At 38.5% G+C, this 72,089-nt stretch overlaps 4 protein-coding genes across 6 annotated transcripts in view; all 4 read right to left on the bottom strand.

Annotated features, from left to right (window-relative positions):
* Positions 1-120: 120 nt before the first annotated feature.
* LOC124133323 (zinc finger protein 883-like) lies at positions 121-3,810 on the bottom strand. The gene is made up of 2 exons (XM_046497684.2): positions 3,720-3,810; positions 121-1,916 (listed from the first exon to the last, which is right to left on the bottom strand). Exons 1-2 carry the CDS (start codon positions 3,761-3,763, stop codon positions 209-211), a joined length of 1,752 nt encoding a protein of 583 aa, XP_046353640.2. The 5' UTR covers positions 3,764-3,810; the 3' UTR covers positions 121-208.
* Positions 3,811-19,899: 16,089 nt separating this feature from the next.
* Positions 19,900-37,170, bottom strand: LOC124133324 (zinc finger protein 208-like). Its single transcript, XM_048401322.1, has 5 exons — positions 37,056-37,170; positions 27,419-30,045; positions 26,480-26,495; positions 23,601-24,911; positions 19,900-22,996 (listed from the first exon to the last, which is right to left on the bottom strand). Exons 2-5 carry the CDS (start codon positions 29,958-29,960, stop codon positions 20,881-20,883), a joined length of 5,985 nt encoding a protein of 1,994 aa, XP_048257279.1. The 5' UTR covers positions 29,961-30,045; positions 37,056-37,170; the 3' UTR covers positions 19,900-20,880.
* Positions 30,955-47,727, bottom strand: LOC124133290 (gastrula zinc finger protein XlCGF57.1-like). The gene is made up of 5 exons (XM_048401321.1): positions 47,178-47,727; positions 46,563-46,900; positions 45,810-46,256; positions 45,159-45,584; positions 30,955-31,146 (listed from the first exon to the last, which is right to left on the bottom strand). Exons 1-5 carry the CDS (start codon positions 47,725-47,727, stop codon positions 30,955-30,957), a joined length of 1,953 nt encoding a protein of 650 aa, XP_048257278.1.
* A 14,448-nt stretch (positions 47,728-62,175) lies between these two features.
* The window catches only part of LOC124133326 (zinc finger protein 501-like), a 14,134-nt gene continuing 4,220 nt past the window's right edge, over positions 62,176-72,089 (bottom strand). The window contains exons 3-4 of one of the 3 annotated variants that reach the window (XM_048401177.1): positions 68,696-70,047; positions 62,176-62,332 (exon numbers count right to left, since the gene is read on the bottom strand). In XM_048401177.1, the coding sequence (XP_048257134.1) occupies positions 62,307-62,332; positions 68,696-70,047 (1,378 nt within the window). In that variant the 3' untranslated portion in view covers positions 62,176-62,306. Of the gene's footprint in view, positions 62,333-64,735; positions 70,048-72,089 lie in introns of those variants that run through there. The other 2 variants (XM_048401176.1, XM_046497687.2) reach the window with 2 other exon arrangements.

Genomic DNA, 72,089 nt, shown 5'->3' with positions numbered 1-72,089 from the left:
GCCAGAAACCTATGATTGTGGGTTCGAATCCCGGTTCGCCCCGATTATGTTTCTAGGTTTGTCAGCACCATACCCGTGCTCGTGGGTTTCACCGAAGTGGTAAACGTCTGAGACCTTCATCACTTCGGGCTTTCCTACCACATTAAGCTGACACGCCGTGATATAACTGGAATACTGCTAAAAGCGGCGTTAAACCCAACTCACTCACTCATTTGTTTCCACCGTGAATCTTCATGTGCAACTGAAGGTAACGTGATATTGTAAATCCCTTTCCACATTCAACGCACTTCTTTGACTTGATATAACTGTGCATTTTCATGTGTTTCTTCAGATCACTTGATAGTGGAAATGCTTTCGGACACCAATTACACTGATGAGGCTTGCTTCCAGTGTGAATCATCATGTGTCTCTTCAGGACGCTTGGTAATTTAAATGTTTTCTGACACACTTCACACTGAAAAGGCCTGAGTTCACTGTGAATCGTCATGTGTGTCTGCAGTGCACCCAACTGTGTAAATGTTTTCCCACATTCAACACACTTATGAGGTTTTATTCCACTGTGAATCTTCATATGATTCAGAAGTATAGCTGACGTTATAAATCCTTTCCCACATTCAATACACTGATAAGGCTTGATTTTACTGTGAATCCTCATGTGTATCCTCATTTGATGCGAATGTGCAAATGTTTTCCCACATTCAACACACTGGTAAGGCTTGATTCCACTGTGAATCTTCATGTGTGCCTGCAGGTTAACTGAATTTGTAAATTGTTTCCCACATTCAACACACCGATAAGGATTGTTTTCACTGTGAATAATCATGTGTGACCTCAGCCTTGTCGATAATGTGAATTGTTTCCCACATTCAGCACACTGATAAGGCTTGATTCCACTGTGAATTCCCATGTGTCCCCGCAGACCAGTTGAGCCTACAAATCTTTTCCCACATTCAACACACTCATAAGGCTTGATTCCACTATGAATCCACATGTGTGACTTCAGGCCATCCAATAATGTAAATGTTTTCCCACATTCAACGCACTGATAAGGCTTGATTCCACTGTGAATCCTCATGTGTTTCTTCAGACTACCTGAGTGTCTAAATGTTTTCTCACACACAACGCACCGATAAGGTTTGTTTCCATTGTGTATCCTCATGTGTGTCTGCAGTCCACGTGGTTGTGAAAATGTTTTCTCACACACAATGCACTGATGGGGTTTGATTCCACTGTGAATCCTCAAGTGTTTCTTCAGATTAGTTGATTGTGAAAATGTTTTCTCACACACATTGCACTGATAAGGCCTGCATCCAATGTGTACCCTCATGTGTTTCCTCAGACTACCTGAAGTCGTAAATGTTTTCTCACATACAATGCACCGATATGGCTTGATCCCTCTGTGAAGCCTCATGTGTAACTGCAGGCCACGTGATTTTGTAAACGTTTTCCCACACTCATCACACTGATAAGGCTTGACCTGAGGCTGCTTTTCTGGACCATCACACTTCACTTCATTGTGCCAAAGCATGTGCCGTTTCATTTTACCGGATTGTGCAAATGTTTTCCCACATGCACTACACCTATGAGGTTGCTTTGGTGAACCACCACAATCTCTCTGTTTCTCGGCATTCCCTGTTTCGAGCGTGTCCGAAACAGATAGTTTCTTGAGATTATTCGTTTCCAATGTGACAGTAACAGATTGTTTCGTGGGATCATCTGTTTCCAATGTGTCGGTAACAGATTGTTTCTTGAGATCATCTGTTTCCAATGTGTCGGTAGCAGATTGTTTCTTGAGATCATCTGTTTCAAGAAATTCTCTCTTACAGTCTGTGATTAAACGTGTTTGAGTGACAGGGCCAGGATTCTGTGGTTGGCTTTGTACTTCCATTACTAACTTGTGGGTGTTATGGTGTTCACTGAAAATATGAAGGAGTTATCATTTTCCTGTATCGTGTTGATGCATTTTCAAAAGATGTTTCCACAAGAACACCACCAATAACAACATGATGATATGATATGAATTATGATAAAATACTTGATAAAGATACTGAGATAATGTCCCACATAGAACACACTGATAATTTATTAGCACCGTGATTTTCCATACCCAGTAGACCAAATCAGTAGCAGTAGTATAAGGCGGAATACGTCTTAGGGGCTCGAAAACACAGAACTCGAGGCTATACATTGGAACAGTGTATCCATGACCGGGTGCAGGCTAAAACGGCACCTCGGCAAATCTTCACCGATTTCTCTGGCGAAAAACGGCACCGCTTCTGGTAATTTATGCTGTAGTGCATATGCTTTATACACGGTTATTCTTTATTTATCGTTGTCAAGTATCTTTTCACAAATATCATTGCCAATCATCTCTTCTATAACGTGATCTACGCATCTTAAACAGGGCCAGGATTCTGTGGTTGGCTTTGTACTTCCATTACTAACTTGTGGGTGTTATGGTGTTCACTGAAAATATGAAGGAGTTATCATTTTCCTGTATCGTGTTGATGCATTTTCAAAAGATGTTTCCACAAGAACACCACCAATAACAACATGATGATATGATATGAACACAGAACTCGAGGCTATACATTGGAACAGTGTATCCATGACCGGGTGCAGGCTAAAACGGCACCTCGGCAAATCTTCACCGATTTCTCTGGCGAAAAACGGCACCGCTTCTGGTAATTTATGCTGTAGTGCATATGCTTTATACACGGTTATTCTTTATTTATCGTTGTCAAGTATCTTTTCACAAATATCATTGCCAATCGTCTCTTCTATAACGTGATCTACGCATCTTAAACAGGGCCAGGATTCTGTGGTTGGCTTTGTACTTCCATTACTAACTTGTGGGTGTTATGGTGTTCACTGAAAATATGAAGGAGTTATCATTTTCCTGTATCGTGTTGATGCATTTTCAAAAGATGTTTCCACAAGAACACCACCAATAACAACATGATGATATGATATGAACACAGAACTCGAGGCTATACATTGGAACAGTGTATCCATGACCGGGTGCAGGCTAAAACGGCACCTCGGCAAATCTTCACCGATTTCTCTGGCGAAAAACGGCACCGCTTCTGGTAATTTATGCTGTAGTGCATATGCTTTATACACGGTTATTCTTTATTTATCGTTGTCAAGTATCTTTTCACAAATATCATTGCCAATCGTCTCTTCTATAACGTGATCTACGCATCTTAAACAGCGAAAATGAATGTCATGTTCAGTCCGGCCAATTTCTCTATGATAGGCTACAGAAAGCCCAGTACCACAAACATAACGAGTCACTGGTCACAGTTGTGACAATGTAAACTTGTTTTGAGGCAATTAACATTTCACATTTCATATCTGTGTTTGCATGTGACCATATGAGTTTATTATAATTTGTTTCAGTAATAGGAGCCGTTTTCGCTTTAGGCGAGGTGCCGTTTTCGACGAGGTGCAGATTTAGTTTCATGGACATGGCAAGACTATCTTAATTTCTAACTGTCGGATCTCGGTCGATGCTGTCTTCGTCGAGCCCTTGCCTTGGTCTGAGTAGCACAAGCGCAGCCGACGTTGACAACCAGGTTGTTCGCCAGGAGAGAAAATTAAGAGATCGGGTCAGTGCAGTAAAGGGATACATCAGAGATACAACTCCAAAATCAGATCAAGTGATCTACCTTCGAAGTCATTCACAATGTAGTCTGTAATATGTTGCAGTTACTTACATGTGGCCTTCGTGTTCGACTTCCCGGCTTTGTGTGCTACACATACAAAGCGACAGAACACCCTGAGATCGATCACTGTGCTGGAGTGTGGTGATCCCCGCTAGGGGCGCTTGTGTAGCTATATTTAGAATAGACTGGTGCCCTGCTCGTGGCCTCAACAGAGGCAGGGGACCAGTCTGTTTTATTATAACTTGACTCCCCGATCCCGTTATACCTATTTCTCTAACGTGTTCTGCGCGTGTCCTGTTTTTTTCATGATAATATCATACAGCTACGTTTGTCAGGTCTTTGAAAGGCATTTAGAAGTGATTCACATGAAGAAGAGAATATATGGATGCCAACTTCTTTATTATGAGGAACACAACGTTTCGGAGTATATGCTTACTCCTTCATTAGGTGAATGAATGCCTTACTTACTTACTTACTTTGGAAATTTAACGTGCGCTTTCCGACTGATGCGTATTTCGCACACGGGCCCGGCCAGGCCATTTAATGTGTTTCCGAAAGGGCGAAAGTGGTGTGTGCAACCCAAGAGGGGGCTTTAGGGGTTGCTCATATAGAATTTGGGAATTTTGAGATTTGGTGAGGTGAAATGGGGTTTAACGTCGCGTCCAAGATTATTGCACTTATATAGCGACGTGCATGCACGTGTATGTGTGTGTGTGTGGCTGCTTGTACTAGTCCGGACTGATGCCGATTTATAGTGCTAGCTCACTGAGATACCATGCCGCAGGTTAACATGAATACCCCACTCAGACACATAAAACTGACTCCGAGCCGATCAGTCCTTGTTTTAGCCCCTTAATGCCGAGCGCCAGACAGGGTAACAACAAGTACAATCTTTTAACGTCTTTTTCTATGACGCGGCCGGGGATCGAACCGCGGACCTTCCGCTCTCCGGGCGGACGCTCTACCACAAGACCATGGAGGCGATCCTTGAGATTTGGAATAGATGCCGATGGGGATGGGGAGGAGAACTAAGGGAGCTGGGTATGGTGGATGTTTGTTAGTTTATGTGATTTTGATTCATGTAAGTAAAGTCGTCTGGCTCAGTTGGCGCAATTTCGTCACACAATAAAAGTTCTTATATTAAATAAATGTCACAGCTTCCACCGTCTGTCCTTTGTGATGGTGTCCGTCATTTGTAATTTAGGATTGCTGATTGACGCCCCAAGCGACATGCCACATGTCATGCATGTGAAGTCTCAGTTTCATTATGGGGGCACGGGTGGCCTAGTCGTCCAAGGCGCCGCGATTCGCTGCGCAGAGTTGCGTCCCTTGGACACGCCAGAAACCTATGATTGTGGGTTCGAATCCCGGTTCACCCCGATTATGTTTCTAGATTTGTCAGAACCATACCTGTGCTCGTGGGTTTCATCGAAGTGGTAACCGTCTGAGACCTGCATCACTTCGCATCACTTTCCTCCCACATTAAGCTGACACCCCGTGATATGACTGAAATAATGTTAAAAGCTGCCTTAAACCCAACTCACTCACTCAGCTTCATTATAGATAGATAAGCATAAATGTCAGTCACATAAAGTCAATTTATTCATGTCCTTTCAAATTAAATTGTATGATATTCATCAGCACGTACTTCTTTAAATGTATTTGTTATCATGTATAAATCTCTATGTTTGTGCTGGTATGCGAAAGAGACACGGCCGCGTTAGCGGTCGACCTGCGGGACTCGGGACCCATGATCCCTTGACCCGCGGACACTCTCTTTGTCGACGCCCGCCACACTCCGTGTAATAAAGACATGATTTACTTAAATACCTAATTGTACATTTGTTGGTGTACACTACCCAATAAGAGTTCAGAAATGAGTGTGAGAAAGTTGTAAATTATTCGGGAAGAGTTCATAGCTGTGTGTGAGAAAAAATTTTTGTCCGATAAGTATTTTGTGCTGTGTGTATAAAATATGTTGTACATTATTCAATAAGTGTTCAGCACTGTGTGTGAGGAAAAAAGAACCCCCTCCATAAGAATTCACGCAGAATAATATCATCTAATTTAAGCCAAAGGAAACGATTCTAATTTATATGTGGTAATGGAGTAGCACGTGGTTGAAGACCATGCATGCAAAGGTTTTGTTTTGTTTGTTTGTTGTTTAACGCCGCACCCAGCAATATTCCAGCTATATGACGGCGGTCTGTAAATAATCGAGTCTGGACCAGACAATCCAGTGATTAATATCATGAGCATTGATCCACGCAATTGGGATCGATGACATGCATCAACGAAGTCAGCGAGCCTGACCATCCGATCCTGTTAGTCGCCTTTTACGACAAGCATAGTCTACTTTAACGGCAAACATACACGCAAAGAATGCAACACAAATATGTGAAAAAGATAGGAATATTGAAATGGTTCTCACCTGGGAATAAGAGACCACTCTCATAAGAGTTCATGCAGAATGCATGATGAGGACGGCAGGTGAGAAAGGAAGTTTAAATAAGTGGACCAATCAGAAGAAAGGTCGCATTTGACAGGTGTCAGAGAAAATAAAGATGCTTCATCGTGATATAGAGGGGACATATCTAAAAATAATTAATTTTTTAGCACTGCGTGAGAGGAAGATGATTTATATCATCCAATAACCATTCTGTGCTGTGCGAGAAGAAGATGTTGCATATCATCCAATACGCGATCAACGTTGTGTGAGAGAATGATGTATATTATCCAATAACCATTCTGAGCTGTTTGAGAGGAAAATGTGTATATTATTCAATAAGTTTTAGCGCTGTGTGAGAGGAAGATGTGTATCATGCATTAAGCGTTCATCGCTGCGTGAGAGGAAGATGTACATGATCTAATAAGCGTTCTATGCTGTGTGAGAGGAAGATGTACATGATCTAATAAGCGTTCTATGCTGTGTGAGAGGAAGATGTTGTACATTATCCAATAAGTGTTCTATGCTGTGTGAGAGGAAGATGTACATGATCTAATAAGCGTTCTATGCTGTGTGAGAGGAAGATGTACATGATCTAATAAGCGTTCTATGCTGTGTGAGAGGAAGATGTACATGATCTAATAAGCGTTCTATGCTGTGTGCGAGGAAGATGTACATGATCTAATAAGTGTTCTATGCTGTGTGAGAGGAAGATGTACATGATCTAATAAGCGTTCTATGCTGTGTGAGAGGAAGATGTACATGATCTAATAAGCGTTCTATGCTGTGTGAGAGGAAGATGTACATGATCTAATAAGCGTTCTATGCTGTGTGAGAGGAAGATGTACATGATCTAATAAGTGTTCTATGCTGTGTGAGAGGAAGATGTACATGATCTAATAAGCGTTCTGCGCTGTGTGAGAGGAAGATGTACATGATCCAATAAGCGTTCTATGCTGTGTGAGAGGAAGATGTACATGATCTAATAAGCATTCTATGCTGTGTGAGAGGAAGATGTACATGATCTAATAAGCGTTCTATGCTGTGTGAGAGGAAGATGTACATGATCTAATGAGCGTTCTATGCTGTGTGAGAGGAAGATGTACATGATCTAATAAGTGTTCTATGCTGTGTGAGAGGAAGATGTACATGATCTAATAATCGTTCTATGCTGTGTGAGAGGAAGATGTACATGATCTAATAAGCGTTCTATGCTGTGTGAGAGGAAGATGTACATGATCTAATAAGTGTTCTATGCTGTGTGAGAGGAAGATGTACATGATCTAATAAGCGTTCTGCGCTGTGTGAGAGGAAGATGTACATGATCTAATAAGCGTTCTGCGCTGTGTGAGAGGAAGATGTTGTACATTATCCAATAAGCGTTCTTCGCTTTGTGGGAAGAAGTTGTAAGTTATCCAATAAGGGTTCAGCGCTGTGTGCGAGGAAGTTGTATAAGCATTTAGCGTTGTGTGTATGGAAAATGTTGTATATTATCCAAATAAGTGTCTAGCGCTGCGTGTGTATGATGAACTTGTTGTAAATCATCCAAAAAGCGCTCATCGCTGTGTGTGATAAATTTATTGCTATAACGTTAAGCCCAGTAGGTGACACTGCTCAAATATGTTTATTTTAAATTTCAAAAAAATGTCAATAGTGAATGTTCGTTTCTTATTGGTCCTGCGGCCGGATATTGCATTGTTTGTGATTTATTGTATCGTGCAATATGTAACACGTTAATAAGATATTGTCCTTTCTCCTTTTTCTTCATCATCATCGCCTTCTTCTTCTTCATCATCATCATCATCATCATCGTCGTCGTCGTCGTCGTCGTCATCATCGTCATCATCATCATCATCATCATCATCATCATCTTCTTCTTCTTCTTATTCTTCTAATTCATCATCATCATCATCATCATCTTCTTCTTCTTCTTCTTCATCATCATCATCATCATCATCTTCTTCTTCTTCTTCTTCATCATCATCATCATCATCATCTTCTTCTTCTTCATCATCATCATCATCATCATCATCTTCTTCTTCTTCTTCTTCATCATCATCATCATCATCATCTTCTTCTTCTTCATATCATCTTCTTCTTCATCATCTTCTCGGTTCGCCCCGATTATGTTTCTAGGTTTGTTAGCACCATACCCGTGTTCGTGGGTTTCACCGAAGTGGTAAACGTCTGAAACCTGCATCACTGAATCACCTGCAGGATTGAATTGTTTGCGCCAGTTATGTAATTTGCATCAATTTTAATTTATGGAGTTTTCAATATATTTCATATCTGGAGATGCTGGTATCATCTGCAAACAGACATGTCATATTTCTCATTTCTTTGCATATGTCATTAAATATAGATCAAAAATAATAATGACCCAAGGACTGATCCCCGAGGGACGCCAGCGTGTAGGATTTGTTCACTGGAGAGACAACCGTTAACAGTAAGGTGTAGGCGTCTTAAGCGAGAGAGCTATGAAACCATTAACCATTGCCATATTGTTGTAACTTGCGAAATAATTCCTTGTGCCTCACTCGGTCAAAAGTTTTAGAAATATCACAGAAAACCATGTACAAATAGTCCTGCTGATCTGCAGACTTACATATTTGGTGATATATTTCTTGCAGTTGAAAAGTGGTTGGATGTCCTGATTCAAATCCGTATTACACTGTTATGATCTGTAAGCTAATTATACAATCTCTTGAAAACGATTCGCTCAAAGATCTTATTGATACATGGTAGTAGTGATACCGTTCTATAATAGGAAGGTACAGATTTATTTTCTTTCTTATATAAAGGAATGATGTGCCAATGTGCCACAATTGTCACACAACTGGCGTGGAAATATGTGCTTTTGCGAAGGCTAATTGAACAATAAATACAATGGAGTGGCGAAAGATGGACAATATGTTTCAATAAACGATGATTAATGTTATCTGGACCACTAGCTTTGTTTACTGGAAGTGACTTTATCAAATCTGTTTCTATTTCGATCTTAACCCGTCTACCGTTGTGCACTTTTGTTGCAAACAATCTACCATCTAGAGTCCAGAATGAATGTATACTCTTTGCCTTGACGGCTTCTTGTAGTTTGCTCACGAGTCCGTGGCGTTATTTTGTCAGGTCCTCAGTTATGAATATTCAGACCAGATTGAACTTCAGCTTTCTTTTCACAATGAACACTTTGGACTCGCTATTGCGAGAGACAAACTGTATGAGTATTTGTGCTTTGACATCTCTTACGTCACCACTGGTATGACTCCTGTCAATGTCAACTTGCTGAATTTTTTTGCTAATGTCGATGGCTTTGTCAGTGGGCAATGTTGTCGGGCAATTTAGCGTTCGTAAACCTTAAAGAGTTTCGTCTCGCATATTGCTCAAGGAATTCATAGTAAGTTATGCATTTCTCCTGTTTGTTTTGGATCTCGTCAATGTTTCTTCTTTGTTCTTGAATAATGCCCGACTGCTGTTTGATAATTTCATTTTGAGATTGGATTTGCAGGTCTAGTTCAAATGTTGCATTCTTGACTGCCCTCTCAACTTAACAAACATTTCGTTCATTAGATTTGATATGAGGGCAGGAATGAGTTTGTTCAGGACAGTTTTCTTTGCCTACGTCTTAATTAGTTCATCAGAGGTTTCCTCTTCGGGTAGAGAATCAACACCACTAGATAATAATCGTATTTAGGGGGGTTTGGTTTCCGCAGGGCTATGCTCAGGTCGTTTGTCCTCGGGGTTGAATGCGTTTTTCGAACTTGGGGTTGAGTCCGCCATGTTGCCTGTTGATCCATCAGATAGCGAAGGTCAATCAGGAGTGCTGTGCTATAACCTTAAAGTGATGAATATTTGCCTCCCGGTAGATATAAGATGCCCTTAGAGATGTCTTGAGCTCATTTAGTATCGAGCTTTCGTTTTAGATTTCAAGACTGTTAGATATTTTCTCAGAGGTCCTATCACAGCGTCCTCACTCGTCTGCCATCTTGTATATAGACACCACAACGTTGTTTGACTTATTTGAGTTGACTGACGAATAACAGGTGTTATTTGTGTTCATCCTATGCGTGTGCTTTCATATGTGCGTACAACAATTATAGATATACTACCTGTGTAAAACATTATGAAGTTGAGAACTGTGGAGACAAGTATTATTCGCATTCACGCACGGAAGCAAGTTGTAGCAGATATAGTAATGAACGAAACTTGAAACGTTACAAACTTTCCGCGTAGTTCCCCTGCGGAGACTTTTCGCATTGTAGCATTGCAGTGTATGTAACAAAACGAACAAGTGCCTACATGATGTATAATTTATACAATTTTTTAATTAATTTCAAAATATTTATATCAACAATAAGCAAATTAATAAGTCCATTGATAATGCTTTGTTGCATGGTCATAGTTGTGTTCCCATGTTTACATTATATACTGTAACATAGTATATTTATATTATATACTGTAACAGGGTATTTTTACATTATACACTGTAACATAGTATTTTTACATTATGTACTGTAACAGAGTATTTTACATTATATACTGTAACAGAGTATTTTTATATTATATACTGTAACCGAGTATTTGAACATTATATAATGTAACCGAGCATATTGACATTATATACTGTAACAGAATATTTTACAGTATATACTGTAACAGAGTATTTTCACATTATATACTATAACCGTAGTTCCCCTGTGGAGACTTTTCGCATTGTAGCATTGCCGTGTATGTAACAAAAAGAACAAGTGACTACATGACGTATTATTTATACAAATTTTTATTTAATTTCAACATATTTTTATTAACAATAAGCAAATTAATAAGTCCATTGATAATGCTTTCTTGCATGGTCATAGTTGTGTTTCCGTTTTTACATTATATACTGTAACAGAGTATGTTTACATTATTTACTGTAACAGAGTATTTGTACATTATATACTGTAACAGAGTTTGTTTACATTATATACTGTAACAGAATATTTTACATTATAAACTGTAACCGAGTATTTTTATATTATATACTGTTACCGTGTATTTGTACATTATATACTGTAACAGAGTATTTTTACAATATATACTGTAACCGAGTATTTTACATTATAAACTGTAACCGAGTATTTTAACATTATGTACTGTAACAGAGTATGGTCACATTATCTACTGTCACAAAGTATTTTTACATTATATACTGTAACCGAGTATACTAATATCATATACTGTAACAGACTATGTTTACATTAAATACTGTAACAGAGTATTTTTATATTATATACTGTAACAGAGTATTTTTACATCATATACTGTAACAGAGTATGTTTACATTATATACAGTAACCGAGTATTTTTACATTATGTACTGTAACAGAGTATGTTTACATTATACACTGTAACCGAGTATTTTTACATTATATACTGTAACAGAGTATGTTTACATTATCTTCTGTAAAAGAGTATTTTTTACATTATGTACGGCAACAGAGTATGTTTACATGGTACATTGTAACAGAGTATGTTTACATTATCTACTGTAACAGAGTATTTTCATATTATATAATGTAACACAGTATGTTTACATGATACATTGTAACAGAGTATGTTTACATTATACACTGTAACAGAGTATTTTTACATTATTTACTGTAACCGAGTATACTAATATCATATACTGTAACAGAGTATGTTTACATTAAATACTGTAACAGAGTATTTTTATATTAGATACTGTAACAGAGTATTTTTACATCATATACCGTAACAGAGTATGTTTACATTATACACTGTTACAGAGTATTTGTACATTATATACTGTAACCGAGTTTACTAATATCATATACTGTAACAGAGTATTTTTACATTATATACTTTAACAGAGTATGTTTACATTATATACAGTCACCGAGTATTTTTACATTTTGTACTGTAACACGGTATTTTTACACTATATACTGTAACAGAGAATGTTTACATTATATACTGTAACAGTGTATGTTTACATTATGTACTGTAATCGAGTAGTTTTACATTATAAACTGTAATTGAGTGTGTTGACATTATATACTGTAACAGTGTATGTTTTCATTATATACTGTAACCGAGTATTTTTACATTGTGTACTGTAACAGAGTATGTTTACATTAATTACTGTAACCGAGTATATTTACATTATACAATGTAACCGAGTATTTTTACATTATTTACTGTAACCGAGTATGTTTACATTATACACTGTAACAGAGTATTTTTACCTTATTTACTGTTACAGAGAATGTTTACATTATAGACTGTAACAGAGTATGTTTATATTATGTACTGTAACAGAGTATTTATACATTATAAACTGAAAGAGCGTATTTTTACATTATAAACTGTAACATAGTATTTTAACATTATACACTGTAACAGAGTATTTTGCATTATGTACTGTATCAGAGTATTTTTTCATTATAAACTGTAACAGAGTATTTTCAGATTATATACTGTAACAAAGTATGTTTACATTATGTACTGTAACCGAGTATATTTACATTATGTACGGCAACAGAGTATTTTTACATTATATACTTTAACAGAGTATGTTTACATTATATACAGTAACCGAGTATTTTTACATTATGTACTGTAACACGGTATTTTTACACTATATACTGTAACAGAGAATGTTTACATTATATACTGTAACAGTGTATGTTTACATTATTACTGTAAACGAGTATGTTTACATTATACACTGTAACCGAGTATTTTAACATTATATACTGTAACAGAGTATGTTTATGTTATGTACGGTAACAGAGTATTTTTACATTATAAACTGTAACAGAGTATTTTTACATTATAAACTGTAACAGAGTATATTTACATTATGTACTGTAACAGAGTATGTTTACATTATACACTGTAACCGAGTATTTTTACATTATATACTGTAACAGAGTATGTTTACATTATCTACTGTAACAGAGTATTTTTTACATTATGTACGGCAACAGAGTATGTTTACATGGTACATTGTAACAGAGTATGTTTACATTATCTACTGTAACCGAGTATTTTTATATTATATAATGTAACACAGTATGTTTACATGATACATTGTAACAGAGTATGTTTACATTATACACTGTAACAGAGTATTTTTACATTATTTACTGTAACCGAGTATACTAATATCATATACTGTAACAGAGTATGTTTACATTAAATACTGTAACAGAGTATTTTTATATTAGATACTGTAACAGAGTATTTTTACATCATATACCGTAACAGAGTATGTTTACATTATACACTGTTACAGAGTATTTGTACATTATATACTGTAACCGAGTATACTAATATCATATACTGTAACAGAGTATTTTTACATTATATACTTTAACAGAGTATGTTTACATTATATACAGTCACCGAGTATTTTTACATTTTGTACTGTAACACGGTATTTTTACACTATATACTGTAACAGAGAATGTTTACATTATATACTGTAACAGTGTATGTTTACATTATGTACTGTAATCGAGTAGTTTTACATTATAAACTGTAATTGAGTGTGTTGACATTATATACTGTAACAGTGTATGTTTACATTATATACAGTAACCGATTATTTTTACATTATGTACTGTAACAGAGTATGTTTACATTATACACTGTAACCGAGTATTTTTACATCATATACTGTAACAGAGTATGTTTACATTATCTTCTGTAAAAGAGTATTTTTTACATTATGTACGGCAACAGAGTATGTTTACATGGTACATTGTAACAGAGTATGTTTACATTATCTACTGTAACAGAGTATTTTCATATTATATAATGTAACACAGTATGTTTACATGATACATTGTAACAGAGTATGTTTACATTATACACTGTAACAGAGTATTTTTACATTATTTACTGTAACCGAGTATACTAATATCATATACTGTAACAGAGTATGTTTACATTAAATACTGTAACAGAGTATTTTTATATTAGATACTGTAACAGAGTATTTTTACATCATATACCGTAACAGAGTATGTTTACATTATACACTGTTACAGAGTATTTGTACATTATATACTGTAACCGAGTTTACTAATATCATATACTGTAACAGAGTATTTTTACATTATATACTTTAACAGAGTATGTTTACATTATATACAGTCACCGAGTATTTTTACATTTTGTACTGTAACACGGTATTTTTACACTATATACTGTAACAGAGAATGTTTACATTATATACTGTAACAGTGTATGTTTACATTATGTACTGTAATCGAGTAGTTTTACATTATAAACTGTAATTGAGTGTGTTGACATTATATACTGTAACAGTGTATGTTTTCATTATATACTGTAACCGAGTATTTTTACATTGTGTACTGTAACAGAGTATGTTTACATTAATTACTGTAACCGAGTATATTTACATTATACAATGTAACCGAGTATTTTTACATTATTTACTGTAACCGAGTATGTTTACATTATACACTGTAACAGAGTATTTTTACCTTATTTACTGTTACAGAGAATGTTTACATTATAGACTGTAACAGAGTATGTTTATATTATGTACTGTAACAGAGTATTTATACATTATAAACTGAAAGAGCGTATTTTTACATTATAAACTGTAACATAGTATTTTAACATTATACACTGTAACAGAGTATTTTGCATTATGTACTGTATCAGAGTATTTTTTCATTATAAACTGTAACAGAGTATTTTCAGATTATATACTGTAACAAAGTATGTTTACATTATGTACTGTAACCGAGTATATTTACATTATGTACGGCAACAGAGTATTTTTACATTATATACTTTAACAGAGTATGTTTACATTATATACAGTAACCGAGTATTTTTACATTATGTACTGTAACACGGTATTTTTACACTATATACTGTAACAGAGAATGTTTACATTATATACTGTAACAGTGTATGTTTACATTATTACTGTAAACGAGTATGTTTACATTATACACTGTAACCGAGTATTTTAACATTATATACTGTAACAGAGTATGTTTATGTTATGTACGGTAACAGAGTATTTTTACATTATAAACTGTAACAGAGTATTTTTACATTATAAACTGTAACAGAGTATATTTACATTATGTACTGTAACAGAGTATGTTTACATTATACACTGTAACCGAGTATTTTTACATTATATACTGTAACAGAGTATGTTTACATTATCTACTGTAACAGAGTATTTTTTACATTATGTACGGCAACAGAGTATGTTTACATGGTACATTGTAACAGAGTATGTTTACATTATCTACTGTAACCGAGTATTTTTATATTATATAATGTAACACAGTATGTTTACATGATACATTGTAACAGAGTATGTTTACATTATACACTGTAACAGAGTATTTTTACATTATTTACTGTAACCGAGTATACTAATATCATATACTGTAACAGAGTATGTTTACATTAAATACTGTAACAGAGTATTTTTATATTAGATACTGTAACAGAGTATTTTTACATCATATACCGTAACAGAGTATGTTTACATTATACACTGTTACAGAGTATTTGTACATTATATACTGTAACCGAGTATACTAATATCATATACTGTAACAGAGTATTTTTACATTATATACTTTAACAGAGTATGTTTACATTATATACAGTCACCGAGTATTTTTACATTTTGTACTGTAACACGGTATTTTTACACTATATACTGTAACAGAGAATGTTTACATTATATACTGTAACAGTGTATGTTTACATTATGTACTGTAATCGAGTAGTTTTACATTATAAACTGTAATTGAGTGTGTTGACATTATATACTGTAACAGTGTATGTTTACATTATATACAGTAACCGATTATTTTTACATTATGTACTGTAACAGAGTATGTTTACATTATACACTGTAACCGAGTATTTTTACATTATATACTGTAACAGAGTATGTTTACATTATCTTCTGTAAAAGAGTATTTTTTACATTATGTACGGCAACAGAGTATGTTTACATGGTACATTGTAACAGAGTATGTTTACATTATCTACTGTAACAGAGTATTTTCATATTATATAATGTAACACAGTATGTTTACATGATACATTGTAACAGAGTATGTTTACATTATACACTGTAACAGAGTATTTTTACATTATTTACTGTAACCGAGTATACTAATATCATATACTGTAACAGAGTATGTTTACATTAAATACTGTAACAGAGTATTTTTATATTAGATACTGTAACAGAGTATTTTTACATCATATACCGTAACAGAGTATGTTTACATTATACACTGTTACAGAGTATTTGTACATTATATACTGTAACCGAGTTTACTAATATCATATACTGTAACAGAGTATTTTTACATTATATACTTTAACAGAGTATGTTTACATTATATACAGTCACCGAGTATTTTTACATTTTGTACTGTAACACGGTATTTTTACACTATATACTGTAACAGAGAATGTTTACATTATATACTGTAACAGTGTATGTTTACATTATGTATTGTAATCGAGTAGTTTTACATTATAAACTGTAATTGAGTGTGTTGACATTATATACTGTAACAGTGTATGTTTTCATTATATACTGTAACCGAGTATTTTTACATTGTGTACTGTAACAGAGTATGTTTACATTAATTACTGTAACCGAGTATATTTACATTATACAATGTAACCGAGTATTTTTACATTATTTACTGTAACCGAGTATGTTTACATTATACACTGTAACAGAGTATTTTTACCTTATTTACTGTTACAGAGTATGTTTACATTATAGACTGTAACAGAGTATGTTTATATTATGTACTGTAACAGAGTATTTATACATTATAAACTGAAAGAGCGTATTTTTACATTATAAACTGTAACATAGTATTTTTACATTATACACTGTAACAAAGTATGTTTACATTATGTACTGTAACCGAGTATATTTACATTATGTACGGCAACAGAGTATTTTTACATTATATACTTTAACAGAGTATGTTTACATTATATACAGTAACCGAGAATTTTTACATTATGTACTGTAACACGGTATTTTTACACTATATACTGTAACAGAGAATGTTTACATTATATACTGTAACAGTGTATGTTTACATTATTACTGTTAACTAGTATGTTTACATTATACACTGTAACCGAGTATTTTAACATTATATACTGTAACAGAGTATGTTTATGTTATGTACGGTAACAGAGTATTTTTACATTATAAACTGTAACAGAGTATTTTTACATTATAAACTGTAACAGAGTATATTTACATTATATACTGTAACAGAGTATGTTTACATTTTATACGGTAACAGAGTATGTTTACATTATTACTGTTAACTAGTATGTTTACATTATACACTGTAACCGAGTATTTTAACATTATATACTGTAACAGAGTATGTTTATGTTATGTACGGTAACAGAGTATTTTTACATTATAAACTGTAACAGAGTATTTTCAGATTATATACTGTAACAAAGTATGTTTACATTAGGTACTGTAACCGAGTATATTTACATTATGTACGGCAACAGAGTATTTTTACATTATATACTTTAACAGAGTATGTTTACATTATATACAGTAACCGAGTATTTTTACATTATGTACTGTAACACGGTATTTTTACACTATATACTGTAACAGAGAATGTTTACATTATATACTGTAACAGTGTATGTTTACATTATTACTGTAAACGAGTATGTTTACATTATACACTGTAACCGAGTATTTTAACATTATATACTGTAACAGAGTATGTTTATGTTATGTACGGTAACAGAGTATTTTTACATTATAAACTGTAACAGAGTATTTTTACATTATAAACTGTAACAGAGTATATTTACATTATATACTGTAACAGAGTATGTTTACATTATATACGGTAACAGAGTAATTTTACATTATAAACTGTAACAGAGAATTTTTACATTATATACTGTAACAGAGTATGTTTACATTATACACTGTAACAGAGTATGTTTACATTATACACTGTAATAGAGTATGTTTACATTTTGTACTGTAACAGAGTAATTTTACATTATATACTGTAACAGAGTATGTTTACATTTTACACCGTTACAGAGTGAGAGAGGGTTTTGGAAATAGGATTCCTCTAGACAAGTACAAAATAACAACCGCTGTTTAATTAACGGAGACGTTTGTATGAAAAACATTGGATTCTAATTTCTTGTCTCAATTTCATATTTAATTTAATTCCATTTGTTTTAGTTCTTTGAAAATGTCAAGAATAACGTTAACATGACAACATGTCACACATATCACTAATGTCATGCTTTCTCCAGTTTTAGCCATTTCAAATATCCTATACTAGTTATTAGAAACAGTTAGCAAATCATTTGCATTTAAACTAAATACCTTCCTCCATGTAAGGGGCGGTCGGGTAGCGTAGTGGTTACAGCCTTCGCTCGTCACACCGAAGGCCCGGGTTCGAATCCTGACATAGGTACAATGTGTGAAGCCCATTTTCTGGTGTCCCCCGCCGTGATATTTCTGGAATATTGCTAAAAGCGACATGTAACCATACTCACTCCTCCATGTACGCAAAAAGTACAGCATATACTTTGTGAAATTTGTCTGTACTCCACACAATAAATTCATGTTCATTCATAAAAATATTGATGGGTGTGGGGAATTGACCCTCTATTAGTAGGGAATTGTGGGGTAGTGTTCGACCCCTGATACATTCTGACTGACAAAGGCATTGTACAAAAAACAATATTGGTTTGTTTATTTTATGGACTAGCAAACAGGCAATAACATAATGAAATAATAAAGTTTTGTGTGTGATCATACCGACGTTTCGTTTCATAAAGAAAGAATGAGGGTCTTTCTTTGACATATATAAATAAACGCAAACGCACAAATACAACCAACTACACATGTATCGAAATGAAACAGGCGGTTGAATGTGTAGAGATGTGGCTACACAAACCTGATGCACATGGTGAACAAGGTAATATTGACAGGGGGTTTCAGCTACATGTATTTTTAGGAAATTGTTAGTGAGAAACAATACACAGATGGAACAATACAGTGACGTTATAACAATTATGCATGTACAGTGGTGAAGCAACTGAATTGAAATAGATGTCTTGAATATCAATACAAATCTACCAAAACCTTGTTTTCTAAATACCATACTGTACCATCGATTATACGACAACAACAATTTTGTTGTGCTTCCAATTTCAAGTGTGATGTGCTTCTATCGTTTGAGACCCGTGAAGATTCCGGATAGAATACGCATTCGGCAACCCATACTTGCCATAAAAGGCGACTATGCTTGTCGTAAAAGGCGACTAACGGGGTCGGGTGGTCAGGCTCGTTGACTCGGTTGATATATGTCATCGATCCCAATTGCGTGGATTGATGCTCATGATGTCAATCACTGGACTGTCTGGTCCAGACGCGATTATTTTACAGACCGCCGTCTTTTAGCTGGAATATTGCTGAATGCGTAAAACAACAAACAAACAAAACTATCGTTTGAATGGATCAAAATGTTACCGAGTAAAACAATGTTAACATCTCTGTTACCTAGTTAAACATATTTAAATCTACCTTCACACGCAGACCTTGACGCATACATATTAATATATTTTAATATTGAAATGTTGTATAAGAAACAAATTCTCCAGAAAAAATAATTTAGCATTAAGAAACCTGACACACAGTTGGAATATTCAATCCTTTATCTCTTGTTTTTCATACTTAACATCCATGGGTATTGCACTGATGACCAGGGGAATGACGACAACCACAGGTGATAGGGTTATGTCAATTGTATAATTGTCAAGTCTCGACAGGACATTCCTCCGTTGTAGTGGAAAGAAACCCTCAAACCCAAATGTAACCATGAAAGCTTGAAAATAGCCTTCATAAAAAAATACATGGCAAATACGAAGCTTGAATTTCATGAATTGAACATGAAATATGCACACGTCAATATGAAAATAAAATCACGAAAATACAAGAAAGTCTGGTCCGATCAAGTGAATTATCATTTATCAATTGTACTGTACAAACTCATACCACTCAATTCAACCAACACTGATAGGGGTAGATTCCTATAAGAATCCTCATGTATCTCCCCAGAGTATCTGATACTGTATATGGTTTCCTACACACAATGCACTGGTAAGGCTTGATTCCATTGTGACTAATCATATGGGATCGCAGGTGAACAGATTGTGTAAATCCTTTACCGCGTTCAACCCACTGATAACGCCTGTTTCCACTGTGAATGTCCATGTGTCTCTGAAGATGAGCTGCATGTGTAAATCCTTTTCCACATTCAACACATTCATAGGCTAGATTCCACTGTGAATCCTCAAGTATATCTTCAGATTACCTAATTTTGTGAATGTTTTCTCACACACAGTGCACTGTTAAGGTTTGATTCCACAGTGAATCATTGTGGGGGGTTTTCAGGTGAACAGATAATGTAATTCCTTTCCCACATTCACCACACTGATAATGTTTGACTCCACTGCGAATGTTCATGTATGTCTGAAGAGTGCCTTGTCCAGTAAATGTATCTTAAACACAAGGCACGATGAGGTTAGATTCCTTTGCGAATCCAAACGTGTTTCTGCAGAGAACCCAATGTTGTAAATGGTTTTCTTTCACAAAGTGCACTGATAAGACTTATCAGTGTATTGTATGTTTTCTCACAGACAGTGCACTGATTAAGGCTTGATTCCACTGTGAATGTTCATGTGTCTCTTCAGATTACCTGATGTTCTAAATGTTTTCTCACACACATTGCACTGATGAGACTTGATTCCACTGTGAATCAGTGTGTGCTTTTGCAGGCCTCTTGAACTTACAAATGTTTTTCCACATTCAAAACACTGATAAGGCCTAATTCCATTGTGACTTTCCATGTGTAACTTAAGATAGAGAGATTGTTTAAATGTTTTCTTACAAACAGTGCATTGATATGGCTTGATTGCACTGTGAATACTCATGTGTGACTTCAGGCTGCCTGATTGTGTGAATGTTTTCCCACATTCAACACACTGATAAGGTTTTATGCCACTGTGAATCCTCATGTGTGACTTCAGGTTGCCTAATTGTGTGAATGTTTTCCGAAATTCAACACACTGATAGGGTTTTATGCCACTGTGAATCTTCATATGATTCAGAAGTATAGCTGACGTTATAAATCCTTTCCCACATTCAATACACTGATAAGGCTTGATTCCACTGTGAATCCTCGTGTGCCGCTTCAGAGTGACGGATTCTGTAAATGTTTTCTCACATACACTACATTTATATGGTTTGATTCCACTGTGAATCCTCATGTGCTTCTTCAGGTCACCTGATTCTGCAAATGTTTTCTCACACACAATACACTGATACGGTTTGATTCCACTGTGAATCCTCATGTGCCTCTTTAGAGTACCTGAGTCTGCATATGTTTTCTCACACACAATGCACGTATAAGGTTTGATTCCATTGTGAATCCTTATGTGTCTCTGAAGTTTACTTGATACTGCAAATGTTTTCTCGCATACAATGCACCGATAAGGTTTGATGCCACTGTGACTCCTCATGTGGGACTGCAGATGGGCTGACCGTGTGAATGTTTTCCCACATTTAACACACTGATAAGGCCTAATTCCGCTGTGAATCATCATATGCATCTGCAGAGTACCTGACTCTGTAAAAGTTTTCTCACACACACTGCACTGATGAGGCTTGATTCCACTGTGAATCCTCATGTGCCTCTTCAGACCACCTGGCTCTGTAAATGTTTTCTCACACATACTACACTTATGAGGTCTGATTCCACTGTGAATCCTCATGTGCCTTTTCAGACCACCCGATACTGTAAATGTTTTCTCACACATACTGCACTCATGAGGCTTGATTCCACTGTGAATCCTCATGTGTGTCCGCAGAGTACCTGACTCTGTAAATGTTTTCTCACACATACTGCACTGATGAGGCTTGATTCCACTGTGAATCCTCATGTGCCTCTTCAGACCACCTGGCTCTGTAAATGTTTTCTCACACATACTACACTTATGAGGTCTGATTCCACTGTGAATCCTCATGTGCCTTTTCAGACCACCCGATACTGTAAATGTTTTCTCACACATACTGCACTCATGAGGCTTGATTCCACTGTGAATCCTCATGTGTGTCCGCAGAGTACCTGACTCTGTAAATGTTTTCTCACACATACTGCACTGATGAGGCTTGATTCCACTGTGAATCCTCATGTGCCTCTTCAGACCACCTGGCTCTGTAAATGTTTTCTCACACATACTACACTTATAAGGCTTGATTCCAATGTGAATCCTCATGTGCCTCTTCAGACCACCCGATGCTGTAAATGGTTTCTGACACACACTACACTTATAAGGCTTCATTCCAGTGTGAATCTTCATGTGTTCCTGCAGATTACCTGAATGTGTAAATGTTTTCTCGCATACATTGCACTTAAAATGTTTGATTCCACTGTGAATCCTCATGTGTGCATGGAGACCAGTTGATGCTGTGAATGTTTTCTCACACACACTACACTTAAAAGGCTTCATTCCAGTGTGAATCCTCATGTGTTTCTGCAGAGTACCTGATGCTGTAAATGTTTTCTCACACACACTACACTTATAAGGTTTGTTTCCACTGTGAATCCTCATGTGTGCCTGCAGATTACCTGAATGTGTAAATGTTTTCTTACATACATTGCACTTGAAATGTTTGATTCCACTGTGAATCCTCATGTGTGCCTGCAGAGCACTTGATGATGCAAATGTTTTCTCACACACACTACACTTTAATGGTTTGATTGCACTGTGAATCCTCATGTGTTGCTGCAGAGTACCATATTGTGTAAATGTTTTCTCACACACACACTGCACTGATAAGGCTTGATTCCGCTGTGGATCCTCATGTGTATCTGCAGAGTGCCTGATAGTGTAAATGTTTTCTCACACACACTACACTGATGAGGCTTGATTCCACTGTGAATCCTCATGTGGGCCAGCAGATTACCACATATTGTAAATGTTTTCTCACACACAATACACTGATAACGCCTAAAGCAACTGTTGATCCTCATGTGTTTCTGCATGACACCTGATTTTGTAAATGTTTTCCCACATCGAACATAATGAAAAAGCTTGATTCCACTGTGAGAAAGCATGTGCCTTTTCACGTCACCTGATTTACTACATGTTTCCCCGGACACACTACAGTTTTGAGACTGTTTTGCTGGACCACCATAATATTTGTGTTGCTGGAGATCACCTGTTTCCAGCGTGTCATTTATAGATTGTTTCTTGAGATCACCTCCTTCCAGCGTGTCATTTATAGATTGTTTCTTGAGATCACCTCCTTCCAGTGTGTCATTTACTGATTGTTTCTTGAGATCACCTCCTTCCAGTGTGTCATTTACTGATTGTTTCTTGAGATCACCTCCTTCCAGCGTGTCATTACGGATTGTTTCTTGAGATCACCTCCTTCCAGTGTGTCATTTACGGATTGTTTCTTGAGATCACCTCCTTCCAGTGTGTCATTTACGGATTGTTTCTTGAGATCACCTCCTTCCAGTGTGTCATTTACGGATTGTTTCTTGAGATCACCTCCTTCCAGTGTGTCATTTACAGATTGTTTCTTGAGATCACCTCCTTCCAGTGTGTCATTTACAGATTGTTTCTTGAGATCACCTCCTTCCAGTGTGTCATTTACGGATTGTCTCTTGAGATCACCTCCTTCCAGTGTGTCATTTACGGATTGTTTCTTGAGATCAACTCCTTCCAGTGTGTCATTTACAGATTGTTTCTTGAGATCACCTCCTTCCAGTGTGTCATTTACGGATTGTTTCTTGAGATCACCTCCTTCCAGTGTGTCATTTACAGATTGTTTCTTGAGATCACCTCCTTCCAGTGTGTCATTTACGGATTGTTTCTTGAGATCACCTCCTTCCAGTGTGTCATTTACGGATTGTTTCTTGAGATCACCTCCTTCCAGTGTGTCATTTACGGATTGTTTCTTGAGATCACCTCCTTCCAGTGTGTCATTTACAGATTGTTTCTTGAGATCACCTCCTTCCAGCGTGTCATTTACGGATTGTTTCTTGAGATCACCTCCTTCCAGTGTGTCATTTACAGATTGTTTCTTGAGATCACCTCCTTCCAGTGTGTCATTTACGGATTGTTTCTTGAGATCACCTCCTTCCAGTGTGTCATTTACAGATTGTTTCTTGAGATCACCTCCTTCCAGTGTGTCATTTACGGATTGTTTCTTGAGATCACCTCCTTCCAGTGTGTCATTTACGGATTGTTTCTTGAGATCACCTCCTTCCAGTGTGTCATTTACAGATTGTTTCTTGAGATCACCTCCTTCCAGTGTGTCATTTACGGATTGTTTCTTGAGATCACCTCCTTCCAGTGTGTCATTTACAGATTGTTTCTTGAGATCACCTCCTTCCAGTGTGTCATTTACGGATTGTTTCTTGAGATCACCTCCTTCCAGTGTGTCATTTACGGATTGTTTCTTGAGATCACCTCCTTCCAGTGTGTCATTTACAGATTGTTTCTTGAGATCACCTGTTTCCAGCGTATCAGTAACAGAGTGTTTCTTGAGATCACCTGTTCCCAGCAATTCTCCCTCACAGTCCATGATTTCATATGTCTCAGTAAAAAAGCCAGGATTCTGTGGCTGGCTTTGTACTGCCATTGTTAACTTAGGGATGGTATGGTGTTCACTGAAAACATAAAACAGTTGTCACTTGCCTCTATCAGATTAATGCGTTTCCTATATATGTTTCCACAAGACATCACCAGCAACAACTAGGGCTGGGGCCACATACATTTTTATTGTGATATTATATGTATCGTGATAAAATACTTGATACTGTAAAAAAGTCAAGTAATACGTTTACCTTTGATTAAAGTGGAACAGACCCGAAAACACACATTTTGAGGAATTTATATGACAGGTTCATTAGACCCGTGAAGATTCTTGAGTAGAATAGGCCTTCGGCAACCCATACTTGCCGTAAAAGGCTTGTCATAAAAGGCGACTTACGGGATCGGGTGGTCAGGCTCGCTGACTTGGTTGATATATGTCATCGATCCAAATTGCGTGGATCGATGCTCATGATGTCAATCACTGGATTGCCTGGTCGAGACTCGATTATTTTACAGACCGCCGTCTTTTAGCTGGAATATTGCTGAGTGCGGCGTAAAACAACAAACAAAACTATCGTTTGAATGGATCAAAAGGTTACCGAGTAAAAAGATGTTAACATCTCTGTTACCTAGTTAAACGTATTTAAATCTACCTTCACACGCAGGCCTTTTCGTATAAATATTAATATATGTTGTATAGCGCTTGTATAAAAAACAAATTCTCCAGAAAACATAATTAAGCGTTAAGAAACCTGACACACAGTTGGAATATTCAATCCGTTATCTCTTGGTTTTTTATACTTAACATCCATGGGTATTGCACTGATGACCAGGGGAATGACGACAACCACAGGTGATAGGGTTATGCTCTGGAATAATGACGTCATAAAGCTGTTACATAAGTACTTGTTGCCTAATACGTAATTATCCCTGAAAAATAGGAAAGCGTAAAATTTCTGTTTTGAGCACAGGAAGACGTATTTGCCTTGTCAAGCACTGGACATTAACATTTACTTTGATCCTTGTGTTTTTTGCGTTTGAGTCAACAGAACTTTACACGAAGCCCCTACTAATGATGTCAGTGTTAACGGCCTCGAAGGTGTAAAACGTCATGAAATTGTACAGATGTATCACAAACGAAGACTGAATACATAGCATGTGACATATGACATATGTTTGTATACTATAATACAGTTTTCACCAAAGTAATCTGATTCGGAAGTTAATAGACACTTATCTAGTTCGATATATCTACAGTCTACTTTGTAAAAAGGTTTTTTCATATTGAGTTTACAATTTTTTATTCAAGAAGAATTAGGTACAGGAAATTCAAAACGTAAAACCCACAGAATAAATTTCGGTTCATATAATCAAAACTAGAAATGGATATTATCTTATCTTACAGGCAACTAAATTGCATTTCATAATGGTTTTACGACAACCGATACACCCTTGTGATGCTCATGCTTCATGGTGCAGCCACACTCCTGAGTATATGTCATCAAATGTTACTATGTAACCGGTATAATTGTCAGGTCTCGACAGGACTGTTTGTACTGCACCTTCCTCCGTTGTAGTGGGAAAAACCCTTACACTAGAATGTAACCATGAAAGCTTGAAAATAGCCTTCATAAAAAAATACATGGCAAATGTGAAGCCTGAATTTCATGAATTGAAAATGAAATATGCACACGTCAATATGAAAATAAAATCACGAAAATACACGAAATCACGAAAATAAGTCTGGTCCGATCAAGTGAACATATAATGTAAACACTTTCCCACATTCACCACACTGAAAAGGCTTGATTCAATTGCGAATGTTTATGTTTGTCTTCAGAGTGCCTTGTCCTGTAAATGTATTTCAAACACAAGGCACTACGAGGCTAGATTGCTTTGCAAATCCCCACGATAATGTAAATGGGTGTTTTTTTTCACACAGTGCACTGATAAGGCTTGGTTCCGCTGTGAATCCTTATGTGTAACCTTATGTGTGCAGAAGAAAAGATCGTGAAAATGCTTCTCTACACATTCATAAGGCTTTAATCCACTGTGAATGTTCATGTGTGATTGCAGGTGAGATGAATATTGTAAATGTTTTCCCGCATTCAACACACTGATAGGGCTTGATTCCACTGTGAATCCTCATGTGTGTCTTCAGGTTACCTGATGTTCTAAATGTTTTCTCACATACAGTGCACTGATTAAGATGAGGTGAAGCTGGCTTTAACGTCGCGTCCAAGATTATTGCGCTTATATAGCGACGTGCATGCACGTGTGTGTGAGTGTGTGTGTGAGTGTGAGTGTGTGTGTGTGTGTGTGTGTGTGCGTGCGTGCGTGTGTGTGTGTGTCTGCTTGTACTAGTCCGGACTGATGCAGATTTATATCATGCCGCAGTTTAACATGGATACCCCACTCAGACACAGCATACTGACTCCGAGCCGATCAGTCCTAGTTTTAGCCCTTTGATGCAGAGCGCCAGACAGGGTAACAACAAGTACAATCTTTTAAGGTCTTTTGGTATGAGGCGGCCGGGGATCGAACCCCGGAGGCGGTCGCACTGATTAAGGCTTGATTCAACTGTGAATGTTCATGTGTCTCTGAAGATGTTGTGATCGTTTAAATCCTTTTCCACATTCAACACATTTATAAGGCCTGATGTCACTGTGAATCCCCATGTGTGTCTTCAGATTACTTGATGTTCTAAATGTTTTCTCACACACAGTGCACTGGTGAGGCTTGATTCCACTATGAATCAATGTGTGCTTTTGCAGGCCTCCTGGGCGTACAAATGATTTGCCACATTCAACACACTGATAAGGCCTAATTCCACTGTGACTTTCCATGTGTAACTTAAGATAGAGAGATTGTTTGAATGTTTTCTTACAAACAGTGCATTGATATGGCTTGATTGCACTGTGCAGCCTCATGTGTGTCTTCAGGCTACCTGATGCTGTAAATGTTTTCCTACATTCAACACACTGATAAGGCTTGATTCCACTGTGAATGCTCATGTGTGTCTTCAGACTAAATGAATATGTAAATGTTTTCTCACACACAAGACACTGATAAGGTTTGATTCCACTGTGAATCACCATGTGTCTCTGCAGAGTACCTGATACTGTGAATGTTTTCTTACACACAAGACACTGATACGGTTTGATTCCACAGGGGATGCTCATGTGTATTTTCAGGCGAGCTGAATATTTAAATGTTTTCCCACATTCAACACACTGATAAGGCTTGATTCCACTGTGAATCCTCATGTGGCTCTTCAGGTGAGATGATTGTCTGAATGTTTTATCACATTCAACACATTGATAAGGCTTGATTCCACTGTGAATCCTCATGTGGCTCTTCAGGTGATATGATTGTCTGAATGTTTTATCACATTCAACACATTGATAAGACTTGATTCCACTGTGAATCCTCATGTGGCTCTTCAGGTGAGATGATTGTCTGAATGTTTTATCACATTCAACACATTGATAAGACTTGATGTCACTGTGAATCATCATGTGGCTCTTCAGGTTAGATGATAGTCCGAATGTTTTCCCACATTCAACACACTGAAAGCGTTTTATGTCACTGTGAATGAGCATGTGTGCCTTCAGACTATTTGAATGTGTAAATGTTTTCTCACACACAATGCACTGATAAGGTTTGATTCCACTGTGCAGCCTCATGTGTGTCTTCAGACTACTTGAATGTGTAAATGTTTTCTCACATTCAACACACTGATAAGGTTTGATTCCTTTGTGAATTCTCATATGCCTCTGCAGAGAATGTGATACTGTGAATTTTTTCTTACACACATTACACTGAAAAGGTTTGATTCCAGTGTGAATCATCATGTGTCTGTTCAGAATAGCTGGTGACGTAAATGTTTTCTCACACACAGTGCACTCATGAGGCTTGATTCCACTGTGGCTCGTCATATGTCTCTTCAGTCTACACGAGTGTGTAAATCCTTTCCCACATTTAACACAGTGATGAGGCTTGATTCCACTGTGAATCCTCATGTGTGTCTTCAGATTACCAGATATTGTAAATGTTTTCTCACACACACTACACTTAAAAGGCTTGATTCCACTGTGAATCCTCATGTGTATCTGAAGAGTGCATGATAGTGTAAATGTTTTCTCACACACACTGCACTGAAAAGGTTTGATGCCAGTGTGAATCCTCATGTGTGCCTGCAGAACACTTGATGCTTTGAATGTTTTCTCACACACACTACACTTTAAAGGCTTGATTCCACTGTGAATCTTCATGTGTTTCTCCAGATAACCTGATGCTGTAAAAGTTTTCTCACACGCACTGCACTGATAAGGCTTCATTCCACTGTGAGTCCTCATGTGTTTCTGAAGAGTACCTGATGCTGTAAATGTTTTCTCACACACACTGCACTTAAAAGGCTTCATTCCAGTGTGAATCCTCATGTGTTTCTGCAGAGTACCTGATGCTGTAAATGTTTTCTCACACACACTGCACTGATAAGGTTTGATTCCACTGTGAATCCTCATGTGTGCCAGCAGAGCACTTGATGATGCAAATGTTTTCTCACACACACTACACTTAAATGGTTTGATTCCACTGTGAATCCTCATGTGTTGCTGCAGAGCACCATATTGTGTAAATGTTTTCTCACACACACTGCACTGATAAGGCTTGATTCCGTTGTGGATCCTCATGTGTATCTGCAAAGTGCCTGATAGTGTAAATGTTTTCTCACACACACTACACTTAAAAGGCTTGATTCCACTGTGAATCTTCATGTGTGTCTTCAGAGTGCCTGATAGTGTAAATGTTTTCTCACACACATTGCACTGATAACGCCTGAAGCGACTGTTGATCCTCATGTGAGTCTGCATGACGCCTGATTTTGTAAAGGTTTTCCGACGTCTAACATGATGAAAAGGCTTGACTTCTCTGTGACAAAACATGTGTCGTTTCATGTCACCCGATTTAAGACATGTTTCCCCGGACGCAATACACTTTTGAGACTGTTTTGCTTGACCACCATAATCTTTGTGTTGCTTTAGATCACCTGTTTCTAGCGTGTCATTTACAGAGTGTTTCTTGACATCATCTGTTCCCAGCAATTCTCCCTCACAGTCCATGATGTCATATGTTTCAGTAAAAAAGCCAGGATTCTGTGGCTGGCTTTGAACTTTCCTTATTACCTCAGGGATGGTATGGTGTTCACTGAAAACATAAAACAGTTGTCACTTGCCTCTATCATTAATGCGTTTCCTATATATGTTTCCACAAGAAACCACCAGCAACAACTAGGGCTGGAGCCACACCCATTTTGATTATGATATTATATCTATCATGATAAAATACTTGATACTGTAAATGGGTTTTTTTCAAATTCAACACACTGATAATATCTTAGCACAGTGATATTCCACATCCAGTACTTAATGACAGTTATGTGATTTGAAATAGTCTTTACTATAACGGGTCTTCAGTTGATTAATTGCCGTACCATTACCACTATTGGTTACCTTCCATTTGTCAGACAGCTTATACCAGAATTAGTCTAGGTCGGTTTGTCAAGCAATACGTGCCTGTTTACCTTTGATTAAAGTGGAACAGACTCGAAAACACACATTTCGAGGAATTTGGTATGACAGGTTAATTATACACTTTTAATTTTGAAATCATTCAAGCAATCACACGTTTTGAAGTAGAAATGGTATTAATTTATGTAAGATATAATATTATCACATTATTAGAAATACACTACATACTCATATGGAAGTGTTTACAAGAAGTTGCATAGTTTAAATTACTTACAGGATGTATTTCATAACATTATTTCAAAAGACACACTATACACAATATACACTGATAAGTACAATGTCTTTTTCAGCCCAGCTTCAGGTAACGTCCAACAGCATCCAAGAATTCAAGAGATATCTTTTGCCCACTGACAAACTCTCTGTTGACCGCTAAGCTCGGCGGGGGAGCATCACCAAAGTCTATTTGTGTCATTCTGTCATTCAATGCCTTGAAGTAAGCACACAGATTTGTACTGGCTGGGATGCTGATGTGGAAGACTGCAGTTGACACGGGCAACACGTACCATCCATGTAGACCGTATCGGCTTCAGCAAGACACCTCAGCTGGCTGCTCATCAGTGGAAAAGATCAGGATCTGGTCTTTATCCCCGTCTGTGAAGATGGGAAATCTTTCACCATCCCTGGTAGTGGTCCACTGCCCCTCAAGGTGAATATCAGCTCTGCTCTGTGGCAGGACAGGAATGGTTGTTCGACGTATCGATAGAGTATACTCTTCAAGCTGGGGAAGGAAGGAACATATGGAACGTGTTCTGGAGTTTGGCGGCCTACTTCTGCATTATAGTTAGTCTGGACAGGTGTTGCTTCTTCCCTGGACGGATCTCCAAGTGGATGGCAGTGGTCCGATACAGCTTTAAAGAAGTCAAAAACAGTGGAACATTTCCCTCGACAGGTTCTGGTGATACATCTCCAGTGTGTGGTCTGGCCTCTGGTTCGATTCTTAGAGTAGGTGAACCCATCAAGGACTACTTGTGAGGTTCATTTATGAGACTCAGTGTACTCCACTCCTTGTACTTTGCGTGAACCAGCCATGTTGGTGATACGTACCTTACTGAATTCATGTAATATAGTACGGCACATATGAGATTATACTCAGGTTATGGAAAAGTTTAATATTCTGGTATTTAATGTGTTCTTATTTTCCCTAAAATTGTATTTCATGAAAATAAAGCAACACAAACTCAACGGTAAAAGGTTTTTTATTTATCTTCATTGAATTCCCTATATTCTAAATCATTGAAAAAAAACTACTCTAAGTCCTTAAGAATAAAGCTTATAAACACAATCATAATTATAGTTGGAGTAGCTTACTGTGCCCACAGCTCATTCGTTAATAATACCAGGCAGTAACATTGGTCACACTTGACTGGTGTGTCTGTTGATTGGGTCGTCTGACAAATGGGATCAGGTTATGTGCCTTTTCATGCAAATATTCGAATTCCCGCACATATGTAGCTTCTGTTTTATTGGGTAGGAGCTCATATACTAAGGGGAACAAGTGACCTTCGAACTCAGCAGTAAAGGCAGTAGATCTGCTCAAACAGGCGTGGAGCAGTAGAAAATGTACCATCACAGTATAGAATATCGGCTGCATATAGGTGTTCAATATTCTTAGTAGCGGTGAATAGAAGGATTTCATGGGCGATTCTGTCAAGGAACTGGCCGCCGCCTTCAGTGTTGGAGAACTTGTCTTCAAGCAGTATCTCGGGACGTGAGGCAGGAAGACATCGGATGGTCATGTGACATGGGATTGTCTGTAAAGGATAGTCTTCATAGAACTGAAGGATGTAATCGCCCTCAGCAACAACTTCCTGGTGACGTCTTCGAGTTGAAATTGTTTAATAGCCATTACTTAGAAGTTGGCGGATGACAAGGTAGACACAATTCAGTCTTGTTTGACAACGGTATAAGGATCTATACCGAAACGTCGCTTTTTACTGTATTAAAGAAGATGTTATCCAAAAAATTGTGTCTACCTTCTCTTTGAGTTGATATTTCATCTCCATAGATGGTAGGGGTCAGCGTCGTTTTCGTCTTCGACCGCTAGATGAGTTCGAATGCAGCGACAAAACCCTTTTCATGTCCAATAGAAATCAGAGTCGATTGTACGATTCCGACTATTTCTTTGAGCATGTGTTTATGAATCAAATCAAATAGTGATGATACCAGGTGTTCGCGAAAAGATGAGCGTATCCTGCCCAAACCAAAACATGCAAAGACAAGTCAACTGTTCACCAATCAAAAAACACGGAAACATGTGGTACAAGTCAAAATAGGGAATTGCGTCGGGCATCATTGTTTTCACTAATGCGACAAACTTGGAAATGTCCTCCACATGTCTACCATAAAACGTTTCGAAAGTTTTACGGGGGCCTTGAAATTTTAACCTTGATCAAACAACTTCTGAGCAAGAATCATATGACGCTCTTTATTTGTAAACACATTCGAATCGTGAGTAGACTCGCTGCAGCAGTACACACTGTCAATGACTTGAGATTCTCTTCAACAGTAAACATGGTCAATAACCTTTTTGGTGTGGTTTGTTGTTTAACGCCGCACTCAGCAATATTCCAGCTATATGACGGCGGTCTGTAAATAACCGAGTCTTGATCAGACAATCCAGTGATTAATAGCATGAGCATCGATCCATGCAATTGGGATCGATGACATGCATCAACCAAATCAGCGAGCCTGACCACCCGACCCCGTTAGTCGCCTCTTACGATAAGCATAGTCGCCTTTTACGGCAAGCATGGGTTGCTGAAGACCTATTCTACCCCGGAATCTTCACGGGTCCAATAACTCTTTAATAGTTTTGATCTTCTTAAGCGCTTTGTCTGTAAACATAAATGTCAACGCAAGAGAGTAACCATCCTAGATTTTCTGCCGAAACAGATTCCACTTGGTGTAAAGGGCAAACAGTTGTGGATATTACATGAATGGGTCATTCAGTGATGACACCAGGTGTTCGGGTAAAGGGTAGGCGTGTCCTGCCCTACCGGTAGCAGCCGCCATTCATACAATTTGCATAAAAAAATATTTATTGCCTGACGCGTCACAGCAGTACTCCTGCCATGCAACGTCAGCCTGTAAACAAATCAAGTGATCGATGAACCAGTGACACGAGAGTACAGTAAACTACGGTTATTACGAACACGCTTATAACGAACTGACCGATATAACGAACTTACTTGTTAGCCCCGGCCATGTTTTGCAAATATGCTGTATATATGCTTATAACGAACTACGGTTATTACGAACTAAAATGGGGGGGGTCCCTTTTCAGTTCGTTATAACCGTGGTGTACTGTACCTTTAATGATATTGTTGAAATAATAAAAACGTTTTTGAATTACGTTTGCTGGGTACATGTGTAGAGTTTTTGGTGCCTATAAGTATAGTGAGTGAGTGAGTGAGTGAGTATGGTTTTACGCCGCTTTTAGCAATATTCTAGCAATATCACGGCGAGGGACACCAGAAATGGGCTTCACACATTGTGCCCATGTCGGGAATCGAACCCGGGTCTTCGGCGTGACGAGCGAACGCTTTAACCACTAGGCTACCCGACCGCCCCCTATAAGTATAGACCGCCTCCGTGGTCTTGTGGTAGAGCGTCCGCCCGGAGAGCGGAAGGTCCAGGGTTCGATCCCGGGCCGCGTCATACAAAAAGACGTTAAAAGATTGTACTTGTTGTTACCCTGTCTGGCGCTCGGCATTAAGGGGGCTAAAACAAGGACTGGTCGGCTCGGAGTCAGTATACTGTGTCTGAGTGGGGTATTCATGTTAAACTGCGGCATGGTATCTCAGTGAGCTAGCACTATAAATCGGCATCAGTCCGGACTAGTACAAGCAGCCACACACACACATACACGTGCATGCACGTCGCTATATAAGTGCAATAATCTTGGACGCGACGTTAAACCCAATTTCACCTCACCTCACCTTCGGCGTGACGAGCGAACGCTTTAACCACTAGGCTACCCGATCGCCCCCTATAAGTATAGAAAACCGTGAAGAAATATTTTCGTTTCGCAATACAGTTGGGGTGCAGTTTTAAAGTATCGGCCCAAACATTTTGTTGTTGTTGACTCAACATGAATAAATGCACGGAGCTTATGGTGAAACTGGGGGCACGGGTGGCCCCGTCGTCTAAGGCGCCGCGATTCGCTGTGCAGAGTTGCGTCCCTTGGGCACGCCAGAAACCTATGATTGTGGGTTCGAATCCCGGTTCGCCCCGATTATGTTTCTAGGTTTGTCAGCACCATACCCGTGCTCGTGGGTTTCACCGAAGTGGTAAACGTCTGAGACCTGCATCACTTCGGGCTTTCCTCCCACATTAAGCCGACACGCCGTGATATAACTGGAATAATGTTAAAAGCGGCGTTAAACCCAATTCACTCACTCACTATGGTGAAACTCGGGGAGCACCTACAGAAACATCGAGCCAGTTCAAGTAACACATGCGCATCGTGAGAAGACTCACTAGTTGCAACAGTCAATAACTCTGAATACCTCGTTTATATCATAAAGAGTATTTCTACTCATGTATTTCGGTATGCCTCGGTTTTATCATAAAACGGTATGCATTCCCGGTTCACCTCCCTCACGGCTATTCCATCGATTTGGCGCTCGCGATACAGCCGAATCCCTTGACTTATGAGTGAGTGAGTGTGTTTGGTTTTACGCCGCTTTTAGCAATATTCCAGCAATATCACCTGGGACACCAGAAATGGGCTTCACACATTGTACCCATGTCGGGAATCGAACCCGGGTCTTCGGCGTGACGAGCGAACGATTTAACCACTGGGCTACCCGACCGCCCCCTTGACTTATGAGTTCGTGTTTCCCGGGTCTATCTGATGTTGAAATATGGCGTTCCCGGACCATAACGAAATAAACCCCACTGTTATATTTTGAAAGGGCAATGGCTATTGAGTCATCCTGTGAAAAAATGAATACACATGGATGTGTTGGAAAGTTATGTAGAAATGGTATAAGTCATAAAAATAATTATCAATAATGATGAATCGATTCTTTGATTAATAATATAGAGATTCATCTTTGTTATTATTAATGTAATAATGATGCTCAGCTTTTGTTATCAATATGGAGGTTCGGTTTCAAGTCGGGCAGTGGTTAACCTTGTGGTTTAAGTGTTGGCTCGTCACGCCGACAACCTGGGTTCGATTCCCCACATGGGTACAATGTGGGGAGCCTTTTTTCCGGTGTCACTCACTCACCCAGTTTCAAGTATATCATATACGATGATTATACGATGTCCTGACACGAGCTGACAATAGCGAGCTGACACGAAATATTTCAGCACATGTCGCTGTTGAAAATGGGGTATGTGTCAGAGTTTACAATTCGCTTTTGTGGCGACGACTTTCGTGTCTGGTAACAGCTTAAAGAATGCTTCCTTCACTACAAGTAACAAGGGGCGTCATGTTCGTGACGTATTACGTTGCAACAGTCAAGGAAAATGCCAAACATATTTTCTAAAGTACTGTCGGAAATACTTCAAAACTCATATTGTACCGTATAACGTTAATAAAACAGATTATAGTATGTTTTATTGAAAATGCCCAAGCAAAAAGACTCGTCCTTGGTCGGATGTCAATCATTTAAATATGCCTTATTCTATATTCAATATTACAGGACCTTTCATTAGTTTTATTAAGTCCAATGAAGGAAACCATAAAGAGACAATAGATTTATACAAATACATTTTAACATGCAGATAATTATAATTTGAGAACCAAATGGTATATTGATGCCTGTTAATATGAGTGATGCGGTGGAATTGGAACAGATAATGGTATTTCGATAGTTTTAAGTGTTTAAGCACATCAGTTGAGTTGAGTTGAGTTGGGTTTAACGCCGCTTTTAACAGTATTCCAGTCATATCACGGCGTGTCAGCTTAATGTGGGAGGAAAGCCCGAAGTGATGCAGGTCTCAGACGTTTACTACTTTGGTGAAACCCACGAGCACGGGTATGGTGCTGACAAACCTAGACACATAATCGGGGCGAACCGGGATTCGAACCCACAATCATAGGTCTCGCGAATCGCGGTACCTGAGACGATTGGGCCACCCGTGCCCTCTAAGCACATCAGTAATATCTGACTACGATTCCCACGATGCATTGCACGTGTGTAGCACAATCATGGTTCAAAATTTTCATCTAGTGAAAAAAGAAAACTTGATTGAGATTGATGGGACGAACGGTCTACAAATCGTACGAGCAGAAGGTTCCTCCAACATGTAAGCGGATTCAATGTGAAATTAGAGAAACGTTAACGTCCGCCATGTTTCGTTTAGAGTAGCGCAAGCGCAGCCTTCCAGGACAACCAGTCGTGTTGTTAGGAGAGAAAATGCGAGGTTGAGTCAGTGCACTGATATCGATTGCAACGAGGAAGTATACCGTACGCACCAGCCCCATTACTGCGCTATAGCGCCACAGATGTCTCGTTATACCATATAACATATCGATCTAAAGGAGCTGACACGCCTTTCTGATACAACATCCTTCTTGCGATCTTAGGGAGCAGACACGCCTTTCCGATACAAATGGATAGCTAGCTAACAAACTAGACACAGCTGCTAAGCAGACGTTATGAAATAGCGTACCTTCGAAGTCATTCGCGATGTAATCCTGTATTCTGCCTTAGTCACTTTCATTCGAATGTCGCCATTGCGTATGACCGCCGAGCGTTGTGTGATACGTATGTATAGCGCCAACAGTCCCCGCTAGGGGCGCTGCGGAAGCTCTTGTGAGAGCTGACGCGTACCCTGCTCTTGGTTTCAACAGAGGCAGAGAACCAGTCTATTTTGCTATAGCTCGGTTCACTGATCCCGTGATACATATTTTTATGACATTTTCCGTGCGTGTTATATTTCTCATGACAAGTGCTCAAAATCGTGTTTACGTATTTCACAAAATGTGTTTTGATGGACGAAATATTTAATGAGAATAAGAGACTTCAGACACTGTTCAATACCTAAATACAACAAAATCAATACAGAAGAAGTTGTTGTTTGTTCAACGCCGGACGGAATACAGACGAAGAAAATGAGAAGAAACTGTTTTATTTATGTGTCACATGTTGTATGTGTAAACATTATAAAAACGTGCATACAATACATACAATATCAGGCAATAAAAGGCATATGGGACACAATGAACAATGAAAAACATTGTTTATATGATATACTTACAGGATTGCGAAACCCAATAAAAAATGATTACAATTATAAATAATAAAATGTTGCCTACGTGCAAACATGTTTTTTTTAAATAAATGCGGCAAAAGGTTTTAGATACGTGTTACAATTCAAGAGTGCTGTCTTGTCGATAGGAGAGAGGAGAGAATGAAATACTTAGAATATGTAGGATCAGACTTTATAATTCTCAACCATAAATCATATCTTAAGTCAGAATAAAATGGACAATTGATGAGAAAATGTATCTCATCTTCTGCAGCGTTATTATTACATAATTTACAAATTCTATCCTGTAAAGGTGTGCTAGGTTTAGCAAATCTACCAAATTCAATTTGTAAGGGTAATGTGCCACAGCGTAACTTGCTTCGGATACTACGATGGGACCTGTTCATAATACATGTAACATAGAGTTCAGCTGCAAAACATGCAAATATATGCAAATACATGCAAATACATGCAAATACATGCAAAACCTGACCCCCCAATACCCCTAACAATGGGATGTACCTTGTAATAGTAGAGCAGTCCAGTGAGTGAGTGAGTATGGTTTTACGCCGCTTTTAGCAATATTCCAGCAATATCACGGCGGGGGACACCAGAAATGGGCTTCACACATTGTACCCATGTCGGGAATCGAACCCGGGTCTTCTGCATGACGAGCGAACGCTTTAACCACTAGGCTACCCGACCGCCCAGCAGTCCAGTGAAGGTTAAAGCAACGATAAGCCGACAAGGAATACACCGATAACAATCTGATAGTCTGATGGATAAGGTCAAACATATCTATGCTAAATATATGACAACAACCATTCATCATATTTCGGGAATGACATGTTCATTTTTGTTTTCAAATACGCACACACTTTAAAATCTTTCTATCTGTAGTAGGAAAATGTTTTCCTTATATTCCATTCTATTTTTCTTCACATTTTGAGTTTTTCATTTTTGACCAAACATAACGGCTTCCGCGGACTCATTACCGTTAAGAGGGGGTACGGGTGGCACAGTCGTCTGAGGCTCCGCGATTCGCTGTGCAGAGTGGTGTCCCTTTGGCACGCCAAAACCTATAATTGTGGGTTCGAATCCCGGTTCGCCCCGATTATGTTTCTAAGTTTATCAGCACCATACCCGTGCTCGTGGGTTTCACCAAAGTGGTAAACGTCTAAGACCTGCATCACTTCGGGCTTTCCTCTCAAATTAAGCTGACACGCCGTGGTATAACTGGAATAATGTTAAAAGCGGCGCTAAACCCAATTCACTCGAATCCCGGTTCGGCCCGATTATGTTTGTAGGTTTGTCAGCACCATACCCGTGTTAAAACTCACTCACTCACTCTTGTTACCTGTTCCTTCTGTTCACCCAAGTTGGCCATACCCACAGAACTCCTGGGGAACCGTTCTGTGGTTAGCAATCTCGTGTCGTCATCCGTAATGAAACCAAGTTTCATATAGTGATTAAATCATGATTAAACACATTTTCATAACTATAATTAACTAGGTATTGATGGAATGTGTTTTTTTCTGCGTGAGAGAAATTTAACTGTCGATTCTTGATATATAAATCTTTTGAATTAATAAAGACCTTTTTTTTCGTTTCATATACATTGAAACGAAAATGTACACCGGCAGCTTTGTCAAGCAATGGATCAGTTCTTAATTTCTCATAGATGTCTGTTGTAGCACAGTCATGGTTGCTGTGGCTCAGTCGTCTAAGGCGCTGTAATTCGCTGTGCAGAGTTGCGTCCCGTGGACACGCCAGGAACCTATGATTGTAGTTTCGAATCACGATTAGCCATTATGTTTCTAGGTTTGTCAACACAAAGTGGTGAACGTCCAAGACCTCCATCACTTCGGGCTTTGCTCTCACATCAAGCTGACACGCTGTGATATAACTGGGATACTTTTAAAAGCGGAGTTAAACCCAACGCACCTAAGTTACCCTTGATTAAACCTGATTAACTCTGTTCATTTCTGAGTTCTGAGAGCCAGAAATGTGGTAACGTCGAACGACTATTGCTAGTCCCCCCCCCCCCCCCCCCCCCCCCCCCCCACACACACACACATACACATACACGCACACACACACAAACACACACACACCTCTTTATCTTTTGCTGTGAGGATATAAAAACTTATATCAACTCTGTTTTATAAGTTATTTCTTGTCGGATATGACATTAAATACTATCTACTGAGACATTAAATGACATGACATTAAATACTATTTAAAATCCTCACTTTAAAGTTGAATGAAAATAAAAATACATCACACACACTCGTACATTTCACAGTATGTGTTTTCTGCAGAGATTTCTATAGGATATGGGGGCGGTCGGGTAGCCTAGTGGTTAAAGCGTTCGCTCGTCACGATCTAAGTCACTATTTCGATCGGATGAAGATGTGTTATTCGCGTGTATCTATACCCATCCTAATGATTCTGTGTGGTATCAGACTGAATCCGTAAAAATATTGATGTGAATGTTACAAGACTCACTTCTTGATATCTTAAAACATTTGGAGGGGGCACGGGTCTAAGGCGCCGCGATTCGCTGTGAAGAGTTGCGTCCCTTGGGCACGCCAGAAACCTATGATTGTGGGTTCGAATCCCGGTTCGACCCGATTATGTTTCTAGGTTTGTCAGCACCATACCCGTGCTCGTGGGTTTCACCGAACTGGTAAACGTCTGAGACCTGCATCACTTCGGGCGTTCCTCCCGTATGCGCCGTGATATGACTGGAATACTGTTTAAAGCGGCGTTGAAACCCAACTCACTCACTACAACATTTTGATGAAGCGTATTTTTTCCTTGGAGGTGACTTTAATGCCAAAACAGCTAGTGAACCCGACTTCATAGATGATGACACAACAGTAAGACTGGATCTGTGTGTCTTTGGTTATTTATTTTATAAACTTAATCGAAAGCCCTGATCGTGTAAAAAACATTAAATAAAACAGGAACTCAGTTACAAGTGAACAATGATATTATAAAGGGAAATGTATTGAGTGCGTGCGTTCAGTAAAACGTCATCCCGTGATAAGGTACTAAAAGTGCGGCCTCTCTTATTATATTAAGGACATTACACAGATATAAGTCAATTCCATTCTATCCGTTTTAGGATATTTGATGCTAACTTATGCCTATTTGATTGTATAGGTCGGATGTCGGGGGTTGGATAGTATAGCAAATCTAGAAAGCATTCCCATGTTTGCATGTTAACGTTTCCTTTGACCTCAACACCAAATTACCCAGTATTGAGAAGAATGTGGCAGATACCCTTTGTGTTAGATTTTGGATTAGATTAGTGTATGTGGCAAACGTCAGATATTCACAAAAGTGTAATAATATGCTTTATGTTTTGTTGATTTCGCTAAGGCATTTTATTCCGTTCAAAGAAAAAACTCTGACACTTATTTGGTAAACATGGGTGGGCATCAAAGATGGAAAAATCATTAAAAGCCATTTACGAATCAGTTAAAGCTTGTGAACGAACCAATGGCAATAACCTTACAAGTATGTTTGATTGCCCTTTGGGAGTGCGTCAGGGTTGTGTATTAAGCCCATTCTTGTTCTCTTTCATTATAAATGAAGTTGTTCTCAAAATTAACTCAAAATCTAAAAATGGCATCCAGTTATATCCAGATCTAATAGAAATATTCCTTTTACTTTTTGCTGACGATGTTGTTCTTTTTTCTGATTCGGGAATTGATTCGTCAAATCAATATTTTGGAAAAGTATTGTGACAAGTGGACACTGTCCGTCAATCTAAATAACACTAAAGTTCTTGTTTTTAAAAGCGGTGAGAAATTATCAAAATTAGAGAAGTGGATATACAAAGATGCACATATAGAGGTAGTCACATCTTATACTTACCTTGGAATATTGTGTACAAGGACTTTGAGTTGGAATAAATATCTAGAATCTACATCTTTTAAAGCTAAGAAAGTGTTGATGTCAATCCTACTAAGTTTGTTAGAATATAATAATCTGCCCTGTAATTTATACTTTCAAATTCTTTAGACAAAGATAATGCCAATTTTACTTTATGGATCAGAAATATGGGGTTATAGAAAATATGAGTGTATAGAAAAAGTTCATCTTTATGCGTGTAAACGTGTAATTGGGGTTCGCTCTCCCCAAATGGTATTGTACTTGGGGAATGTGGCAGATATCCATTGTATATATTTTCGCTTAAGCGCTGTATAAATTATTGGTTAAACTAACGACTCTTCCATCCACGCGATACCCAGTAAAAGCCTTTAACATGCTGTTCTATTTGGATCAAAATGCCAGTCACTCATGCAATAAAAATAATTGGGCAATAAATATCAAAATCACCCTTTTCAGTTTAGGCCTTGGATACGCATGGGTGGATCAGGGTGTTGGAAATGTCAAGATGTTTATGACATTATTACTTCAAAGATGGTGTGATTTCAGCAAATGTGGATAAGAAAACTAAGAAATAGCAAGTGTACATATACCTATTCTCTCTTCAAACAAAAATATATACTCGAAGAATATCTAATATATGTTACAATAACAGCGCAGTTCAGAACAGGATATTATGATTTAAATATCTATAAAGGTATATTTAAAAAGTCTTACAATATCTGTACATCTTGTAACCTTAATATTGTAGAAAATGAGTGTCATTTTATGCTTCTGTGTAAACTCTATCGTCAATTAAGAAACAAGTATACTCCAAAGAAGTTTATAACTTACCCAAATATTAATTTGTTTTGCATACTCATGTCAAACTCAAATATAACTTTATTACAAAGTATTGCATTGTACATACATCATGCATTGTTAGTTAGAAGAAACACCCTCCCTTGTAAATACGTTGAACTATGGGCCTGTGGCCTTTCAATTTGAATGAATAAAACAATTTGATAATATGTTTTACAAGCAGAAAATAAGTGTAAAAATTCAATTCCTGCCTCGGGAACAAATACCAAGGCTAGGATGTCCGTTTGAACGGAACTGGCACACCCTTCTTTTCAGCAATTCTAAAGCTAGAAATTTTACTTTCCAAAAGGTAACTGTGGAACAGAATTATGCCTTAAGCATATAATAATTTCAAAATCCTGTGTGGCCATGGCACAATCTTGTTGCCGTTACCATGGTCTCAAAATAGAAACTGGCAGTCTTTTTAAAAGAGATAAAAGGCTGTGCACTCTTTGTAAGGAAGGTTATACACAATATATATACGCAAATACAATACGTTTTTGGCATCAACGGATGCGAATATAGTCACACACCTGGCTATGTTTATTTATAATCATATTGCTTCAAAAGGATCGATATTGACTGATGTCTATGTCACATACATTATATGCTGACTGATCACCTGTATGAGTGAGTGAGTGAGTATGGTTTTACGCCGCTTTTAGCAATATCACGGCAGGGGACACCAGAAATACTTGTATGAACATGGGCCGGAGGCCTAACTTCTTCGTGAATAAAGAATTCTATACATACTACTTAAGGTACTGTGATTTATCGTAATTAAAAAAATCGTTTACACAATGGAAACAATTCATGGACAGAGTCTGTTATTTTCACGTGCATATCTGTGTAGCAGCTAATGATACGCTTGATGCTGAGGTTGATTGATGACACTTGTGACAGTACAAGCTGAAAATAAAGATGGAAAATAGCTTAACTTTGATGAACGTGTGTGCTTTATATGCCACGACCTGTGTCATTATAAAGTGGTATTTATTTTTATCCATATGAGAGGCTTTGGTTGCTTTTAAATGCCCGGACCAAGTCAGACAGAATACTTCTGACAGATATTGTGTAGAGAATACCGAGGGAACGTGTTTGCTTTAAATGCCTCTATGAAATTATGAAGTAGTGTCTATTTGATGATGATACTGATGATACATCAATGAGGTTTAAGTTGTATTTAGGTAGATACAATTCTGTTCTATACACATGGACGCAATTGACGATACATCTAAGAGGATTAAGCAGCGTTTGAATGCCTTCGTGGTCCAGTTGAAGAGCGCCTGTCCGGAGAGAGCTTCGATCCACGGCCTTGTCATACCAAACGACGTAGTCATACAGAACAGACGGAACACTCCCATGGTATCAGAGGTCCAAGCAGGAAATAAAAGATTAACCGATAACACGTTGATTTTTTTATTATTTAGCAGTTGTAATGTATACATGTATACAAGCTCAATTCAAACAATTGATCACACTGTGACTCATCAGGCTACCTGGCACTGTAAATCCTATCCCACATTGACCACGCTAAAGCTGAATTCCAGTGTGAATCCTCATGTGTTTCTTAAGACCACTTGCAGATGTAAATGTTTTCTCACAAACAATGCACTGATAAGGCTTGATTTCGGATTGAACCCTCGTGTGTCTCTGCAGATTACTCGAGTCGGTAAATCCTTTTCCACATTCAGTACACTGATAAGGTTTGATTCCACTGTGAGTCCTCACATGTATCTTCATGCTATGCGAATCTGTAAATCCTTTCCCACATGCAACACACTTAGACGGGTTGATTCCCATGTTAACCCTCATGTGTTTTCGAAGATTCCGCGGCAGTGTAAACCTTTTTCCACATTCAACACACTGATATGGCTAGATTCCAGTGTGAATCCTCATGTGTGTCTTCAGTCTTCCCGCTACTGTAAATGTTTTCTCACACACAATGCACTGATAAGGCGTGATTCCACTGTGAATCCTCATGTGTTTCTGCAGGCTACCTGACTCTGTAAATTGTCTCCCACATTCAACACACTGATAAGGCTTGATTCCAGTGTGAATCCTCATGTGTGTCTTCAGTCTTCCCGATACTGAAAATGTTTTCTCACACACGATGCACTGAAAAGGCTTGATTCCACTGTGAGTCCTCATGTGTGTCTGCAGGGACCCTAACTGTGTAAAGCTTTCTCCACATTCATCACACTCATAAGGCTTGATTCCACTGTGAATCCTCATGTGTGTCTGCAGATTACCTGATTGTGAAAATGTCTTCTCGCACACATTGCACTGAAAAGGCTTGCTTCCATTATGAGTCCTCATGTGTCTCTTCAGACTGTTTGATTGTGTAAATCCCTTCCAACATTCACCACACTGATAGTACTTGATTCCACTGTGAATCCACATGTGTGTCTGCAGGTGACATGGTCGTGAAAATTCTTTCCCACATTCAACACACTGAAAAGGCTTGATTGCACTGTGAACCCTCATGTGTCTCTGAAGGCTACCTGGCTCTGTAAATCTTTTCTCACATTCAACACACTGATAAGGCTTGATTCCACTGTGAATCCTCATGTGTTTCTTAAGGTCAGATGGTTCTGTAAATCCTTTTCTACATTCAACACACTGATAAGGCTTGATTCCACTGTGAATCCTCATGTGTTTCTGCAGAGTACACGACTCTGTAAATTGTCTCCCACATTCAACACACTGATAAGGCTTGATTCCAGTGTGAATCCTCATGTGTGCCTTCAGTCTTCCCGATACTGTAAATGTTTTCTCACATACAATGCACTGAAAAGGCTTGATTCCACTGTGCGTCCTCATGTGTGTCTGCAGGGACCCTAACTGTGTAAAGCTTTCTCCACATTCATCACACTCATAAGGCTTGATTCCACTGTGAATCCTCATGTGTGTCTGCAGATTACCTGATTGTGAAAATGTCTTCTCGCACACATTGCACTGAAAAGGCTTGCTTCCATTATGAGTCCTCATGTGTCTCTTCAGACTGTTTGATTGTGTAAATCCCTTCCAACATTCACCACACTGATAGGACTTGATTCCACTGTGAATCCACATGTGTGTCTGCAGGTGACATGGTCGTGAAAATTCTTTCCCACATTCAACACACTGAAAAGGCTTGATTGCACTGTGAACCCTCATGTGTCTCTGAAGGCTACCTGGCTCTGTAAATCTTTTCTCACATTCAACACACTGATAAGGCTTGATTCCACTGTGAATCCTCATGTGTTTCTTAAGGTCAGATGGTTCTGTAAATCCTTTTCTACATTCAACACACTGATAAGGCTTGATTCCACTGTGAATCCTCATGTGTTTCTGCAGAGTACACGACTCTGTAAATTGTCTCCCACATTCAACACACTGATAAGGCTTGATTCCAGTGTGAATCCTCATGTGTGCCTTCAGTCTTCCCGATACTGTAAATGTTTTCTCACATACAATGCACTGAAAAGGCTTGATTCCACTGTGCGTCCTCATGTGTGTCTGCAGGGACCCTAACTGTGTAAAGCTTTCTCCACATTCATCACACTCATAAGGCTTGATTCCACTGTGAATCCTCATGTGTGTCTGCAGATTACCTGATTGTGAAAATGTCTTCTCGCACACATTGCACTGAAAAGGCTTGCTTCCATTATGAGTCCTCATGTGTCTCTTCAGACTGTTTGATTGTGTAAATCCCTTCCAACATTCACCACACTGATAGGACTTGATTCCACTGTGAATCCACATGTGTGTCTGCAGGTGACATGGTCGTGAAAATTCTTTCCCACATTCAACACACTGAAAAGGCTTGATTGCACTGTGAACCCTCATGTGTCTCTGAAGGCTACCTGGCTCTGTAAATCTTTTCTCACATTCAACACACTGATAAGGCTTGATTCCACTGTGAATCCTCATGTGTTTCTTAAGGTCAGATGGTTCTGTAAATCCTTTTCTACATTCAACACACTGATAAGGCTTGATTCCACTGTGAATCCTCATGTGTTTCTGCAGAGTACACGACTCTGTAAATTGTCTCCCACATTCAACACACTGATAAGGCTTGATTCCAGTGTGAATCCTCATGTGTGCCTTCAGTCTTCCCGATACTGTAAATGTTTTCTCACATACAATGCACTGAAAAGGCTTGATTCCACTGTGCGTCCTCATGTGTGTCTGCAGGGTACCTACCTGTGTAAAGCTTTTCCCACATTCATCACACTCATAACGCTTGATTCCACTGTGAATCCTCATGTGTGTCTGCAGATGACCTGATTGTGAAAATGTCTTCTCGCACACATTGCACTGAAAAGGCTTGCTTCCATTATGAGTCCTCATGTGTGCCTTCAGACTGTTTGATTGTGTAAATCCCTTCCCACATTCACCACACTGATAAGACTTGATTCCACTGTGAATCCACATGTGTGTCTGCAGCTGACATGGTCGTGAAAATTCTTTCCCACATTCAACACACTGATAAGGCTTGATTCTACTGTGAATCTTCATGTGTTTCTTAAGGTCAGATGGTTCTGTAAATCCTTTCTCACATTCAACACACTGATAAGGTTTGTTTCCACTGTGAATCCTCATGTGTCGCTGGAGGTAATCCGATGCTGTTAAAGCTGTTTCCACATTCAACACACTGACACGGCTTGATTTCACTGTGAATCCGCATGTGTCTCTGCAAGTTATTCGATGCTGTGAATCTTTTTCCACATTCAGTGCACTTGTAAGGCTGGATTCCACCGTGAATCCTCATGTGTGTCTTCGGATTTCTTGAAGCTGCAAATGTTTTCTTGGGATCACCTGTTTCCAGCGTGCCAGTTACTGATTGTTTCTGGAGATCACCTGTTTCCAGCGTGCCAGTTACTGATTGTTTCTGGAGATCACCTGTTTCCAGCGTGCCAGTTACTGATTGTTTCTGGAAATCACCTGTTTCCAGCGTGCCAGTTACTGATTGTTTCTTGAGATCACCTGTTTCCAGCGTGCCAGTTACTGATTGTTTCTTGGGATCATCTGTCTCCAGCGTGCCAGTTACTGATTGTTTCTTGGGATCACCTGTCTCCAGCGTGCCAGTTACTGATTGTTTCCTGGGATCATCTGTTTCCAGCGTGCCAGTTACTGATTGTTTCTTGGGATCATCTGTCTCCAGCGTGCCAGTTACTGATTGTTTCTTGGGATCATCTGTTTCCAGCATGTCAGTAACACATTGTTTCTTGGGATCATCTGTTTCCAGCATGTCAGTTACAGGCTCTGCATTGAGATCACTTGTTTCCAGCAAGTCTCTCTCAGAGTCCCTGACTGCACATGTTTCAGTAACAGAGCCAGGAATATGTCGTTGGCTTTGTACTTCCATTATTAACTTGTGGACGTTATGGTGTTCACTGAAAACATAATACAGGTGTCACTTTAATGCAATCCCAAAAGACGTTTCCACAAGAACACCACCAGTAACAACCAGGGGTGGGACCATATACAATTTAATGGTTCATGTGACATGTATCATGATAAATAACTGACACTGACATAATTTCCCACAAACAACACACTGAAAATATCTTAGCAGTGTGTTCCATATACAGTAGGTAACATGGCAACTGTGTGATTTGTAATAATCTTTTCCATAATCTCAAACTGAAGTGTCTTATTAATTAATTGCCATATAATGTATGTGGTGCTATTGCACACATGGATGTATTGTTATGTGCGAATGAAATTTGCAATAAAGACATTTGAAAATAACGAATAACGCCATCTATATTATTATCAAAATTAGCCTCGGCAGTTTTACAATCAAAAAAGAAAGATGGGATGTATTAATTGTCTTCTAAATTATTAGGTATATTTATGACTAATTTCATGAAGTAATAATATAACAAATGCAAAATAAATAGATTTTAATATGAATATTATCCAGAGGTCCATTATAACGGATCAAAAGTGGTATTCTTCTTGTTATACTGGGCGTTCAATGTTTCTGCTAAGGCCAGCATGCGACAATGGAAGAAAATGATGAATTATCGGCGTAAGGTGGGTATTTCCCGCATATTCTCAAAATCCTCACGTCGACTACTTGTACCTTTTCTCCCAATACCGATTGCAACATCTCTACCGCTGTTGTATGCGATCGGTCGGCCATCGCGTTAATCTGCGTTGCCCAGCTACATCTACGGGGAACAACTCAAAAGACACCCTTTCAAAAGTAACGTCGTCAAATATACGACGTCATCGAGTTTCAAATCTCCAGAATTGACGTCATGATAAAACAATGTTTTATCGTGAAATAAACCATACTTCGTTCTGTCTCTGGACTATACTTCAGGGAATCTAACCAAGGACAGTTGTTAAATCATTAAAAAAGACATTGTTAGCTTTCTTACTCATTCTAAGTAATGATAATTCTTACCTTTAGTTCATGAAATGCTACGGTTATGCTGCAATCTGTAAAAGTCTAAACAGGATGTCTTCGCTCTGTTATCTTGCGATAGTGAAATTACCCAAGAAGTTTAGCGCCTAAAGCCGGCCGATGGACCCCTGCTGACTGAAATATTTTGGTGTTTTGTAAGTTGGCAGATATACATTATGTGCAATCTGGAGTGGGTGTTGGGGAGCGCGTGGGGAAGGAAAAACATGCTAGGAAGACCATAAAGAGGCACACTTGAAACATCCTCCAAGTCTGAATCATTGAAATGCAGATGGGCCTTTTCTTCGCGGATTCAATACTTGCATATTATGGACTTTTATTTCGACTGGTTAAACTCGTATTCGGTGCTATTCTGTCTGCGCTGTGTGAAGCGACACCTATCGGAGGATCGAGGAATATGAAGCCGTATATTATATCAAAGGATATACAATAAAGAGCTGCCACCAAACTGACATGTGGTTTTGTTGTTGATTAAAGCATACACGACTTGAAAGGGTGAAGCTAGCGGTCAACATCATATTATGCACAATAAAAAACACTCAATAGTATCCCTTCAGAGGCTCCAGGCAGACGAACAGATGATAACAAACTTGATCAATACAAATGTGAAATTGTGTTTAACGCCGCTTTAACAGTATTTCAGTCATGTCAGCTTAATGTGGGAGGAAAGCCACAAGAGATGCAGGTCATAGACGTTTACCACTTCGGTGAAACCCAAGAGCACGGGTATGGTGCTGACAAACCTAGAAACATAATCGGGGCGAACCGGAATTCGAACCTACAGTCACAGGTTTCTGGGGTGTCCAAGGGATGAAACTCTGCACAGCGAATCGCGGCGCCTTGGACGACTGGGCCACCTGTGTCCCCTCTGTGTTAAGGAAGCTATGTACATTAGTACAATGTATTTTTTCACACTTCTGATATATATCTTATTATATACTTCAGTGTGAAAGACTGAGATTTCCGAACTTGAGAAAAGTTATATTTTCATTGCAGTGAACATAATACTTGGTATTTCACTGCAGTGAACATAACAGTTTGACGGAACTATTGTCATACAAGAGTTACCTCCCCTTAAATTGTCTTCCTTTGTCGTAACTGACCAGCCCGTACACAAACTGTTGACGTTCCTTTTACGTCAGGTCCACAGACAGACGGTCGTTTATGGAGTTAATATCACTTCTACTCGTTTGTTATTCCCTCGAAATAGATTCCTTATAAACTGTAAATGTCTGGGTTAATTCGTCAATGGAGACTGTTCGTTTCGCAAAGCGCCATTTTTGTCACTTGACCAGCTTCCAACAGCAGTCTCCTAGTTTTCAAGTAATTTTGTATATAATCATATCTAATTGTATGATAAAGAATTTTCGTCACCCTAATATATTTGGATACTTTTTATATATTTTAAGATTTTGCGTCGAGAAACATGATATTTCACTTATATATTCTCTATCACTGCCCACTTAGGCACTATAAACATATTAAGATATCCCATTTACCACTGTGTGGTATATTATAGTAATAAAGAATCTGAAGAAGTTGAAGATGTTGACATCTTTAGCAAATGTCTTGAAATGGAATTGAAATTCGGTTATTCACTTGTATACTTCTATATCTTATCAAATGTCATTTGAATCATCTGAGTCATGATTAATGGCAGAAGGAACTACTTGTTAACCTGCTGATGTTATGGTTTAAACATATTTATTTTCACAAAAGTGTGAAAATGGATTTGTAAACAAGCGAAGCGCTTATGTTAATACCGCTCCATTACACATAGGACATATTACAATGAATACATAAATGAAGGTTAGATGTAACAAAAAAATTGTACATGCCAAGCTAGATGTGTACATATAATAAATCTATTTGCAGTTTATTTTAAACAATCTTTTAACTGAAAATCTGCCAGTTTTTAATGTAAAGTGTTGAATAGAATCTAATTTTGCCATTTGCTCTTCCTTACTCAAATCCGAATTTCCGCATAGCACTGTTTGTAAAGAATAACCATGTTGGTAAAAATACATTTCATTTCGAAGAGCATAGTAATTTGTACACTCAAAAAAGAAGTGTAGAGCATCTTCGGTATGATATGCACAGGAACAAGTTTTTGTATCAAAGATATAACTATTACACTGATCTGTGTTAAGATCGCTGCAGCCAAACCTGAGGCGACTGTGAATGATTTGGCATAATCTGCTTCCCAGTGTATACCATTATCTCCCATTACGTGAAGCAAATTCTTAAATTGTGTAACGGTCTGTTGAGTTTCAATGTTGTCCCTATTTTTAAAACGCTTTTGAGGACAAAAGCTCTTCTTTCGGGGGTATTTCAATACTTATCTTTAAAATTCATTTTTCTAAAATGCCTAATTATTTCAATACGTTTCAAAGTGCGCCGAAATTTGATCCTCTTTGTCTGTTTAATGTATACAGTAAATACGCCCCCTCAGGACAGGGCCCAGCGCAATCTATAAATGTCAATTTAAACCTCACGTCGGGTCAATCAGGTAGACGGGGTCGTGCGGCTACTCGTGGCGATAGCTGAGGCCGTCGCCTCACCAACGACTATGTAAGGATGAAAAATCGCCATCCTGCCTGTGTAAGAGCGGGTCTCCGCAACGAAAACATTGGCCACCGGCCTATCCTCTGTTTCACAAATTAGGCATATTTCAAAATAAGAAAAGGGGCACAACAAGATATTTATGTGATACTGTACCTGTAACAAGTGCCCACATTAGGAACGGGTAACAATAATGAACACTATGAGCCTAATTGCCGGACTGAGTTTTGTTTTAAAAGATCCTTCCACAGTCTCCGTCTGGAACACAATTCACTTCTTTTCTGAGAAAAGCCGCCTCAGCATCTCTGTTTAAAAACCTGCATCATTCTGGTAAAACTGAAGTGCTTGACATATTTTTCAAATATTGGTTCACGCGAAAATAAGATACGACGCAGCAAATCAGATAGGACGCAGTGAACGGTCACAAATATGAAAGATGTAATAGTGATAATTTGGGTTTTTTCAATGGAAGTGCCTTACTACTTACTTGTGCAACTTATACTGAGATTTGATATAAAAGCTGTTATTATGATAATAGGGATGACCTTTGAACTCTCCTGTTTGGCAAAGTCAACCAAGATATAGAAATACTTCTTATATCATTCTGTACATCATTTCTTCAGTATAAGCAAAGGATTTGTATAAACATGCTCGCTTATATATCACATCAACACCCGTTTACCTTTGAAGTACAAAATATCAAGTTTATATATCTGTTTGGCACATATACTACTGCTGCTTGTTCAAACTTTGATGGGGAGAAATACTTATATAGGCTTAGGGTGTTACCAATCTCCTTTACCCGTACCAAGTGAGGGCGGTCGGGTAGCCTAGTGGTTAAAGCGTTCGCTCGTCACGCCGAAGACCCGGGTTCGATTCCCGACATGGGTACAATGTGTGAAGCCCATTTCTGGTGTCCCCCGCCGTGATATTGCTGGAATATTGCTAAAAGCGGCGTAAAACCATACTCACTCACTCACTGTACCAAGTGAAAATACATGTTGTGTGGAAAAAAAGAACACCATGCTTCCCTTACGACAGGTCATACAATGGCTTTTAGCATACTACTCATGATATTACTTCTTTATGCAAGCCTTTTAACATGAATAATAAAATAATATTGCTAACGCTGAGAAGCAAATACAAATAACAATATTGACAGTTTAAGTACACTGATTAAACATAAAGAATCAAATGTTATTTAGGTAACAAAACATAAAGGACTTACCTTAAACTAATACCCAAACAGTTGATGAGATAGAACGCACAGTTTGCTCTGATTGGTCGAACTGTATCTTTATTGTTTTATATGTATGAATAATATTAAATTGACATCTGATTTCCTTTGCATGTGTTGTTCCTGGATTTAACAATACTCACATAGTTAACCTAAACAAAACAAAAGGGGATTAAGCCCTCATCTATCCTAAAGAAGGCGTCCATTCAGGGATTAAAACTGTGAAACGTAGTGATCACACCAGCTGAATGAACGGCGTGTGGCCTTTGTGCTCAATTACTCTGAGGTGTTGAAATTTCAACGTTGACTTTCAACTTGGGCAAATCTGAATTTGGATTATAGAAAATTTAAAATAGGCCAAATAATTCAATCAAACACCAAAATTTCTTGAAAGCTATATTATATCAAATAATAGATAATACAGCATGTTGCAAACTGTAATAGTATCATACCTACGTAAATAGTGTCAGACTATTACTTGTTTTCACAATTAAAACAATACAATAGTCAGAATTGCTACTGTCAGCTTGAAATGTCAACATTTATTATGGACGTATTTGCAGATGTGTCGCGGTAATAGAGCTTCCCGAATTACCGTACTTCTTTAAATAATTTGTTAGTTTCAGCAGAGCTCGCACAAGGGCGTTTTTCATTGATCAAGTGTTCATTTGTAATTTCCTAAACGAATAAAGCTGACTAACTGTGAACTAAATCCATCAAAATAGAATAGATTAATTGGGGATAAATGATGATATCTGAGTTGCTGAATCATAATGTTTCGTATTCTTATTTCGTATAATAAGAGTCTGTATTGTGTTTTGGTTGATTTTATTAAGGCTTTCGATACAGTTTGGCATTATGGCTTATGTTACAAAGTGATTCAACGTAATATCACTGGTAAATGCTTTCATGTTATCAATAACATGCCCAAACACATAAATAGAAGACTATTTACTGTATTGTTATTGAGCAAACCATGTCAATACTTTTCTTTAGAACTTTATTTATCCCAAACTATATACCTAATTGTTTCAATATATTTCAAAAGTACGCCGAAATTCTACCTTCTTTGTCTTCTTAGTTTATTAAGCAAACATTCGACGTACCCCCTTTAATCATGAGCGCCCTTAATCCCCAGCGCTATCTATAAATGTCAATTAACACCTCCTCCCATCGCTGGATCTTACGTGTGTTTTAGCACATGGGTCATTAACTTTGCACCAACCCAAAATAACATCATAAACCCAGATCAAAGCGGTTTCACTCCTGGCCGCTCAACCCTAGATAACCTCGCCCGACTAGAACAAGATATTAAGACAGGACAACTAAATAAACAATATACCACAGGCATCTTCTTAGACTTCTCTAAAGCTTTCGACATGGTATGGCACGATGGGCTAATACAAAAACTTAGGACTCAAAGGTCAGATAATAAACTACATCCAGGACTTCCTAAACAATCGTAAAATAACCGTGGGTATAGACCAAACTCTATCGGACCAATGTCCCCTAGAAAATGGTACTCCACAGGGCAGTATCCTCAGCCCCACCCTCTTCAATATAATGATAAACGATCTATTCGAGGGCCTATCCCCTAAAGTAAACACATCAAAATTCGCGGATGATGGAGCCATCTGGATCCGCACTAAAAGCATGAACATGGTCCAAAATTTACTCCAAAAATCTCTTAATAAAATACAACAATGGGCTGACAAATGGGGCTTCTCCCTTAACTCAGAAAAAACAACAGGAATAGTATTCAAACATAAAAACATGAAACCCGCCTCCCCAATCCTCCAGCTAAACAATCAAACAATCAAATTTCAAAAACAAACCAAATTCTTAGGACTTATTTTCGATGAACATCTCACCTGGGATGCTCACATCCAAAACCTAACAACTAAATGCAGTAAAGACCTAAACATCCTAAGATGCCTAACTGGCTCTAACTGGGGAGCATCCAAAGATACCCTCCTCTCTCTCTACATATCACTAATTAGATCAAAACTAGACTACGGCTGCGCCATATACAACACCCTAAACAACTCTCTATATAAAAAAAACTTGACTCAATACAATATCAGGCTCTCAAACTAATTACACGCACCCAACATGGCACCTCCTACACCTCACTTCAGGCCTTAACAGGAGAAATGCCACTAAGTCTACGCAGGGAACAGCTAAGCTTAAACTTCTGGGCCGCGTCCCAATCAAACCCTCTCATCCAAAACTTAATAAACCAAAACATCAGCCCCAAAAACCAAGCTCTAGCTCGTAAACACCCCTTACTTACCCCAATATCCCAAAGAATAACAAACTACCTAAATGAACACCAAATTAAAAATCTTAAACAAAACTGCAAACAATCAAATATCTTCACCCCTAAACTTAAAATACCCAAAATAGACACAACACTAGCTAAAACTACCACACTAGCATACATACACGAAAATTGGCCAAATTGGTGTCACTTTTTCCTCAGATCCGACCTCCAAACACACAGGTTTCGGAGTCCATACCACACAACCAACTAAAACCACACAATCCTTCCGACTCCCAAACAACCAATCAATATTCACGGCAGAACTAATGGGCATGGCCTCAGCCCTCCATAATCAAGAATCCAAAAAACACAAAAAAATCCTAATACTTACCGACTCCCTAAGTGGACTGCAAGCCCTCCAAAACAAAAATACCAAAAACCGACCTAAATTAATAAATCAAATACTTAAAAGCTCCAACGACCTAACTAAGGCAGGCAAACAAATAACCTTCTTGTGGATACCCGCCCACGTAGGAACATACGGTAATGAAAACGCAGATAAAGCAGCTAAACTATCCCTCAAAATCCCAGAAATAAGCTTAAACTTACCCATCTCAAAATCAGAAATTAAAAGTGTAAACAAGCAAAAATCACAAAAAAATGGCATAACCTATATCTAAACTCAAATAGCCAAATCAAAAAAGTGCTCAGCAAACCACTAACCAAACCAAAAATTCTCCATCCATCCAAAAAAATCGACAGAGTAATCACTAAACTCCAAACAGGTACGAGAGAAGATGGGGATTGCGTTTACACACGATCATAAATTATGAAGTTGACTGCAGAACTGTCTTGATTGAATATTAAGTATTTTATAACTTTAATTAACAGACATTGAAAACTATGGCCCTTTTGCAATAACGACTACTGACATGTTGATGTCTGTACATGATTTATTTTGCCAACTTGCCAAGTTGTACTGGTTGACCAACCTAGGTTTATACATTTTCTATACGTATGCTTAAACATATACCTATTGCATATCACGCCATACTGTACTTAAGTTACTGAAGAAAGCATTTTGAGGTAGATATGTAAACGGAAGTTGAAAAGACAATATCTTTGGGTTTTTGTAGCCTCAACGAATGCATTAGTTATCAATGAAAAAGTAGGCAATTTTATATCACGCCATGTAATCAAAGGCCATTGCTGGCAATGTGATGATTCATTACGCTACAACTACCTTATTGCAATTACACTAAGCAAACAGGGACTACAGGCTATACTGACACTTGAGTGGATAGGTGTGTGGGTGGATGGGTCCATAGATGTGAGGGTGGGTAGGTGGGTGGAAGTGTGGGTCGGGCGAGTGTGTGGACGGATGATTCGGCGCGGGGGAAGATGGTTGGGTGTGGGTGGGTGTGTATGAGTTGGGGGCGAGAGGGGAGTTGTGAACGGGAGTGGGTGGATGGACGGGTGGCTGAGCGGAGTTATGGGTAAAAGGGTATGGTGTGGAAATGATGAATGTTGAGCAATGCTGTGTCATGTTTTGTGTTGATATGTTATTTTAGCACCATGTGTTTCTCATGTATACATTATGTGTTTTAATTTGTGATCCCATTAGCCATGTTGGTACTTCCAACCTCATCCAGTGATTTTAGCATTAATAGTGAGTGAGTGAGTTGAGTTTAACGCCGCTTTTAACACTATTCCAGTTATATCGCGGCATGTCAGCTTAATGTGGGAGGAATGCCCTAAGTGATGCAGGTCTCAGACGTTTACCACTTCGGTGAAACCCACGAGCACGGGTATGGTGCTGACAAACCTAGAAACATAATCGGGGCGAACTGGGATTCGAACCCACAATCATAGGTTTCTTGGCCACCCGCGCCCTCATTATTAGTATTTATGGTTTATTTACATGTTATCTGATGTATTTGATGTATTTAAATACAGTTTCAGCTAGTCATTGAGTTAAATCGAGTACATTTAAGATACTTAAAACTTCCAGGCGTATACTGTTTTCACAATAAGTTAGCTGCGCCTCCCAATCAGAGTCGGTGAGTTCATTGGTGGAAGGGGCTAATTTCTAAGGAAAACTTGTTTTAACATTTCACAATAATTTGTGTTTGTTAGAGACGATGTGAATTCAATTTCATATATTTCACTTCAAAGCATGTTATGTTTTCACAATAAGTTGAGTTGCGTATAGGCTAAGTTGGTATATAGTTGGAGTAGGGGCTAATTTCTAATGTAAACTTGATTTAACATTTCACAATTATTGGTGTTTGCAAGTTACCATATAAGTTTAATTTCATTTATTTTACCAAGGTAAAAGGTGCCGTTTTCGTCAGGCAATAGGAGCCGTTTTCGCTTGAGGCGAGGTGACGTTTTCGGCAATCGGTGCCCTTTTCGCCCGGTGACGTTTTTTCTCAGGTGCCGTTTTAGCTAAGCCCGTCGTCTGGATTCTTCAGTAATCTTTCTTTACTTTTAATCCGGCGTGCCCTCGTAATAAAAACGTCGTTTGCGTTCATCATCTCGACTTGTGTCGTCACGAATTCACGCACTATTAATTTCACGAGAGCTGTTGACCCAGAGTGTATTAGATACCTGGATTGTATAAGAGAACCTGCGTCTAATAGAGGAAATATACGGTATGCAGTTCTTATCGGCAGCCATTTTTTATGGATCGATGTCTCGGCTATCGATGTATTCATACGCACGTTTTGGACTTAAAATGGCTTAAAATGTTTAAAGAGGTCTCCGTTGCAAAAAAAGAAACCTCTTTTTTAACCAATCAGAATCAAGCATTCTTCAATGTCATTGTAGAATTGAGTGCAGTCAAATCACCCCAACTTACCACACTTACTGTAGTCAACTGCAGTATTTGGATCCCCACTTCGGCTGTTTCCGTAAAGACTCGTGTTTCTTGAGTTTTGGAAAATCTTGCAGCTCTAATGCTAATCATGACAATTACATATACATTTTGTTAATGATCGGCGTAAGTGTAATGCTTTTATTGCTATCAGATATCTCTCAGGCGTGATAGGAAGCATGAAATCTTAAGGATTTCGACTCTCATATATACTAGCTATTCTTGTTGGTACGTCTTTACTTCTTTGTTGAAACAGACCCAACAATAGATCTTTATTTCCGACATAATGGGAAATCAAGACATGTAAAACTCAGACTGGAATGAGGTAGTTCGCACAAATGAAAACCAATTAATACCTCCAACATTTCTTTAATTGATCGCAACATCGTTTGGAATCTCTTGTACAAGGCTGTCTGGTGACTTATCCAGTAGGCAATCACTCTAGAACGGGCTTTAATCCATTGAGAGAAGAGACCACATTCTAATATTTAATATTAGAATATTTAACTTGCAGAATTTATTGTGCACTTTTCCTATACAATTTAGAAAATTCATAACCCAGCGCAAACGACAACGCAATACGCACATTGTTTTTTGTTCCTACACCATCAGTGTACTTGACTTTAACCATATACTAGTATACTGTCTTGTTAAATGTATCACCTGTGATACTGTATGTCCCTTGCAGAGATTTTGTATTGAAACCACATATTTTTTTTCAGCTACAGCCGCAAAAGCAGACATTTATAAAAAAAATATAACTTTGTATTTTTTCTGGCTGACAATTTTATTTACATGGGAAACACGTTTTAGGTTGTGTCGAAAAAGCGTCGAATGCGTCAGATTTTTCATAGTATTGAGGTCGCGCTCGTCACAAGGCTATTAGTTCTTAAAGTAGAAGAAACACTAATATACATGCAGATGACTAGAAGAACTTGTGTGTTCCAAAGTTTACAAGTAGAGTGGTTTGGATAGCTGTTCCCTCCCTTCTAGCTCTGTTGATGAGGTGGCACATACAGTGTGATAGGATTGGTCAAACTGTATCTTTATTTGTTTTGGGTTTGAGAAAGTAACATAGGGATGATTACTAGTTGGAAAGGTGTCAACAAACTTCTGAAAGAAACGTTATCTTTGTCCCACATATGTCAATGTATGTATAATGGTGTGCGTACATACGAAATACATAAATATTTTTAAAACATTCCTAACTGTAAATTGTTACACTGAACACGTTTGTCTTATTTGGGCACAATCATCCTGGTTTGCCTGCCCAAGAGCGCATGTGCCCCTCGCATGCAGCCGCGAGGAGGGCAATGGCGGGGTCCCAATCTGGATCTATCCCATACAGCATTTCGCTGCGGTGAAACGAACGCCCACTATCGTGTAGCGGATCTTTCTGGTTTTACGTCGCTTTTAGCAATATTCCAGCAATATCACGGCGGGGACACCAGAAATGGGCTTCACACATTATACCCATATCAGGAATCGAACCCGGGTCTCCGGCGTGACGGGCGAACGCTTTAACCACTGTCGAGAGGGACGGGAACCGGCCAACAGCATATCGCTACGCGGGAAACGTTGACACAGTTTCCACGTAGTGAGTGAGTGAGTATGGTTTTACGCCGCTTTTAGCAATATTCAAGCAATATCACGACGGGAGTCACCAGAAATGGGCTTCACACATTGTACCCATGTCGGGAATCGAACCCGGGTCTCCGGCGTGACGAGCGAACGCTTTAACCACTAGGCTACCCGACCGCCCCTCCACGTAGTGAGGTATTGGTACTTTTTGAGAGACTAATTATGTAAAAATTAGTAATAACTTTACCACTGTATATATATATCAATGTCAACAGCATCATGTACACCAGTACGACTGTGTCAACGTCATACCGTTTGTTCCTTGAAGGCAGTAACAATCGTTTCAGGAAGTCCTACAATAAGATTTATGGCTTATGTCCGATCTCATATGGTCAGCGACTTTAACAAATTGAGGCCTATCTCCCTGAAATATTGTTCCAAAATTGGTATGGAATATTTTATTACCCAATGTCTGAAAGGGTGACATAAATAAAAGACAATAACAATGAAATGTGTTGATGTGTTTTGTTTGTGAAGGAGTTTGTCCACAATAACATGAATGATAGTATATGAATCCAAGACGACCAGTCCTTGTTTTAGCCCCTTAATGCCAAGCAGCAGGCAAGGTAACAACAACTACCATCTTTTATGATGGTGCGGCCAGCAGTCGAACCTTGGACGTTTTGCTCTCCGGGCGGAAGCTCTAGCACTGGACCATGGAATGAAAACGTTCCAATATATATCAATGAGTGAACATATTAATATCTGTCACTGACAGACACGGTTGTATAGTGTATCCAGCGAGACAGTTAATGTTGTCTTGCCTGGAGGATTGTCCAGCTTGCAGCTGACCAAACAACTTGGAGCAGTAAACTGACCATGCTCTTTATTTACCACAGGCTCGCTGACTTGGTTGATGCATGTAATCGATCCCAATTGTATCACGATACACATAATATGATACCTTCTTGAAGCTTCATCACAATAAATATTTCAGAGCAGGTTCAAAAGGAAAAGCTTGCTGTAGACACACGTTTGTAGTGGCTTGCATAAGTGGTGAACTTGAAAAGCTAATTACACCACATTTTGCAATATTTAACCGACAAAAAGGCTGGAGTGGGGGAAGGTGTCATAAATGTGTAGTAGGTAATCTATTTTAGAAAGTGTATTGTCTTGTATCGATACATATCAGTATAAAGTATCATGTTTCGTATCATTGTATGAAAAGTCTTGATGCACCAGTGCACAGATATATCATTTCACCCCCAGTGGATGTGTCATCAAAGTGACTTTAATGCAGATGTTGTTCCCAAGTCTTCACGGGTTTGTATGTATTGTGCGTCCCTCCATTGTTGTAGTGTGCACAAACAAACAGGTATTGACGATACCCACCACTCAGTTCCTCAGTACCTTCACATCAGCATGTTCATAGTGCACCCATGCAAGCTTGACCATGGCCATCTATCACAAAAGGCTGGCAAATTTGAAGTCGGAATCTCTTGACTTGGCAATGAAATAAGGGGAAATAATATGAAAACGAAGTACCAGAAAGTCTGGTACGATTATTGTAAATGGGTTCAACAACTGACATTGTCAACATGTTAGTGAAAGTTATGACTCAAACGGCCCAAATGGCCCAAATGGTTGCCGAAAATGGTCCCATAAGATTGGGGAAAACGGTCCACATTTTACACATATATATATACACAGATATATTGAAATAAATACTATATTTAACATAGATTGATATACTTTCATAACATTTTCCCATATATAGATGATCAAAGATGTCAAATAAAAATAGAATAACAAGTTGTTGTCAAATGTCTTTATGATGGATTAGCATACACTCTGAATTACCCATCTCCTTGAAGATATATTTCAAAGATAATATTAATAACAATTTGTATATTACATATATATCTATGCAGGGAGTTTTATCTATCCTGCCCGATATATGTAGTTATATACTGCTGATGAAACACACACATCTCAAGGTGTCAAATCCCATACATGGATTAATTGATTGACTGGTAACATGTTGACTGATCGTTTATCATGTTTATCAGTTGCAAATTACACACTCATTACACTGAGATTTCAATCCTTTTCACTGTGAATCCTCATGTGTGACTTCAGTCTAACCGAGTGTGTAAATCCTTTCCCACATTCAACACACTGAAAAGGCTTGATACCACTGTGAATCCCCATGTGTGTCTGCAGGGTACCTAACTGTGTAAAGCTTTTCCCACATTCATCACACTCATAAGGCTTGATTCCACTGTGAATCCTCATGTGTGTCTGCAGATTACCCGACTGTGAAAATGTCTTCTCGCACACATTGCACTGAAAAGGCTTGCTTCCATTGTGAGTCCTCATGTGTGCCTTCAGACTGTATGATTGTGTAAATCCTTTCCCACATTCACCACACTCATAAGGCTGGATTCCACCGTGACTCCCCATGTGTTTCGTAAGAGTACCTAACACTGTAAATGTTTTCTCACACACAATGCACTTATAAGGCTTGATTCCACTGTGTATTCTCATGTGTGTCTTCAAGTTTCCTGATAGTGTAAATTGTTTTCCACATTCACCACACTGATAAGGCTTCATTCCATTGTGACTTCTCATGTGTTTTTGCAGAGAACCTGATTCTGTAAATTTTTTCCCACATTCAACACACTCATAAGGCTTGATTCCACTGTGAATCCTCATGTGTTTCTGCAGGTCACCTGATTTTTTAGACATTTTCCCACACACAACACACTGATAAGGTTTGACTCCACTGTGGCAAAGCATGTGCTTTTTCAAGTCACTTGATTTAATGAATGTTTTCCCACACTCACTACACTTATGAGACTGCTTTGCTGGACCACCAGAGTCTTTGAATTTCTTCAGATCACCTGTTTCGAGCAACTCTCTCACACAGTCCCTGACTACACATGTTTCAGTAACAGAGCCAGGATTCTGTTGTTGGCTTTGTACTTCCATTATTAACTTGTGGATGTTATGGTGTTCACTGAAAACATAAAAGAGTTGTCACTTTCCCTTGTTTAATGCATTCCCAAAGATGTTTCCACAAGAACATCACCAATAACAACTTGGGCTAGGGACCATATAAGACTAACATCTAGTCCCTGAACATGCTGAAATGAACGTCTTACAGAAAGAAAAAAACAGTTGTTAAATTATTGTCATAAAACATAATAAAAAGGAGCCCAGAGATTCATTTCATTTTCAGATACTGCAGTACTGCATTAAATCAAGTGACTTGCCAAATATTATAGACTTGCATGGGCTGTACTGGAAATATTTGTTTCAGGGTTTGTATGACAGACTGAGATATCTTGAGATATAACTCATAAAATAACAAAGTGGCAAATATGTGATCATTTTGTATACATAATTGTACTTGATGTCTACAGTCTACAGTCTTCAAATATCCTGATCTCCTGTTGTGTGTGTACTCTACTTTACTTCAGTAATATGTAAGCATTTGCAGCAATGCACACATTAATCTCTTACCATGCTTTTGCCACAAAAGACAACTACGCTTGTCACAAGAGGCAACTAACGGGATGGGGTGGTCAGGCTTGGTTGATGCATGTCATTGATCCCAATTGCGTGGATTGATGCTCATGATGTCAATCACTGGATTGTCTGGTCGAGAGTCGATTATTTACAGACCGCTGTCATATAGCTGGAATATTGCTGAGCGAAGCATTAAACAACAAACAAAGAAACATAATTTTTTAACCGTTTGTCCATACTGTCATTGTTTATTGTGCCCTTATCATGTATGTACTTGGCACTGTTTCTGTATGCAAAGCACAGAATTTTCTAATAAACTAAATGTGTATAAACATGATAAATATGAACAAATATGCCAGTTGTATAAAAACATTCAAAACAGTAATACAGAATAGAAGATATAAATAATTTGATTGTACTGTTAATAACATTTGGGGTCTAGTGGTTGAAGTGTTTGCTTGTCATGCTGAAGGCCCGAGTTAAATTCTCCACATGGGTACAATGTGAGAAGTCCATTTCTGGTGTCCCCGCCTTGGTGTTGCTGGAATATTGCTAAAACACATGTAAAAGGAGAGAAAATCCAACTCCCCCTCCTTAAACTTTCACATGTGTTTCGCTTTGTGAATAAATCGCTGGATGTGTTGGAAAGTTATCAACAAATGATATATACCACGGTGCAAAAAATATGTAAAAATAATAAATATTGAACAATAGTTATCATTGTTAATAATTTCAAGAATACTACCTCTGTTAAATCTTTGCCATAAATCCTGTATTTTGGCTTCAGTCACAATTATAAAATTTTCAGATTTTCAACAGGCGTCCTCTTCACTGTCAATCACACAATTAGTTGTTCCCAAATCATGCAAATAGCACTGTAACCACCCAAGCTAAGGCGTGTGCAATGGCAGGAATCTCACTTTTTTTCCCCACATCTAACTACTAGAGGTAGATGAATTGGGGAGGTAGGTGGGAGTGCTCCTGATGTAATAGATGTAGTATTCTTATATTGTTCGATAATTCTTGCGAATCCTCTACCTCTATTACATCTTTGCCAGCATATACCAGAGGGACCTGTTGGGTTCTGCCTATAGTAACTCCCTGTGAAATTGACATTGATCTCTTCTGGAAACCATTATTCACTGATTCTAATCCTGACTCGAGATGTGAGGACTTGAAAATCAGAACGTATCAAGAATCGGTCAAATATGTGATACCTTCATCAGAGTTACTGTTATATACTCAACAACAAAAGTTCCTGTGACACCAATATTTTAGTGTATTTTTCAAACAAGTAAAGTTTGGTTTTCAATATTGTAGTACATGTATGGGATCAAGTCACAAAAATGCAACTGCTACAGAAAAGCATGCATTCCATGCAAAAGTTGACTTTTATGCAAGCCCCATGCATTTCACTACCCAAGAATGGGTATAAAACATGTGCGTTAACGGGATTCCATATGCATTGTTTAGCATCGTGCTGACAACAACCACTCAGAAAAACAACAAAATTACGCAATTATTCAACATTACGAAATGCTACGCCTGTCCAACAATGAGCGTATGCAAGCCATTGGTATGCTTGAAGCAGGATCGAGTCAACATGATGTTGCAAGACAATTTAACGTCCACAGAAACACCATTTGGTGTTTATGGCAACGCTGGCAACAGACGAATGCAGTCAGTGACCATCCTCGGAGTGGCAGGCTACGCGTAACCAATAATCGACAAGACAACTGCATTCAAACAACACACCTACGAAATCGATTCCAGCCAGCAACAGTGACTGCATCCCTGGCCCTCGACGAATATCTTCACAAACCGTACATCAACGCCTCAGATGTGCAGGGATTGTTGCCAGAAGACCCGCCAGACGTCTCATTTTGACAGGAAACCACCATCAAGGAGGTTTACAGTGGTGCAGACAGCGTCTATGCTGGACTGCCATGCAGTGGGGACACGTTCTATTCAATGACGAGTCTCGGATTCAAGTGTACCGACGTCGAGGTGAACATTACGTCAATCATTGTGTCATGGAAAAAGATCGGTTCGGGGGCGGTAGCATTATGGTATGGGGTGGGATTACAGCAAGACAGAGGACCCGTTTGATAGTGGTAGAGGGAAATCTCAATGACACCCGTGTGGTCCATGCGGCAGATTGGGTACCGTCATTTGATGGTGATCAAACATTGCCTTTATCATCTCCTGCTGTTGCTTGAATAGTTGTTGTATCAGACTCATGGAGAGTGCAGGGAGATGACTGTTTTGCTGGAGTAGGAGTAAAAGGTTTTAGGGTAGAATCAGAGGCCTGATCAGTGTTGGTTGCCGTGATGACTTCAACTTTTCTCTTGGCCGCTTCACGCCTCTTAGCCTTAGTTACAGCCTCAGCTAACTTTAAGAAGGTTAACTTCACATCTTGCCTCCTCTGTGCATATTGTTTCTCTGCACCTCCAGCAGTTACCATGAGGATTTTCCGTGATCATAAACCGACCACACTTCTTGCAACCGGGAGTAGAATGAGACTCCATTACGACCTCGCAAACACACCACACATCAGCTTCTACTCACCATGCTCACGTGCATACGATCATCACTCCAGTTAGCAGCTATAACTATTTACTTACTGTCTGTTTTATAAAAAACTATTAGAATAATCTTAGATTAATGTGACTAATACCAAGTGCTAGATCGTTACAACTATAACAATAGGTGTTGACAGGAAAACACTGAGATTCACGCCATAGCTTGGGCGGTTACAGTGCTATTTGGGAACAACTAACTGTGTTATTGACAGTGAAGAGGTTGTCTGAATCTGAAAATTTAAGTCAGTGTGACTGAAGCCGAAATACAGGATTTAGGGCAAAGATATAATAGAGGTAGAGGTTTCACAAGAATCATATTCTTCTGTATTTTTATAATGCCATTTATCTCTGACATTTTTACAAGCACACTCATACAAAAACACATGACTGAAATAAATCAATTATGTCCTCAAATCTTTACTCTATTTATGATCAATTTTATCATGTCATACTAAAACAAATGCAAAATAAATGGAATCCAGAGGCTAAATATCAGAAAAAATGACAGACCCCTCAGATAACAATATAAATCTAGCAAATAAGCAATAAAAATGGGGCCTTATCAGCGACAAAAGCAAAATGACACGAAATATTAAGGCACATATCGCTGCTGAAATTGGGGTGTGTGTCACTGATTACATTTTGCCCATGTAACCAGATCCGGGCACAAAACCAGATTTCAATGTTCAAGGTGTGCAAAAATTTCAATGCTGTTCTCAGCATGCTTAGATTACTGGGTGTTTAGGAGTAAATTTGACATTCACAAAAAGAACGGTTCCACTTCCTTAAGTCCAGCAATATCACGGCAGGGGGCACCAGAAATGGGCTTCACACATTGTACCCATGTCGGGAATCAAACCTGGGTTTTCGGCCTGACGAGCGAACGCCTTAACCACTAGGCTACCCGACCACCCCATACACTTCCTTAAATGATGATGATGATGATGTTGGAGATTTAACAAGCGCTTCTGGTGTTGCCAATTTCCTTAAAAGGAATAAATGGTTTATTGCCTTTTGTACTTAGATCATGTTTTTTTAAAGGTATCTAAGTATTCAACAGCTATTATATTATATGTACATGTGTGCACAGTCTGACCGCAAAGCAGCAACAAAAACAAAGACAATGACAAGCTTAGTCACTTCTTTTTCCAAGCACAGGAAGCAAGACACACCACTCTGAGTTCTGCACTAAATGTCACTTGTTTGAAAGTATCTGTGATCACATTTAGCATGAGTCCTAATGTTAAAAAAGACAGCACTAAATATAGAAATACATGGTCAGTTTTAATCACAAGATGATTTAAAAACAAAAATCTTACAAAAAATCATCCAATAACAGCACCAGATGAGTCACTCTGTATACTCTAAATAATTATAATTTGTACATATACTGATGGCCAAAAGAATTTTTACCACTTCAAAAATGTAATTGCAAAAACCATGACTTTAAATCAAACTTTAGTTCAAACTAAATCAATGGACAACACATCGCCCAAACACAACAATTATCTATGACACATTAATTTGTAGAAAATGCGAAAGAGTGAAAAACGTGACACTCAGGGAGCTGAAATTACATGTCAGACACTCATGCTGATAAAAAAAATATTACAAAAATGCCACGACTGACACCCAAACAACATGAACAATGCCAGCAGGACCTTGGTATGATGGGGGACAGCCATGCCCACATTGATGGAACTTTTGGTTGCTCCCATGTTACTTCGACTAACCTGATGCAATGGTAAAGACAGACCAAGCAGACATCAGACAGGCCAAGAGCAGCAGACTCAGGGTAACTACGCCCAATGAAAACCGGTACTTGCATACGTTGCACCTCCAGAATCAATTCCTGACTGTGACGTCATCAGCGACGAATGCTTTAGGACATATGGTTATTAGGCAGGCAGGCGACTCTGGGCTCAAGGAATTATGTCTTACAGACCTTACAGTGGACAGCCATTGACTGCACAACATCGTCGTCGAGATTGAGATGAGGCCGGACTGGCTGAGGGTCTTCACTGATGAAAGTCAGTTCTGTCTGTTCACAGCTGAAGGAAGGCAGGGTTTCTGAAGGGGAGAACGAACAGTGGCATGTTGCGTTCAAGTCATGCCGAAAGGTGTAGGGGGATGTTATGGTGCAGGGAAGAACTTGTCAGCAGGAGAGTACACCACTGGTCATCGTCGTCAGAAATTAGACATCTCTACTTTACAAGGATGACATTCTTTGTCCTGTAGTCCTACCACTTCTACAAAAACTCTCATGTGGTGTCCTTTATCAGCTTGACAATGCCAGACCAAAAACAGCCAGAATAGTACAAAAATTGTTTGCAGCCAACAACATCAGGGAATTGCCGTGGCATGCACACTTCCCAGGCATGTCCCCCCTTAGAACACCTCTGTTATGTTATGGACTGTCGTGTTTGACAGTGACCACATCCTGAAGGCGACCAGTGAGAACTGATACAGGTCGTCTCAGGAAAATGGCGACTTTTACCCACATGACATCAGATGAAAGGCCTTTTCTGTTGTCCAGAGTTTTTGCATGTTTTAAAGCAGGAGGTAGTCATGTACACTGTGATGTACTCCAGCACTTTAAGAAGTGTGTGCCCTTTTTCCATTGCATTGAATGCTTGTATAATGCTACCCAACCTCAATTCAGGTAACTGTCATGCCAATATCGATTGCTGTATAACCGTCATATTAAATGTTGAGAATTTGATCTCTTCAATACTTTTTACTTCATGCATTCAACTTTTGTGGGTTTTTAGAGTGATTTAAAACTATGGTAGAGATTCTTTTGGCCATCAGTTTATATGCAGGGAGTCTCATCTGGAGCAGATGGACCCCACCAATGGTGTCAAAAGCCAAAGCAGGGATTAACATGATTAAAAGATTAACTAATAACAAGTGATTGATCTATCATTTAACAGTTGTAATGTATACAATACACTAAAACTCAATTTATTCAATTGGTTCCACAGTGACTCCTCGTGTGTGTCTGCAGGTTAGATGATTGTGTAAATTGTTTTCCATATTCAGAACACTGATGAGGCTAGTCCACTGTGAATGAGTGAGTGAGTATGGTTTTACAACGCTTTTAGCAATATTCCAGCAATATCACGGCGGGGGGACACCAGAAATGGGCTTCACACATTGTACCCATGGCGGGAATTGAACACTTTAACCACCAGGCTACCCGACCGCCCCTCCACTGTGAATAGTCATGTGTGTCTGCAGGTTAGCTGAATCTGTAAACTGTTTCTTACATTCACCACACTGATATGGTTTGATTCCACTATGAAACCTCATGTGAATCCTCATGTGTTTCTTCAGGTAACTTGACAGCGTAAATCCTTTCCCACATTCAACACACTGATAAGGCTTGATTCCACTGTGAAGCCTCATGTGTGTGTTCAGGCTACCCGACTGTGTAAATCCTTTCCCACATTCAACACACTGATAAGGCTTGATTCCAGTGTGAATCCTTATGTGTGCCTTCAGACTGCCTGAATCTGAAAATTCTTTCCCACATTCAACACACTGATAAGGCTTGATTCCACTGTGAATCCTTTTGTGTCTCTTTAGGTTACCTGGGAATGAAAATGTTTTCCCACAATCACCACACTGATAGGGCTTGGATCCGGTATGAATCTTCATGTGTCCCTGCAGGTTGCTTGATAGTGTAAATCTTTTCTCACATTCCATACACTGATAAGGCTTCTCTCCACTGTGAATCCTCATGTGTGTCTTCAAGTTACTTGGTAGTGTAAATCTTTTTTCACATTCACCACACTCATAAGGTTTGATTTCACTGTGAATCCTCATGTGCTCCTGCAGATTACCTGATTGTGTAAACGTTTCCTCACATTCACCACACTCATAGGGCTTGATTTTACTGTGAATCCTCATGTGCTTCTGCAGATTACCTGATTGTGTAAACGTTTTCTCACATTCACCACACTCATAAGGCTTGATTTCACTGTGAATCCTCATGTGTTTCTGCAGATTACCCGATTGTGTAAACGTTTCCTCACATTGAACACACTGATAAGGCTTGACTCCACTGTGACTCTTCATGTGTGACTTCAGGCTACCTGAGTATGTATATCCTTTCCCGCATTCACCACACTGGTAAGGCTTGATTCCACTTTGAATACTCATGTGTGTCTTCAGATTACTTGGTTGTGTTAAAGTTTTCCCACGCTCACTACACCTTTGAAACTGCTTTGCCTTTTGTTCCTTGAGATCACCTGTTTCCAGTGTGTCAATGGCAGATCGTTTATTGAGATCACCTGTTTCCAGTGTGTCAATGGCAGATCGTTTATTGAGATCACCTGTTTCCAGTGTGTCAATGGCAGATTGTTGCATGAGATCACCTGTTTCCAGTGTATCAATGGCAGATTGTTGCATGAGATCACCTGTTTCAAGTGTATCAATGGCAGATTGTTCCTTGAGATCACCTGTTTCCAGTGTGTCAATGGCAGATTCTTTCTCGGTGTCACTTTTGTCCAGCAAGTCACTCCCACAGTCCCTGACTACACATGTTTCAGTAACAGAGCCAGGATTCTGTTGTTGGCTTTGTACTTCCATTATTAACTTGTGGATGTTATAATGTTCACTGAAAACATAAATGAGTTGTCATTTTCCTTTTTTGCGTTTATGCATTTCCTGAAGATGTTTCCAGAAGAAAACAGCTGGGGTTGGTTCCATACATAATTTAATGATGATAGGATATGTATCATGATCCCTTTGGTTACTCACAAAAATTATTTTTTTCTGTGGACCGCAAAGGGCAAGTGTTCAATTACTCTTAAGGGACGTCACTCCTCAAACTAATGTGTCTTATTTAAGGCTCTGAATGCTATTGTCCAATGGGTTCAAAGGCGAATAGCATAACCACACCCACAAACAATACAAGCAATAACTGTTTGCCAAGTAGGCTTTACGTGTCATATAAATAATATATGCTCAGTTTTCTAAATATCAAAACTTTAAGTGGTTATGTACCTCAAAAAGAAAATCCCTCAAGATAAAAAAGTATTTGTCAAAGTTGTCGGCACACAACCATAACTGCCATTGTTGACTCGAAGGCACTTGATGTCATGGGACACATAGTCAGATATTTTCTTTATATGATACTATTTTTCATTTGATCATCTTTGTTCTTGATGAACAGAAAACACTCTAGTTTCTTCATTTCTAAGAAATAGCAATTTTTATTTCAAACAATTATAAACAAAAACTATATGAAAGATTACATCATCGATTGGTTGAACCGGACACAATCTCCAACAACTGTACATTGTGATCCTGCACTACTATAACAATCCTGTAATTATATCTAACTTCATTTTTGGGGCATACTTACAAAGATGTATAATCCTAGAGGATTTCGTTTCATAAACTTTCAAAAATAGACAAACTGCTGACAAGCGTAGATGACATGTGAGGGTGTGGTCTAACTCACAATTTATTTACTTGGAAAAACACTACCAATAGTTGAAAACATCTGCTCATACGCAAAATCTGAACTTATTTACATCCTGACATCCATAATATTTGTAATTTTATCCATCATTGCTGAATACGGCATTGCACACATCAAAGAAAATATGCAAAATTCAGAAAACTACCATTTGAGAAAACTGCGGGATAGAATCAAATTCCTACCAAATTAGCAAGAAATTACCCACTTATCTATTATTTACCTTAACCTGTTTACTGTTATAATATAGTGACATGCATGCACGTGTATGTGTGTGTGTAGCTGCTTGTACTAGTCCGGACTGATGCCGATTTATAGTGCTAGCACACTGAGATACCATGCCGAAGTTTAACATGAATACCCCACTCAGACACAGTATACTGACTCCGAGCCAACCAGTCCTTGTTTTAGCCTATAAATGCCGAGCGCCAGACAGAGTAACAACAAGTACCATCTTTTAATGTGTTTTGGGCATGTTGGGTATGACGCAGTCGGGGTCAAATTTGGAAGCCTAAATCCAAACTTGTAATGGATTCTGTGGTCAATGATTTTCAAATTATTTTCTGACAACGATGTCGACGGGGAGAGATATAACACATAGTGATGTCATTATAATAACATCATAACATTGTTAATGGTCTATCGTTGCAATAAGACAATTCTGAATACTGAAGATGTCAATGAATTGGGTATTTTTTTAGAAACCCCACACCCAGAATGGAAGAAACTTGGTAGCTCTACATGACCAGTAGAGGACGTAACGTGTACGCGAGACGGCTCATGTGTGACACATGTGTGTCATACTGATTTTACAAAACTCTTGCAAGAATTCATGTACTAACCTCACTCACCCATTGGGAAACACTTGTGTTAAGTCAGTGTGACACACATGCTTATAATCATATAATAATCTCTAAATAAACTTGAGCATAAGGACAGTGAAATCTCAGGACCCCTTTGCTATACTTCAACCACATCTAGCTTGTTATGGACAAATATGAAAATTAATAGCAGGCAGAGACTTTTATGCAAGAACAGGAACCTTGGGTGATCAGATTACATCAGAGCGAAACAGTGGCAATTCTCCTCTACCCAGGATACCCTCCCCATTATCAGAAAAAACACAGGCCCTGTGACCAACTAATTTACACATGACCTCATTCAAACCTGTCAGA

This window comes from Haliotis rufescens, unplaced genomic scaffold (assembly GCF_023055435.1).
Source record: "Haliotis rufescens isolate VD_foot unplaced genomic scaffold, xgHalRufe1.0.p SCAF_21, whole genome shotgun sequence".
Lineage (NCBI taxonomy): Eukaryota > Metazoa > Mollusca > Gastropoda > Lepetellida > Haliotidae > Haliotis > Haliotis rufescens.
This window is presented reverse-complemented; position numbering and strand designations above follow the sequence as displayed.

Coding starts and splice junctions, on each gene's coding strand:
- LOC124133323 (XM_046497684.2), bottom strand. CDS start 3,763: ATGTGTAGCACACAAAGCCGGGAAGTCGAACACGAAGGCCACAT. Junction 1,917..3,719: donor GTCGAACACGAAGGCCACAT/GTAAGTAACTGC, acceptor TCATATTTTCAG/TGAACACCATAACACCCACA.
- LOC124133324 (XM_048401322.1), bottom strand. CDS start 29,960: ATGGACTGTGAGGGAGAATTGCTGGGAACAGATGATGTCAAGAAACAC. Junction 22,997..23,600: donor GTGATCTCAAGAAACAATCA/GTAAATGACACA, acceptor GAGGATTCACAG/TGCAATCAAACCATTAAAGT.
- LOC124133290 (XM_048401321.1), bottom strand. CDS start 47,727: ATGGAAGTACAAAGCCAACGACATATTCCTGGCTCTGTTACTGAAACA. Junction 46,901..47,177: donor AACTGGCACGCTGGAAACAG/GTGATCCCAAGA, acceptor AAGGATTTACAG/AACCATCTGACCTTAAGAAA. Junction 45,585..45,809: donor TATGTGAGAAAACATTTACA/GTATCGGGAAGA, acceptor AAGCCTTATCAG/TGTGTTGAATGTGAGAAAAG.